Source organism: Lygodium microphyllum, chromosome 15 (genome assembly GCF_053477565.2).
Source record: "Lygodium microphyllum isolate KBCC chromosome 15, Lygodium_microphyllum_v1.1.10, whole genome shotgun sequence".
Lineage (NCBI taxonomy): Eukaryota > Viridiplantae > Streptophyta > Polypodiopsida > Schizaeales > Lygodiaceae > Lygodium > Lygodium microphyllum.
The window spans coordinates 117,938,587-118,010,675 of NC_141149.1; positions in this window are offsets into that span (position 1 = coordinate 117,938,587).

The window sequence follows — 72,089 nt, forward strand, 5'->3', positions numbered from 1 at the left end:
GTCCATGATTAATAATGTCTACTTTTACTAGAGTTTTCATTATGCTCAAAAAGAAAAATACCAAATATGTGGTCCCTCACATCATGTATCCAAAATGAACGTCCACCTCCACTTCTTCATATGCCCGTTAAATCTTTCATTCAGTATTGCATGGTCCCCATCTCATTGAACAATAGCCAACATAAAACTCTCAAGTCTTTGATTTGCATTTTATGCGTCGCGGAAGGGCAAGCATAAAATTTAAATCAGTTTGCTTAAGGGAAGGTTGATGCATCATCATATGTTGATTTTTGTCCATCCCAAGCACACGAATGTAGACATAATACATGTGCTTGCAGGCTAGGAAGGGTTTACTTTCCAACTCTCTCTTTTGAAAGTCAGGACACGTTGAAAGTCAGGACACGTGCAGAAGGGCTCGGGATTGACATGCACCTCATACAAATGCTCTGACATAACATAAAATATGACGTTCTCATTTGCCACCACTACTTTCTCTTCCATGAAAACCATATCCAATGCGTCAGCCAATGCAATTTTTCTTTCTGCATCCTTAGAAATACTATGTCTCCATTTTTTTCTTCGCTTGCCACTTGAGGAGGTAAGTGGTTCTCTCCCATGGGTCGTAGTATTTTTGGGGGTAGTTGGAATGCCATCATGCTTGAATACAAAACCTCCTTTTATAAGAATTGAAATCTCCTATGCAGAAGCATTGGTGCCCTTGTCAATAGACCAAATCCTTGGTTGCAAGGGCACATGCTTAACTTGTTTATCAACATTCCATGTATGCTCCACATCACGACTACAAAACCAGAACCATTGTGCAATAGGCTTACCTTGAAATTCCCTCTCTAACCAAAATGAAGGGCATAGTAACCCAGGTGATCTACTTTCTATCACGTTGCAGCACTTCTTTCTATTTATAATACCAAAACATTTTCGTTTGCAATGAACAAGCATTCTCCGGATGGCCCACAAACTTCTATGCATTTCCTCCTCTGAGACAATATTAGTTGGGAGATCCATTTCAATCGGCACTGCATGCACCTCATGGTCCAAGCCCACTTCTGTAGGTTGGTCATTTCTATTTTGAAAATTTATCTTGTGTGGTCGTCCTTTTTGTTTTCTATCCCTTGACTCCATTACATAGCCAGGTTTATGAGAGCTACAACCATCTAGAGTTCTTCTTTTCCTTTGAGGTGTTTCTTTGTTTCCAGAAATGAAAGGCTCTCCGTACATGGGGGTGCCAAGAACTGCTCCTTGAACTGTTCGAGCTATGAATGCAGGTGAAGGGGTATTTCTTGCAACCACCCTATTAATAAGAGCATCCATGTCGGGACCACTTCTAGAGTATCTTCCAGTTGTGAAGGCCAGTTGCCTTGAACATTGAATATATGAGTTGATCAAGTCAGTCATGTATCATACAAACCAATTTTCTTCTTTCCATCCTCCCCTACCAACCAACTTGCATGCATGCTCTCAGAAAGATTTGTGTTGGGAATACAAGCCCTCTCCCAAGGACTCAAGGAAGCCTGCAACCCAATAAAAAACTCAGCAATTCCTCTTACATATCTATTTTGTTCTCATACTTGGGTATTCCCACCCCAATGATATTAGTACATGTGTATGTAACAAATAGAAATTAAAAAAAACATTTACATGTGTAGTACTATCCCAATGGTCTATCCTATTCTCCCACCATTTGATCCATCTCTTCAATGGTACAGTACTATCTCGAGGTAGTCCTACTTGCTGCCACCGATTTTGTATAGCTGTGGCATTCCTCTTGCCCTCTTCAATGAATTTTGAAAGGCGCCACCTCTCACATAAATTCAAGTGATGCTTCCGAAGGTTTGAAGGCACGTATTTTGTTGTGTGCTAATGTAAACTTTGTTCCCAGTGAAACAAACACGATCACTCTCTTCCTTCCAAAACATTGTCAGGTCTCGCATTGAAAACAATGCGGATCGCCATCCAATTTGCACCGGCTTCATCCGCCATAAAACCTGCAAAGTCTGCAGGAGGGTGTCCACACTCGAGCATCACATTATTAAGGCATCTCCAAAAAAGAATTTTTGTTTCTGTATGCTCTTCCTTTGTATCACAAATAGCAATCACCATGATCCCCTTCAAGCTGCAATAAGAAATACAGTGATTAGCAACTAGAATATGTCAACGAAAATTGATAACAAGTAAGGTTCCCGAACAAACCTTGGATCGTACACAGAACAAGACATTGTTGCCCAGCCATCTATTATGTGTGTAAAGTCAAAGTGAACCCAAGACTTGCAAAGGTCTCCATTTCCTAAGCGTCGCATTCGATTAACCAATTCCACTCCAGAGCCGGGTCCTTTAGTAGACATCTTGAAAATGTAACTTTTTTCACCCACCCCTCCTTGCCCTGGAAATCTACTGCCATGAAAAAAAGGAAACATGCATCTTTTTTTCAACTCCAATATGTTATCAAAGCCATCTCCAACAACACATGTTTCTTTTTTTTTCTGGCATGTCACGATACTATTGAACCTGCAACCTCAACAAACGAAAGTTTGTTAAACTAATAACAATGCTACAAACCATAGTTTGCAGACTTGAATAACCGAAACTAACCTCTGATTTTGAACAAATGGCATCAATACCTCCAAAAATTTTGTAAGCTCTTGTTCTCCCTCCACCATTGAATCATTAGTTGTCAAAGATTCAGTGATAATTTGTTTTGCTACAATCATTTGAATCTTCCTAGCACCACAGTGTCCATTCACTTGCAAAACTGAGTGAACTAGAGATCTAATTTTTTTAATTACAGCCATTGAAGTCCCTGGTTGCACATTGTGTGTGTGAGTGCCTACATGAAGCATCAATCTCTCCATGCTTGTGTCCTTTGGCAAAATGTAATAAACTTTGCAATCACAGGTTGCATAACAAGTGACAACTTTACTACAATAGTGACACGTGATTGAATGTTTTTCTTCACTTGCAAGTAGCCCCTTGCTCACTGTGCTATTGAGGTAACCATGAAAATACATTTTATTATGTTGATTGTTGCTCTCATAGTAAGGACAATTGACTCGATGACATTGTAAGTCTCCAAGGCAATGGCTAATTCTCGAAGTAGCATCAGGGAAGATATTAGTTGGATGGGATCTTGTCCAGACATGACCATCATATTTTCACTGCATCCCATCCATGTTTGAAGATGTGCCATATGTCGGCAGAAGAACGAAAGCAACAGAACCATTGTAATCTCTTGGAATCTCACTAACAAAAAAAGGGCCTTCACTCATCTACAATAAAGCCTTCAACTTCTTTCCTCTGGGGCTATTAGCAATCCAAGGTAAATATCTTTCTTTATTTGTGGAAATGAATGAGGACTATCAATTCCATCATCCGACTCTAAGTCAATAGTCGGAGTTGAGACGGGTGCACAAAAAGCATTTGTTATAAGTGGCGAAGAAGTTTGAGATGACGTCTCTACGAAGGAATCGGATGTAATGTCTACAATAGGTCCTGAAAGTGAATGAGCTTGTTTGCTATTTTCTATAGTGTGTAGTCCTTCATCTTGGTCCATGGTGAAAGTGGTATCACAATATACTATTTTATACTAACATGAAAGAGAAGAATCGAGCAAAAATTGCTCCGCACCATTGATATCCGGTTGGGCATGAACCGCGATCTCTTCACTGTAAGCATCAATTTGGAAAATAGCATACAAACCTACCAGCTTCTGGTCAGGGGGTAGAAGTGATTGAAGAAAATAAGAGCTCACAAGAATCTTTCCATCCCTTAGGGTCACAACACGTTCCAATGATTCGGAGCCGATTGACCATTGAAGAGTAACTTCTGCCATCGTCTCTCACAAAAGCCTGTTTGAAACTCAGCAAACAATGGAGCTATGAAGACGAAATATTATATCTAATAGCATGCCTATTGTTTATCAATTTCTTTGAACGTAGAAATAATAGTCCGTTACCCCCACCAAGTATGGATTAAATGAGCTCTTACTCCATGGGCAAGTTCTTAGTGACGGTTGAAGTTGCGAATTAGTCCATTAATGAACCAAATCATTAAAAAAAGGTCTACATATTGAAAAATTACAAGATTTAGTTAAATAATTTTTTTTTAAAAACATGTCTTTTTGAAAAATAAATCATGTCTTTTCGAAAATCATGTCATGTTATAGCACATATTTTTATAAGCATGTTTTATTTTGTCAAATGTTAGGCGCCGTCAACATTTAGTTACCTACAATTTTTGGCTTCGGGGGCGCTGCCCCCAAACCCCCGCTGATGCTCCCCCTACACCCCCCCTCCATATAGAGTGGGTGTAAACCGCGTGAGTCCAAGGCATGAAAAATTAAACCATTTTTAAATCGTACGTAAATCATTCTAAAGAAATAAGTGTGACATGATTTGATTTTTTTGGATTGGGAATTTCAAACACTCAGCATTGTCTGCGTCAACGCAGATAGGAACAAGGGGTTGGGAGTATCCCCCCTTTGGGGGTGCGGGGGTGAAAATATGGTCAGGAGGTTCAAATGATTAAGAAAATTTAATACATTTATTAAAACCAAATAACAAATGATATTAAAGTGTGTTGTCTGCGTCAAATTGTCATATTTTGGTGGAGATTAATTAATAGAACATGTGATTTAGTTGAGTTGTCTTCACTTTTAAAATGATTTGTGGTTTGTTTTAGTGCTTCTGAGCATGGCTAGAGGTCGCCATGGTGGTGGTAGGAGAGGTCAAAGCAAAAGGGGCCGTCCAAGTAAGTCATTCAATCACTCTTTTAAATTTACATATTCTATTCTTAATGGTTAAGCAACTCTTTTAAAGTTCCATATAAATGTTATATTCTATTTTCAAATTATTTTCATAGATACTCCAATTACAAGGTTAAGATCCGGTCTATGCAATAGACTAGTAAATATTGATCAAGAAGCATCCTCCTGTGCATTCTCTGAATCTCCAAATAACAAGGGTGAAAAACCAAGGAAAAAATGTCCTTTCATTGATGATGAAGCGCTTGAGGATAGCATGGATGAAGCAAGCAATGACATTCATGCTAATCCTATGAGCACCCACACTACCACCACAGAGTGTGGTGAAACAACACAGGGGAGGTCTTTAGATTTGCAAACTGTACATGAGGAAAATGAAAAGGTGAATGAGGATGTTGCTAATGAAGAAAAGAAAGAGGTCAGTGAGCATGATAGATACATTGGAGTGAATGTCAAGTTTGGGCTTATGTAAGATGTGTTGGCCTCATTTTTTGTAACAAGGTCTACTTCTCCTCCTCCTATCCCTTTGTGTAGACTTGTGCCCTATGAGGCTATAAGGCTTGCATCTAGTTCTGCTACATGGTTGATTTCATCTTTCGATAATGCTTTGTATATGGAAACAATGGGAAAATTTTTGGTTTCTTTGAGAAGGCTCACTGGTGAGCTAATGGATGTATCTCCCCAAAATTTGGAAGAGTGGGGCCCTCTTTGGAGAGAAGTTAACCAAAGGTTTGAAGATGAATTGACTGATGAGTGGGCTGATTTAAGAGGGCAAGTTTTTGGTATGGGACGGTAATCATAGGTTGAAGACATGGATGAAGAGGATAAAAGAAGGTAACTATGCATTGTCTTGCTTTCTCTTGTTTATTGTGATGATACTTCCTTCTTTGACTAATTATTTATTTTATTATTTGATGTATGTAGTTTATAATGAAGATATTTCGCGACATGTTAGGGTTCTATGTCAATTCATTCAAGTGGAGAAGAAGAAAGAAGGAGAACTATTGTTAGCATTGGATACATCAAATGCGTAAGTATACTTATCACTATTAACTTTTTCAAATGGGTTAATAGATCATCAATTGTGTGTGAATATTGCCAATAGTTTGTATTTATGTGTGAATCTCAAAATATAAAGATAATTTATGTGTGAATGTCAAGATATTTTATTTATACCAATAGGTTTCATTTATGTGTGAATGCCAATAGGTTTCATTTATTAGTTATGTGAATGTGAATAGGTTTTATTTATGTGTGAATCTTAAAATTTAAAGACAATTTTCAATGTTGTAGTGTAACAAGAGCACATGTCAAACCCAACCTAGGCCATGAAATTTTCATGTTCCAAAAGTTTGGCATCGATGATAAACAAAGCATTTTGGAAAGGATGAGCCCTTCTCAAAGATGGTGGGCTGAAATAGAGTATGAAATTGAGGGAAAAAGTAACCATGGCAATGATCCATGGTACAAGAACCCATGTTTGCTAATATCGCTTTTGGTGTGGAAGGTAAAAAGTTTGGTATAGTATTTTAGTTTTCAGCATAACAAATTGTGGTATCTTGAATTTAACCATAACTAAGAATAGTGTATTGGTTTTTCTATTTAGGATGACTATAACTCTGCCATACTCAAAGAGGAGGCCCGCCTCAAGGAGCTTACATTGCCAGAGGCAAATTATGAGGCAAAAAGAAAACAATTCATAAACAAAGAGCAAGATAAATTGAGGGACAAAGGATACAAGTACCTTGGAATAGCTACTCTTGTGCATGGAGAGGATTTCTTTTCTGTTTTGTTTGCATTGAATTGGGATGAAAAGAACATGATGGCTATTACCAAGGACAAATTTTATGCCATTTGTAGTGCTAATATTGTTGCGGAGAGGTATGGTTTCCTCATGGACTAATGTTCTCTTATTTTTTGGAATTGAACATAATTTGGTTCAACAATATTGAAGTTATGTTTTGTTCAATAACCAATATATTAGAAAAAGGGAGATTTTACTTCTCATGACTGTCACAAAGGCAAAGGACTCCACTATGTCACACTTTGCAGATGTAAGGAGATTTCGTAGCTACATGAAGCAAGAGGTGTATTGGTTTCATATGATTGGAGAATTCTCCTTATTGATTAGGAGCTTACAAATTGATGGCACTGAGATTCCAGGAGGCTTTGATGTTTTTTTTAAAAGGCCAAAGACATTTACATATTTTAAAGGCATTTGCAAATATTTTTGGTAAAATGAAGAATGTTGGAGACTCTCAAAAGGTTCCAGATCTCACACAATCAAGCAAGAGGGTGGTATACAGGTATTTCTAGTATAATGAAACCATATTTTCTAAATACCATATGTACAAATGTATTCTAACTTAAGAGTGCTTTTGTTGTTTGTTCTTATGTTTTTGGAAAAGATGGTTGCGTAGTCTAGAGGAAAGTGGAGTGCTAGAAAGCCTCCCTCCTCTAGTGGAGGAGTGGATGGACTTGGGATGTGAAAATTGTATGTTCTCAAAAGCACTGCTTGAGAGGGGTCTGTCAGAATGGGAAATGTGTATTTGTCCATGGTGGATAGACTATCCATTGGATGACATTCCATGGCAAGAGATTGAATTAAGAGAGAGTAAGTACTTCGAGAGCCAAACATAGTAAATATGTGGTAACTCTTGCTCTTAGCTTTTTTTTTAGTAATACTTGCCTTATATGCAGGATTTCTGGAACAAAATAGAGTAATTTCTATGCACAAAGAAGAGAATGAAGGAAATTGTACTTTCTAAAAATGTATTTGTTTAACATGAAACTTATCATAACTTTTTAGACTTTTGTGTTTTCTTAACTTTGTTGTTTTTGCAAATTAGAAATGTCCAATACAATAGACATGGTCCCTCATGTTGTGGGGATAAAGGCGACTTGTGGTGGTAGCATGGCAAAGGGTATATTGGATGGAATGCAAATTTTTAGTTTGATCCAAGTAGCCTTGTTTCTAATTTGCATGAATATGATATTATATTGTGTTGACTTCACACTACTTAGGTGCCATTAGCGATGCAACTGTTGATACTACAATGAAGAAAAAGTCCATGGGAAAACGAAAGAATATCCCCACGATAGATGATGCGTTGAAGCATAGCAAGGGTAAGCCAATTTGCATTAATGATAGAGTTTAGGATTTTCATTTGACGAGTCAATTTATTAAAGTATTATTTTGTTGTCTTTATATTGCGTAGGTAATATAAGTGAATCAAATGAGGTTGGTACAACAAAGCAAAGGTCTAAACACAAAGAGAAAGTTGTTTCATTGGATGAAGAATTAGAAGGTGAATCAAGTATCATTTTTTGGATTATTGGAGTCATGTTAAAAGTACATTTTTATATTTTTTTGAAGATAATATAAAATCTAAACATTAAACACTAAATAATTTGCTTTCCTTCTTATTTTTCTTTACAACTTTAGGTAAAAAAGATGGTTTTGACATGCATAGCATTTGGAAAGAAAAGGAAAAAAGTAAGGGTCACTTTGAGGGATCTTTGCAACATACTACACCTTCTCGGGCTATGTCATTCATGACTCAGTCAAATCAGAGCCTATACAAGAGTCTTGTAGACGTCCCGCTATACGCAAGATAGGTATGTAGATTTCTAGCTTTATATTCCGAGTCTTAACATTTAGCCAACATCAACAAACTTTATTTTGATGATAGGATTTCAATACCAAACTATCGTAGATGCTCTGTTGGTAGACGTGACATCGATCGACGATTTTGCATTGGATGGGTATATTTTATCACCATTCTCTATATACACATCTATTGTAATGGTTACTTATGATTTGTTATTGTGTTTTCAATTTTCGCATTAAGCGCTTCATGGAGGGAAACAGCATCAACTCTTACCAATGTAATGGTGTCCCATCATATGAGGTTGCTAAGTTGTTGTTTGCAGATTTTCCTACATCTTTGCTTGTTGTTGGCCGTGAGGCAGAAGGTATATGTGCTTGCATTAGTTTAGTTTATAAACTCATGTGATATTGCATGGTCTTATACATCTTTACATTTGAAAGGGATTCCCAAATGGAATACATTTTCTAGTGCACTTGTCAAAGGTGTCATGGACCTAGCCCATAGATTCTTGGCAGATGAGGGGTTCTTGGTGACATTGGGATTTGCACAACACTTTGGAAAAGTGCTTAGAGGAGCTCATGCCATTGGATTGAAGCTCCATCGCACATGGACTCTCGTGTGTGAGGGTGGATATAGACACCCTGATACTCGAGAGGAGGTAAGTGTGTTGAAGACAAACTTGTAACTTTTTAAATAAAAGTTTAAGTAGCTAACAAGATGATTCTGCATTGCTAGGTCATGGACCTTACTATTGTCTTGTTTTATCGAGGGATGCATGTCCCTTCATATGATAGAGAGGCTGGTGAGAGGGTTAGCCCATACAGGTTTCCTACCTCTCGTAGCTTCCTCTTTGAGACAGACCTCCAAGGCACATCATTTGAGCACTCTTATGTGGATGGTGCAAAGGTTTGAGGGGGTGCAGAAAGATCACTAGTTTTTTATAGGTGCGTTATACACTCTTAGACTAGTTTATAGTTTGCATTGAGATATGTCATGCTTTTGTTATGGATGTTACTAAATGGTTTCTTTTGTAGGTGGCTCCTTGCTATGTTCATAGAGGATCTCGACTATGCTGGATATTTTTTCAGGTTGTGGCAGCCTTGGTAGAGCATGCACAGAGATGCATCATTTTTGCATGTGCCTTGAGGGTGATTTTAGCCTCGACAACCAGTTCTTGGTTGATGTGGCATGCAGACCATCCTAGTGACGATGATGATTTCACATGACTTCTAGTTGCATTATTTTTAATATGATGCCTTGTATTGGTAGTGCATGCCATGGGGATTGATGATTCTCGGGAATTATGTATAACTCTATGGATTTTGGATCTCACTTAAATTGGGATTACTTCATAATCTTATAAAATTATGCTAAAACTTCATGCTTTAGAATTAGTTGCATACATTTTTTTGTTAGAGATCAAAGCATTCAATACTTTGCGATTAGTTTACAATTCAACATCCTAATATAATTGATCTAATTAGTTTGCAATTGCAAAATAATTAAATTCAAAGTGATAACATAATCAAACAAAAAGCTCCATAAAATAACCAAAAAAATCCAAGTGATGACCAAAAATCTTCAAGAAGCACTTAAAAAGCTCCAAATGAAGAGCTTGCTAAATAATAGCACTCAAGCAGAACAAGCATGTGTATGAAGAAGTGACTCGGGTGATCCCTGCCGACAGAATCAAAGTGCTACGGCACTATGAGAAGAACGGGTATCAAAGGAGGGGATACCCCAAGCTTCCTATGACTTATCATTTCTTGAAAATCCATGACCCCTCTCCATATTATTACTCAGTCCTTGTAGCCGAATGTAACACAATCCTATTTTCCCTAAACTGATGTGCCAATCAACTTGTTCTACTTTCCCAAAATAAATGTACTCAAAAGGGCTATGCCCTCATGAATGAATAAGTTTTTTATTACTGTCTATCCTGACTGTAAATGTTGGCGAAGGAGTTAAGTGATTAGGTCACTTGGCTAAAAGCTGTGCTGGTCATATTAACATAATGTGAGAAACGTTTGGTAAGTTTTTAGCATAAAGAATCTTATTACACGGGCACAACCCCAAGTGCAGGTTCCAAGTCTGACCCCTACACTAAGTACAGTTGTGATTCAAGAGAAAAAGTTCCTTCTCAAACAAATCAAGCTACCTGAATTCAATGGTAAGGGAAGGACTGTTCAAATTGACGTCGAGGTCTGGATCGAGTCCATGGAGGACTATTTTGAGGCAGCAAGAACTGCACCTGCTAACCAAGCTATGCTCGCCAAACTTAAGCTTACAGGCAAAGCAAGACTTTGGTGGAAACAATGGTGTAAAGACCAAGGGATCTCGAAAGGGAGAGTCACTTGGGAGAAGCTTAAGGAAGCTGTGCGAGGGAGGTATCTGCCACCTGCCTACCACACACAGAAGATGAACGAATTCTATGAATTGAAGTAGCTTGGACTATCCCTTGATGCATATTATTCAAAGTTTGTCTCTCTCTTAAAGTATGCACACAAATGGATATGACACAACAGGTATCAAAGTTTTGTGCTAGGTTAAATCCACCCATAAACACCCGCTTGGAATCAATGCACCCAACGGACCTACAAGACGTACTCATTCGAGCTGCACCAATAATACAGGAGATGCAGACTAAGGTAAGGAACAACAGGACTTGGCCTTATAGGGATCAGAATAAGGGAATGTATAGGGCTCAGCAGGCTAAGAGAGCACAGGGTCAGAATCAGGGACAAAGGAAGAAAGCTAGGACCAATACTGTCAGCGACTTTGTTCCTACACAAGGTAATGGCCGCAATCTCTGTTGCTTCCATTGCAACGAGCCTGGACACTTCAAGAGTGAGTGCCTCAAGCTTAGCAGAGGACAACGCCAAAGGGCCATTCCAAGGAGCCACCCATGGCCAAGGAGCCACCGTCATGGCCAGAGGAAGAACCTCCAGTGTTGCGAACAAGGAGCTGGGTGATGAAGAAGATCCATCCATGGAAGCTGACATTGAGAGGGCAACGGTTCACGCCGATCTTCACAAGAAGGATCCGAATCCCCAATTCTCAGTGATCCAATCTCCATCGGATTATGAAGGTAAAAGCTTCAAAACCCTAATCGATTGTGGCAGTACACATTCCTTCATTTCACCGATCTGCGCAAAAAGACTAGGGATAGCCACAATAGACGCACCTACTTTACTTGTGGAATTAGCAAATGGTCGTGAGGTCTCTTGTACCAGGCAAACTGCTAAGGTGAAATTCCTACTGGGTGGGAAGCCGACTTCAGTGAAATTCCTACTGGGTGGGAAGCTGACTTCGATGAGATTCAGGATAATGAACCTAGGTGTCCACGAATGTTTACTCAAAATGGATTGGCTAATACCCAATGATGCCCATATCCACTGTGGAAAGGGCCAAGTCTCCTTTCGAAACTCTAAAGGGGAACTAGTTACAACTCAAGGAGAGGCTGGTAAGCCAAAAATTCAGCTAGCAAAAGCAACATGGATAATAAAAGGAGTTAGAAAGGGTCTACCTGTCTATCTGATTAAACTAAATAAGCTAGATCAGAATCGGGAATCTGGGGAAGAACCTTCATGGTTAAAGGAATACGCATACGTATTTCTTGAAGAGCTGACAGAACTTCCTCCTCAAAGGGAAGTCGATCACAAAATCAAGCTGGCACCAGGAGTTGCACCAGTCGCAAAGAGGCCGTATAGGATGTCCATCTTGGAAGCAATTGAACTAAAAGAGCAACTCAAGCAACTGTTAGACCAAGGCTACATCCTTCCTAGAAGTTTGCCATGGGGAGCTCCAGTGCTGTTCCAGAAGAAGAAAGATGGAACGCTTCGACTATGCATTGACTACAAAGGGTTGAATCAATCAACCATTTAAAAAAAATACCCCATTCCAAGAATAGATGAACTACTTGACCGTCTTCAAGGTGCAAAGATCTTCTCTAAGATAGATCTCAAGTCTGGATCTTATCAGATAAGGATCAAGGAAGAAGATATCCCGAAGACTGCATTCAGCACAAGGTATGGACACTTTGAATTCCTAGTGATGTTATTCCGGCTGACAAATGCTCCTGCTACCTTCGACAGGTTAATGCAGGATATCTTTAGGCCCTATCTTGATGACTTCATACTCTTCTTCTTTGACGATACCCTAGTCTAATCTAAGCAGGAAAAGGATCATGAACCCCAGCTTCGCATTGTTCTTGAAACAATGAGAGCACACAAGCTTTATGCCAAGAAGAAGAAGTGTGCATTTTTTAAGCGGCAGATTGAATATTTGGGATTCATTGTATCAGTGGAAGGAATTACAGTAGATCCGACCAAGGTCAGAGACATTATGGAATGGCCACCAACACCAACTTCTGTCAAAGAAATACATAGTTTTCTTGGATTGATAGGATGGTACAATATCTTTATCAAAAACTATGCTTTGATTGCAATGCCTCTGACTGATCTACTAAAGAAGCAAGTAGCAATTGTATGGTCACCTGCTGAATAGACCAGCTTTGACAAAACTAAAGCAAAGCTTGGTATCAACACCCATCCTGAAACTTCTTGATCTTAGTAAGGAGTTTGAAGTGGTAACTGATGCTAGCGCACTTGCCTTAGGATGTGTGCTTATACAAGAAGGTCATCCCGTAGCATAGTCTTCAAGGAAATTGAAGAGCCATGAAAGGAATTATGCTACCCATGATCTGGAGCTATTGGATGTCATCCATGCTCTCAAACTTTGGAGACATTACTTGCTGGGTAACAAATTTGCCTTAGTGACAGACCACAAGAGTCTTAAATGGATTTTCACCCAGAATGATCTCAATATGAGGCAACGTCGATGGATCGAAGTGCTGGAAGAATATGATTTTGAAATCAAATATCGGCCTGGAAAGGAGAATGTAGTTGCAGATGCACTCAGTCGCAAGGCATGTTTGAATTCTCTGATTTGCAAGATCCATCAAGAATAAGATCTCTAGCCACAAATATATCAATGCCAAACAACCAAATTCTTGAGCTAGCTAGAGAAGAGGCATGTCATGACCCAGTCTATCAGAAATTGCTAAGGGATGTCGCCATCAAAGATCAAGACCCGAAGCTAAAAACAAAGTATCAAGAAATCTCTATCAGTAGTGGACTTGTCTACTTTAGGACATGATTATGTATCCCTGCTAACCAATCTCTCAAGCAGAAGATACTCTGGGAAGCCCATGACTCCCCTTTCTCAAGACATCCTGGCTATGCCAAGACCCTTAATGCGGTTAGGAAGAGCTATTATTGGGATAGGCTCAAAGGTGACATTCTCAAATATGTCATGGAATGTTTGTCTTGTCAACGCATTAAGGCAGAACACGTCAAAATTCCAGGGAAATTGCAACCACTTGACATTCCCCAAATGAAATGGGAATTCATTAGTATGGACTTTTTTGTTGGCCTACCCCAAGTTCAGGGAGGATACAACTCTATTATGGTTGTAGTAGATATGCTCACCAAGGTTGCACATCTTGTCCCTATCAAGACAAACTATAAAGCCTCAGACATTGCAAGATTATTCATCAAGGAGATATTCAAACTACATGGGTTACCCAGAAGAATCATTAGTGATCGTGACTCTCTCTTCACATCACACTTCTGGAGGGCTATCTTCGAAGCCATTGGGACTCAACTCTATTTCAGTACAGCTTACCATCCCCAAACCGATGGTCAAACGGAACGAGTCAACCAAGTCATTGAAGATATGCTTAGGACACACTGCTATCGCAAACCCAAAAAGTGGATTCAATATTTGTCATTGGTTGAGTTTGCCTACAATGCTTCTTACCAACAAAGTATTCAGATGACCCCTTTCCAAGCATTGTATGGGCACCATTGTCATACTTCTTTGATCTTCTTGGATCCAACCTTGAGGGTTGAAGATTCAAAGTAGATGCTGGAAGACATGGATGACCAAATCAAATCAATAAGACAAGACATCCAAGCCGCCAAGGACAGACAAAAGGCTTACGCGGACTTGAAATGGCAAGACAAATCCTTCATTGAAGGTGATATGGTCTTCATCCGCGTACGCCCTAAAAAGAGTTCACTATCCTTGGGAGAATACAAGAAGCTAATTCAAAGGTATTGTGGACCTCATAAGATCACTAAGTGCCTAGGACCTAATGCTTACAGACTACAGCTGCCCGCAACCCTAAAAGTTCATAATGTATTCCACGTTAGCCTATTGAAAAAGTAACTACCTAATCCAAATCATGTACTTGATTGTAATATTTCCACTCAAAAATATTATTGAAACTTGACTCCCCGCATGCCGCGTAAAACCTGTGCAAGGTTATCTCTCACATCGTAAAAAAATTTGATAGATTAATCCGTACTCTGCACGCACAAAAATGAGGTCTCCGCATTGTGAAATCGAGGCCGAGGTTGAAGATTGTAAAAACCCACGGGAGAACACCCTTTGTGAAGGGGAAACATGGGATAATGATGAAATTTAAGTCAACTTTTTTTATAATTATCCATTCCCCCAGCCGATGCATGGTTGGAGGAGAGGGAGTGTGGGGGGGAATGGCCTAGGCAGAGTGGTGTGGGTTGCATGAGGGGGGGGAGAGCCATGCATAATCCACATGGTGGCTTCCCTTCCCCCCCCAAGGCTATAAAAACACCCCTTAGTGGGGGATATGAGGGGAGGGGAGGATCAAACAAGCAGCTGCTGCACTAATGACCATAGGGAGAATAGAGAGGGAGTTGGAATTGCTGCCATGCTAGAGGAAAAGGATAGAGGAGAAGGCTGCCGTGCTGTGTACATTTGTGGAGAAGGGGGACTGCTGCCGCCACCAGAAATGCTGCCGCCTGCCAGCGCCACCGAATCTACTGTCGAGTTGCCGTTGCAGCTGCCGCCACGACTAGCCTCGCTATCAGCACTATCAATCATTACTTTTCTTCCCCCCGTCATCAATCCTTTTCCCCTTCCAATCATTGCCTTTCCCTCTTCCACATCGGCCCTGCTCAACATCAGAAGCTTCTTTAAGAAGCTTCTTTAAGAAGCTTCTAAAGGGATAAGGCTCATAAGCCTTGTTCCTACGTGCCCTTCCCCGGTTTTAAAACCAGGATTCATAAGACCCCAATTACTGCGCAAGGGAGAGAGTAGGCGGGCTTGGAGGCCGTTTTGCCAAAGCGGAGGAAATTCGGAGATTGAATAAGAGATCGCAGGGTTCAAGTCATCAACGATGGCTCCCAAGAAGACGCAAGGCGCACCCGCGGAGGTTCCTCCCCAAACTTACACATGGACATCACCGCGGATCCACAAGCCCAGGTTTTTTGAATTTAATCCCACGTATAAGAAACACTTTGAACATGCCTAATTCCATAGGGAGAATGCATTTTACGTCTATCGTTAATTCATGGGTAGTGATAAAAGTACATTTGATAAATTATATCTTTGAACGATAGATAAGAATTGATGCATGCCATGCAATTGGATCGTTTGCATTCCCAGAGTTGTCCGTCTTAGGAAATTAGTTGTGTCAAAATTGTGGGAGAGAAGGAAGGAGTCTCACTTGAAGCTTTCTTGCTTGCACAATGGGGGAATACACACAAGGGTGGAGGCTGAAAACAGTTTTCCTCTTCTTAGTTGTGTAAGCCAAAAAGAACTCAAGTACAAAGAAATAGAAGAACCCTAGATATGGGTCTCAAACCAAACTCAACTAACTAAGGTGGCATACTAACTGAGCCACGAACTAGAGTAGATAAGGATAGCTATCATGTAGCTATTATTCAGGGGCGGTGTACCAACCGCGTCTGCAACTGACAAGTCGATGACATAAATACACAACGGTCACCCTGGCGTATCACGAGTGGAGCTCGATATCTCAACACTCCCCCTCGAGCTCAATCCCAATTCCTGCACACCAAGCAGGTCTCTGAACTTGCGCAGCTTCTCTGCGCCCAATGCCTTCGTGAATATGTCAGCTACCTGATCCTCTGTGCTGACATAAACTAGATCAATAAGACCTAGTAAAACCCTCTCTCGCACATAGTGATAATGCACCTCAATGTGCTTTGTTCTAGCATGATAGACTAGGTTATTTGCCAAGTGTATACTATTCATGTTGTCACAATAAATGACAACTGGTCCATCTGTAGACTGATGCATATCATAAAGTAGCTTATGCAACCAAGCTACCTCACATGCAGCCATTGCTGCACCCCTGTACTCAGCCTCTGTGCTCGATAAGGCAACTGTAGGCTGTTTCTTGCTGCTCTAAGTGACTGCAACACTCCCAAAAGAGAACACATATCCACTGGTAGATCGTCTATCAGAAATACTACCAGCCCAATCAGCATCAGTGTATCCATGCAACTATATCAGAACCCCAGTCTCATAAAATAGTCCATACTGCAATGTGGACTTCACATACCTGAGTATGCGTCTAGCCGCATCCAAATGTGGTTTCCTTGGAGCCTGCATAAACTGACTTACCAATCCAACAGCATAGCTCAAATCTGGCCTGGTAATAGTCATATAAATCAAACTTCCTACTATGCGTCTGTACATAGTAGGGTCTTCTAGAAGCTCACCTGCATCTATGCTCAGCTTCACATTCTGCTCCAAAGGAACTGAAATAGGCTTACAGCCTGTCATCCCATATTTGGACAGTATGTCCAATCCATACTACCTCTGCAAGAGCTATATCCCACTTGGTGATCTAATCACCTCAATGCCCAAGAAATAACGCAGCTCTCCCAAATCCTTCATCTCAAACTTCTGCCTCAATAGCATTTTCACATGAAGGATATCTTCATCACTGTCACCTGTCATAATCAAATCATCAACATAAATGACAAGTAGCATAATACCTTTCTCTGTTTTTCTCACATAAAGTGAGAAATCTGCCTTGGAAATCTGAAAGCCAATAGTGACAAGATACTGTCCTATCTTGTCAGACCATGCTCTAGGTGCTTGCTTCAAGCCATACAAGGCTTTCTTCAACCTGCAAACAAACTCAGGATGAACAACATGCACATAACCTGGTGGCTGCTCCATATAGACCTCTTCTTGCAAATCACCATGCAAGAAGGCATTCTTTACATCCATCTAATGTAAAGACCATCCCTTTGATGCAGCCATAGCAATGACTGCTCTTATGGTTGCCATCCTTGCAACCGGACTGAATGTTTCTTCATAGTCAATGCCATATGTGCATACCCCTTGACTACTAATCTTGCCTTATATCTGTTCACAGAACCATCAGCATTGTGCTTCACCTTATAAACCCACTTACAGCCAATTACATTTTTACTTTTAGGCAAAGGTACCAATTCCCATGTAGCATTTGCTTCCAAGGCATCCATTTCTTCATCCATGGCTTTCTCCCATTTTTCTTTTCCCATGGCTTGCTCAAAAGAAGTGGGTTCTGGTTCCTGTATCACCTTGACCATATATGCATAGTGAATGGCTGTAAATCCATCATATTTCAGCCTATCCACAGGATACCTAACTCTGGCAGACCTGCGCAAAGTGGGTTCACTCCCAAGTGCTCTCAAAACATCCCTGGTCTTCCTTACTCCAGGTGTAACAATAGAAGGAATACCCAACTCATCATCAATGCTCTGTTCTGAGCCACTGGATTCACCATCCACATAAGAGTGACCTGCATTCACATCAAACATGGGCTGATCAACCTTCTCTTTTCCTTTTCGTGATACCTACATACCATTATCTGCATTGCCTTGAGAAGATTCTCCTGATCTCAATCTGCCTGTCCATGGCAAAGAATGTGAACCACTGCTAGAAGACGCTCCAGGTCCACTAATATTTTGTGATTGCTGCTGTGAATTCTGTGCAGCATTACCATTTTGTGCATCTACATCATCAATCACATTTACTGGTTTATACCAGCTACTCATCTCATCAAAAACAACATCTCTGCTCACTGTAAACTTACGAGTAGAAGGGTTATAGCATCTATACCCTTTTTGCTGCAGAGAGTAACCAATAAAGATACACTTCTCAGCTTTTGGATCCAACTTGGATCTCAACTCATCTGGCACATGTACATAGGCAATGCAACCTAAAATTTTCAAATGAGAAATATCTGGTTTCCTACCAGTATACCTCTCCTCTGGAGTCATTCCATGTATTGCTGCAGTGGGAGTCCTGTTCATTATGTAGACTGTTGTAGCAACTGCTTCAGCCCAATAAAAATCTTGCAAGTCTTTTTCATTGAGCATGGCACGAGATACCTCTCCAATATGCCTGTTTTTCCTTTCTGCAATTCCATTTTGTTGTGGGGTATGACTGCATGAATATTGCTGCTTTATGCCATGCTCCTGCAGGAACCTTGCAAACTCATTTGAGAGGTACTCTCCCCCTCCATCTGACCTTAGGCATTTTATCTGCAGACCTGTTTCTTTTTCAACCATAGCTTTAAGAGTTTTGAAATGCCCAAAAACTTCACTTTTCTTTTTCATAAAATACACCTAAACTTTTCTGCTATAGTCATCAATAAAAGTGACAAAATAATGACAGCCTCCAAGAGATGCAGCTTTAGTAGTCCACACATCAGAGTGGATTAATTCCAATGGCTTCTTACTCTCTTGAACATGTCTAGGAAATGGTTTCCTTGACTGTTTTCCAAACTGACAGGCTTCACATACCTTATGCATTTCTGCAACCTTGAACTTAGGCAATCCTACAACAATGTTTTGGGCCTGCATTGATTTAAGTCGCTGTACATTAACATGACCAATGCGTTTATGCCAGATATCAATATCTGCTACTACACGGGTCCCATGTGCAAACATTGCTGCACTCAATTCAGGCATGTCTGCATCCAATGTAAACATTCTGCCCTTCTTCTTTCCTTTTGCTATCAAGCGACCTTTATTTTTCATATCCTCAACAAAGCATCCATGAGGATTAAATCTGACCTGCAAGCCCTGCTCAACCATTTGACCAACAGAAACCAGATTCTTGGTGATATTCGGGACATGAAATACATCGGACAGGTATTTCTTTTTCCCATCCTGCATAGACAAATGAATTTTTCCAATCTGCACAATCAGATGTGCAGTATCATCACCAGTCTCCACAAATCCTGGTTTTTCCATTTTCCTTGCATCCTCCATCCATTCTGTATGACCTGTCATGTGGTTTGATGCACCTGAGTCAACATACCAGACATCGTTGCTTTCTTCTGCACCATAAACAGATGCTCATTTCTGTCATCACCCTATCTACTAGAAGATGCATAATTTCCTTGTTGCAGTTGTCCATTCATGATGTCATTCTTCTTTTTATAGCAGTCTTTAGCCATATGACCCATTTTACCACAATAGTAGCATTCAACATTACTGTTTGCATTTTGGCCTCTTTGCCATCCACCACAACCTCTTTGGCTCCCCCTGCCTCTAGAGTTACCACGTCCTCCTCCATAGGACTGGTTTTCTTGAGTTTGCTGCATATTCTGATTTCTACCACGGCCTCCAAATCGGCCTCCTCTACCTCTGCCTCTACCTCTTCCAGCATTTGAGTAGAAGACAGTTTCTTTGGAAGTTCCTCCTGAAGAAGATGCACCACCATTTCTCTGCTCCTCAGAAATTAGAAGAGCAATCAACTCCTAAAAAACAGGAAATCTTTCACGGACGGAAATGGATGTTCAAAACTGCGCATAATCCTTTCCTAGACCATTCAAGGTCACAGAAACTAAATCATCATCTTCCACTGGCGACCCAATGGAAACAAGTGCATCTGCAATCTTCTTCACCTTCATGTGGTAGTCATTGATGCTTATATTTTCTCTTTGCACATTGTGCAACTCTTGCTTGAGCTGCATTTTCCTGGCTTGTGTATTTGTGCTATACATCTTTGACAGAGTATCCCATGCCTCCTTTGGCGTACTTGCATCCTGAATATGCACAATCATAGAGTCTGAAATGTTGATAGACAGCCAGTACATAACTTTCCTGGCTCTCTCATGCCATGCTTTGAATGCCTGCATTTGCTGTTGATTGGGAACATTAGGAAGAACTGGTTCTTCTTCATTTCCTGCAACAAATTCCCCTATCCTTTTCCCATAAGGAAATTCGTCATTCTAAACTTCCATGCTTGGAAGTTGTTCTTGTCAAGCTTTTCAGTGACAATCTATGAGAGAGAATCAGACGCCATTACAGAACACTGCGAAAAATTCTGTCACTGCAAAAACTCAGCTTCACCCTCACAAGGGCAAATCTACAAAACTGGCAAAAGTGGTATTTGACCACACAGTCACTTCCTAGTGACGATTTTGCATAAACAGGAACCAAGGATGATTCTGTAACTCCCAATGTCTCTGTGCACAAGCATACGATGCAATTTCTACAGAAACTTTTCACCGACCTGTAGAACAGTGGCTGCACAGCATAAAACTGGGCCTTTTCCTGAGTGCGTGCAGAAAACTTCCGCCTCCAAAACAAGCCCCGAAATGGCCTCAAATCAAAAAAATAAGGTCGCCAAGGGCTAAAGGCCTCTCCCGTTGCATATATTGCCCTCTTGCTTCACCGCGAAGGGCGTCTCAACCTGAGACAATGCACTCCTACACTTTCCGACTGTGCTACTTGCAGAGATCTGCTCCCAAAACAGAAAATGAAAGCAACACTGCTCCTCTTACCAGAACACCACGAGCTTGGCTTGCTTTCTTGAGCTCCTTACCACGAACAAGGCTCTGATACCATGTCAAAATTGTGGGAGAGAAGGAAGGAGTCTCACTTGAAGCTTTCTTGCTTGCACAATGGGGGAATACACACAAGGGTGGAGGCTGAAAACAGTTTTCCTCTTCTTAGTTGTGTAAGCCAAAAAGAACTCAAGTACAAAGAAATAGAAGAACCCTAGATATGGGTCTCAAACCAAACTCAACTAACTAAGGTGGCATACTAACTGAGCCACGAACTAGAGTAGATAAGGATAGCTATCATGTAGCTATTATTCAAGGGCGGTGTACCAACCGCGTCTGCAATTGACAAGTCGGTGACATAAATACACAACGCTCACCCTGGCGTATCACGAGTGGAGCTCGATATCTCAACAAGTTGCATGTTGCTATTTTGGTGCATTTCCAAAGTAATGAGTCTAAACGCCTATTGCTTAGGGCAAAGGGATGAAATTGTTAAGTGCATTTTTGACTGGACATGGAAAGAATAAGCGTATGTCGCATTTTAGGCAATATCTTCCTTGTAATGATTCGCATGAGGAAAAGTTGTTAACCCCATAGGATGTTATCCGAAAAGAAATTGCAGAGCATGAAAATGAATCTATGGATTTGCATGTAGCATATGCTTGTAAAATGGAATAAGTCAACACTAGTCCTACAATATTCACTTTGCATGAACTTCATTAACTACGTTGCAGTTAGGAAAGGGTTGCATGTTGCATATTCATCGTGCGTAAATTTCATTTCATCAAGTTGCATTTAGAAAGGATTGCATGGCTTATCAAAGCATGAAACTCAATTGCCTAGACAAAAGGCTATAGGCATGATTCTTTGATGTAAGTCCTAGTAGGTCCTATGAAAGTTATTCTACAAATTATCATGTGTTTTGACTTTAGCAAGAAAAGATAGGGTTATTGCGAACCTTGTGGTGCGTGGAAGTAATGAATCGCATGTTTACATGTATTGTGATGTCTTGCAAACTGGCTTAGCATCTCTAGGAAAGAATCGTCCTTGTCGTAAGACAAGTAGGTCAATTTACCCAAATCATTTGTGGTTTTATAACTGTTAGGGTTTCGTATAGGCATAACTAGCCGATACGATAAACACCTCAAGTACTAGCTAAGACTTGGCACGTCAGAAATTTGGCATAGTATCATACTTGGATGCCAAGTCCAACCCCTCAAACCCAAAGGTCCTACCCACATTCACGAAATGTTTGGGTCAATTGGACGCTCATGCAAACAACGATCTAGGGTTTCTACCCTAAGGATTGTTCGACCAAATGCTAAAACTCGAATTGAGTTTGGAAACCCTAAGACCGAACATTGTCAGCCTAGTACAATTAGGATTGGGTTGGGTAAGAAGACGCCCTAAACCCTACATATTGTCTAAACAAAAGTCCTTGACCAGGAAACACCGTTCAATGGGTGAGATGATCCCATGAGTTAGGTGTGAAACTTGTGCAACAAGTTGCAACGTCGCACGGCTTTGTGGTTTATCCACAAGATAAATTTGTCATTCCTTGGAATGAGGTTGGTAGGTTCTAGCGCAAGTCTAACTTGCAAGAGGATGAGTAGACATCCTGTTACATCACCTTTCTTGGGCTGATTTGCCAAGTTAAGGGTAGTTAGGTATTTGCTTGGTAAGCAAAGGACCAATCAAGTCAGAGTGACATGGTCGCCATGAGTTACTGTTAATCTATGAAACCTAAGGTGTTGGTTAAGCTGGGTTAACAGGTTACAGCCCTAACCCAAGGACAAAAGGGTGAACAAACAAACCCTTGGGGATCTTGCTAAGTCGCAATTGATCCCGGATCAAATGCTGGAGGCATTCGGAGAAAAGGATTCACTCCTTAGCAATTGGCTAAATACGACCACTGGATTGATTGTGCTTGTAACAGTTTAGGAGCACTGTTTGCATTGTTTGATCAAGGAACTAAAGATGGAAAGATAATTAATGCTTCAGGTTGAAGGCCTGAAGGGAGAGGCAGTATCAATTACCCTCGACTATCTACCTAACTCTAACCAAGGGGGTTGTTAGCCGCGCCGAGAACATGGACCGAACCCGCCATGAGAGGTCTCTTCGTTGGGCACTACTTGGAGCAGGAGGACGCTTGGGTGCCAGGGGGGCTCTGGCCGTAAATCCCTTGCCTTTCGAGCCTTGCACAAGTGGCCAACGCAACTCGGGATTGGATCTCTGCTTACCTTAACCAATTGAGCTGTTGTTTCTTGATTGAGCCACTTAAATCATTAAAAAATCCATTGTATAAGGGTAAGTCAATAGTGAGTCACTGCTTGGTAAGCCCCTACACTTGACCCCAATTTTCCATTCCATGCATTTCATGAAAAGGTTCAATTCCTACTTTTGAAGCCATCTCATGCTGGGTGTTTAATTAATAAATGTCTGCCATGTATATTCCAGGTGAGGAAAATCCCGATGCTAGGCGAGGTGGCAAGACAAAAGAGAGGTGACCTCCCTTGCCATCAAAGACCCTGAAGGGGTGCACAACTCGACCCGGGGGGAACTTTGCCCACCTCCTGGTGATCCGGAGCCCGAAGTTACTTGCAGGTGTAGGTACCCTCTTGAAGATCCAAGATATTGATTTGGCATTGATGTAGATGTATTTGTTGATGTATGGATGTATTATTGACTACAAATGTATGGGAATATACTATTGAGGATGTATTTGCAGACATGAGAATACATATGTAGTCAATGGCAGTGAATGCAATGCTTGGGATGTATGAGAGATGCCTATGCATGGGGAAATTGTGCTAAGAGATGCTTATGACATGCTCAATTCAGGAATAAGGATACAAACAGTGAAATCGGATGACTGGGCAATGCATTATGCCACGTGGGATGACCGTTCAGTCATGCATTGACAAGATAATCCATTGCAACCCCTTTCTTAACCCTCACAGGGTGCTGTAAGCAATTTGCTTGCATTTACAAAGGTAAAGCTACTCCCAGGAACTGAGCTGTAGGTCTCGCAGAGTGCACACAGGTCCTACTAAGGGCTTTGATCAGTTTTGGAACTCTATTTGGACTCCACAAGATACTTACAGGTCAAAACAGGTCTCCTACAAGTGTAGATAGGCTACTGGACTGCACAGTATAGGAGTACTTTTCTTGTTACAGAATTTTCTGTATAAAATCTAGGAGTGAATGCTTATGCTCAATTTGAAGAGGGCATCCTTGCCCCGGTTTGAAAAAAAAAGTAGGTCAATCAGAGCTTCCTAGCTCAAGTTACAGACGAAAGTGACATGTGGTCTAACAGGATTGCACCTAATCATGGCAGGGAATAAGGGAAAAACTAAGGCAAATGATGACCTTCAGCGACAAATAAGGGATGTACACGCCCCGAGGGCTAAACCTAACCCTGAGGTGGAAGATGAAGATTATTCTCATGGAGTGGATAGCCTCAGTACACTCAATAACACCCTCAGTTCGCATGAGACAAGGCATGCTAAGGGGCATAGAGAATTGATGGAAGGCATTAGTCGAATGAAGACTGCTATGGACACCCTTGCTGCCCAGTTCACTAATTGGATGGAATTCCAAATGAAGGAAAAAGAGCAAGAAGAGGAATCACATGTACATGCTGAAAGAACCACCTTCCCATCAGTTAATGCAAATTATCATGGGTATTATGCACCCGATGCTTATACTTATGGCCAACATGTATATGCTCATGGTACACACTATGATCTACATGCATTTTATGAATATGAACAGTAACAACATGCAAATGAACATGAGCAATATGCAAGTATATCTCGATAGCATGTTAATGCTTATAAACATGATGTACCATGTCATAATGCAGAGTATCATTCTAGTGAACCTTGGTAGCAGAATGGCTATTATGGGCAACATGCTTATGCTTATGAGCATGCACCTTTTCAGCAACATAGTCATGATTATACATGTGAACCTTTCTTAATTGAGAAGCCTAGTTCTTATGGACGTGACAATAATGGTCATGCTTATCAGTACTCTTTTAGCTTTGATCAGCAGCAAGTTCATAACTACCATGGTACCCCATATCCCAATCAGTTCATACCTCATGATTACCCAAATGTAATGATGAGTTATTTTCCAAGTGCTGATGATGAAGAAGAGAGCAATGAGCAAGCTGAACAACAAGACTGGGATAATGAGCAACATGATCAACAAGAAGAGCAAAAAGACCAAGAAGATGTACAAGAAAGGAACAATGAAGAGCAAGATGTACAAGCTGATGGCATCTTCGTTGATGAATCACATGAGGCACTCACTGATGTAGATGGTTATGCTCAAGGTTTTAGACTCTTGGAGAAACCTCATGATGATATTCTTGAGCATCAACTTATACTTAATCAAGGTTTACGGCAACCATTGAATGCATTTGATAATGAGTACCTTGATCATGGTTATGATGACTGGCACATGTCGTCCGATGATGATATAATACATGATTTGGGCATACATGAATATGAAGATGGCAAAGTGCTTTCCTATGATCCGGGAGATTATGGATGTGATCATGGACTTGATTATGGGGATACTTCATTGTATCCATTTGATCCAGGGGGACTGGAGTATGTGGTTGATGGGCATTCTCTTCTCTTGGACAATCATTATGACAAAATACCTTTTGATCCAGGAGGTTAATGGATTGCTTGGGATCTCATTTAGACCAGCATCCATCTTTTTGATAGACTCTTTTGGCTGAAATCTAGCTAACTATGGCCCTGTTTTCTCTCAGATTCACTGCAGATAACTCTCTGTTTCAAAGCATATTTTACCCTACACTATGGACAAAAACGGACACCATATATGGGCTGAAAGTACTCCTCAAGAGCTCCGTTTTGATATATGGCCCACCCCGATCGAAGTTTCCTACAGAAAATTATGACAGATTTACTACATCAAGGTCCTATAGTAAACAGCTTGCTGTCCACTATCTGCAACTCACATTCACTCAAGATACTTGGGTCAAATTTCATTTTTATAATTTCCCAATAAGACCCATCTAACTTTCATACCCCAATGACCTGACATACGCAATAATACCTCTTCATTCATTTGTATACCCCTATAATAATGCAGCAAAGTAGTTCTCTGATCTACTCCTACCCAGTTAGCATAAGTACCCAAATTGTTTTTGAGGGCAAAAAACTTCAGGTGGGGATGGAATGTAAGAGAGGGGGATTTACTAAAAGGGAAATACTAGCTACACTGGCTAGTATATAAGGTGTTAGGGACTTGATTTTTCATTATCAGATTATAATACAAGTCTCCTTTCATCTTCATCTCCTTCTCCAAGCTCTCATGCCTTCTCTCTCTCTCTTTCTATCTTTCTCTCTCTTTTTCTAGTCTTTCTCTCCCCTCGTCACTCTCTTTCTCTCTCTTCTTGCAGTATTTCTCTCTCTTATGCACCTTCTCTCTCTCCTCTCCTTCTCTCTCATGCCTCCTCCATTACACATCCCTTTAGCTTTTGTCAATCCAAACCCTTTAAGTTGCTAAGAAGGATGACCCTTGGAATCTTTGGAAGTTGGGCCTAGGTCAACAAACAAAGAGGAAGATAAAAGAGCCAAGGGAGTAGTCTGCATCTGTGCAGGAATTGTATCCTACACGGACTTCAAAATGTGCTTTAAGAGGAACTCTACCTCTATCTCATAGTCAACATGGTAACCCAAGGATTGCACCTATGAAAAGTCATCTATATAACAGGCATTAAAAGGGTATTAAGAAATACCCTTTCTTTACATGTGATTAGGCCATAAAAGGACCCCTTTTACTTTACTAAATTATGATTTTTCTAAATTATAATTAAAAATCCCTTTTTTAAATATAATCTTGTAAATTCTACTTTAAAAAATATCATTTCCTTTGAAATCAAGTGGTATCTTACATGTTTTATAAGGTGGACTCCCCATGCATGGTAATAGAGGGCATCCTACTCTAGCATTACTAGTTCTAGTCCTTGAGGTCCACATTTTGATGCTTCAAGATCTAGAAATGTTCCTATAATTATCTCCATGGTTGAGCTCTGGAAAATTCCATCAAAGGCAACCCCAAATTCCTTATTCAAGAAAGGTGGGACTGGATAAGCATCCTCATCACTTAGGTAGGATCCTCTTTGTCTAGCTCCTTGCCTTTGGATTTGTCCTCCATGAAAAGATCTTTAATTAGTAGCACAAGGGTTAAAGGAAAAGATTTAATCTAAAGGCATCTCGAACAATGTACCAAACTCTCCAATGAAACACGTCTTCATAGGCCATCCAAAAGAAAGCCCGCAAAAGCCCACAAGGTAGATCTTGTAGAGCCATACTTCTCTAGAATAGAAGCTAAATTGCCACCACTTGCAAGAGCCATAAGAATTATCAAATATACTAGAAGACCAACTTGACACTAGGATGGAGCATTGGCATTGGGGTTCTCATCATTGGCAAAGGGAGATGAGGCGATTAAGAAGAGGGATTCTAAAGGGTAGCTTAGGACCGCTTGCTTGACTCCACCCACTCATCATGGATCTCCTCTGCAATTTGCAATTATTTAGCACCTCCAACTAGTCCAAATTGATGTGGATAACATCATCCTCATCCTCCTAGCCTACTACTTGAGCCTACAATGTGAGTGCCTCAGCCTATGCAAACTATAGTTTTTTCTACATCCAATCAATAAAATCTAGATGTGTATATTGACAAGCAAGAAGGTGCTACCACTAGTTGTAGAGATTACCTTTCCATGGCAAATCTAGTCACAAAGCTTGGAATTTTCTTTCTAAGTATCTTCCAACTATTGCTATATCAGAGCTAACTCCCACTACAAAGGCACTAGTTATCCTAGGCCTTTCACAAGATACACTAGACAAGGCTAGATATATTTTTGCATTAAACTCCTTAATAAGGAATGATGAACTAGTTAGCAAATTCCTATTGCAAACCTACCTATCACCTTAGGCCTTTTACAAGATACAATAAATAAGGATGACCATATTCTACATTAAAATCCTTTATAAGGACATTGTGCTCTTTAGCAAGGTGAGATGAGTCTTCAAATCCAATCAGATTACAAAATTTGATGCTTAGATATGATGGCTAGCTATCCCTATGCAAGTGAGAAGGGGATCCAATTTAATGGGCTAAGGGGAAGAAGGGGAAAGGTCCTAAGAAGAAGGGTACTCCTCAAGCTATATAGTAGTTTGTCCTATGATAGCCATATTTTCTCCTATTGTAGTAGTAGCTCCTCTTACTATAGCAACACTAACCATCAATGGCTCTACAACCATTGGTATCATTGTCACCACTTCTTGCACTACAAAAGTCCCTTGCAGATTCATCTACACACCCAAATGACCAACTAGGGAAGAAGTTGCTCTATAAGAGTAACAAGTCCCAAAGGATGTGGAAGTCCTTTAACACCAAGAGGAGGGAGAAGGAAGGTAAAATGTTGAATTGTCCTTGCTTTCATTGACTTTTTGAGATATTTACAGTCCATAGACATCGAGATATTCACAAATAATCAAATCTCTCTCTCTTTTTCTTTCTTTGTTATAGACACAAGTAGACTCCTACTTCAAAACAAGAAAATCCTAAGCTTGAGAAAACCCCCCACTAGTTCCAAGTATACACCTTGCTTTCAAAATACAAGCTTTTCTTGTGCTTAAGCAACCCCTATTCTTGCATATATCAAAACCACGTTGTCATGATGCTATGAGGACACAATGTGAAAAAGCATGGAATGCATTATCATCCAACTTCTTTATTGATCTAGAGAGTCAATGTGATATGAGTCATTAGTACTAGTGTGAGTTGCATGGATTATCCAAAAATACTAGATTTTTTTATAATTTTAGCCTATTTTTAATATTATTTATTATAAAAAAACTAAAAAAGCTAAAAAAGCTTCTAGATTAGGATGGCATGCCAAAAGCAAGTTGCTTTTTTAGCCAGTTATGGGATTTTCATAAAATAGACAGATTGACAAAATCGCATGTGTTGCAATCGCTATTGACAAGTTGAAAACTGTAGTTTGAATTGGAAGAGGAAGAAGGAGTGATCAAGGAGATTTGTGAGCAGGTGTCCTGCGGTTTTACCCCCCTTTCGAAGCCAACGGAGTCATCAGATTTGAGTTATGAGCAACAAGAAGAAGCTGTTATTTCTGACCCACGTTTTTGTTCTACGAGGGAGCTCCAGGAGATCTAATGCCTGGAGAATTTGATTCATTGTTCTTTTTCATTATTGTGTTTACCTCTTGTGTATTCTTTATCTTCTCTTCCATCTCCTATCTCTACTTCCTTCAACCTCTGATCCCCGGTGGATTCAACCTTTTGACAAAAACCCCTCTGACATTGGTGAACCCGACATGAAAGTTCATCAGAAGAAGGAAAGACAAGATGGGAGAACCTTCAAACACAATCTCCAGTGATGTTTTGTAATAGTTGGTGCAAAATATGAATATGCTTATGTAGGTACAACAACAACAATAGGTGATGCAAGCTTCTACTCAAAGAGAAAGTGTTGTGATGAATGCTTTGCAAGTAGTTGAGTGTGAGGTGAAGTTATTCAATGGTAGGAACGTATTTGCATATGTACATACCTATGCTCAGAAGATGGAATTCTTTAAGGTGGCTCAACCTACATGGAGCCGGTATTTTGTACGTGTACTATACATGAACTCAAAGCATGGATTATTGAATTATACTTGCAGGATGCTGACTCAGTAGCTTTCAAGAAGACACTCGGGGAAGAATTTTACGTTGAAGATACTAGTTTGATTACGCACAAGACTTTTCAGGAGTGGGTTTTACAACCCAATAAGGGTCTTGTGGCTACAAAATTGTTAAGAGATCTGAAAGTCGATTTGAGCAGTTGGATCTTGCAGAACAATAAGGTCTTGCAAGTCAAAAAATTGAATTATTTCTACAAGCAGTTGATCCTGTGCTTCAAGAGAAGCTTGATGATTTGCTAGAGAATTAAACTACAAAGATAGGTCTGAAAATAGAGTGGAGACATGTCAAGGAAGCTGTTATTACTCTTGTGAAGAAGCATAGAAGAAGAGAAAGATTGCATGTCTCTAGCTTGCCCACTATTACACGCAAGACTGTTGATGTATCCAGTAAGCCATCTACTTCTGTGGCTAATCCTATGGTTGTACGTGCTATTGTTCCCTCCTTTGTTAGGGAAGATGTCTTAGATGAATTGGTCAAAGGCATGCGGGATCTTAAATTGAAGTTGCAAAATTGGATGAAAAATGACAAGAGGAAAGGGGATGGGTAGCAGCCCCTAAGCCAAGAAAAAGATGTATGTGGTGTGATAGTTTGCAGCATGAAAGAAAGGATTGTGCTGCCTATCAGGAGGCCTTGGCATGACAACTCATCTTTTGGAAAGAAGGCAAGATCCATCCGCAAAAAATGGGATTGCCTCTTGCTTTGAATTTCGAAAAGGGAGGTATGCAGAAGTTGTTGGAAGACTTGGCAGTTCAAAATGCTTATGCAGTGTTATATGCTTCTAACTTTGGTCTACAGTTGGATAGAATGCATGACCAAGTGATGGTTGGTCCAAAGTCTAAAATATGGACACATGATTTACATGCAGCTGAAAAGAGAAAGGTCATCGATAGTGAAATGTCTCATGCAGGGCAAGACATTCATGGCATAACTAGTTGGGAATCACCAGTAGATGCATATTTAGTATATGCATATTTAGTAAAGGTACAAAACACAAATGTACTTGTGGAAGAAAAACAAAAAAGATATCAAGATAATGCAGGGACATCTAAAAGAATGACAAGAAGAAGTGTGGATCAGCCTAAAGCTGCAAATCAACCACCTCTCGAGCATGTTATGGAAGAGATCAGTCAGGAGCAAAAACAGGATAACAAACAAGAGGGAAAAAAGAAGGGCAAGCAGCCAAGATATAAGTTGCAATCTGACATTGAGACAACCACAGATCTTAAGAAGGTTCTTGAAGAATGGATCTTAAACAGTCGGGTGGAATTCACCTTGGGAGAGGTGCTTGGCATAGTCAAGAGAGAATTTCATGATGAGATCAATTAAGAGAAAGCATCAGTTTCTTGGTGATACCACTAGTGCCTGCAATTTGAAGAGGAAACTAGTTTGTTGGGTATTCAGGCTGAATTTGATCATGAAGTAAGTACTGGATTATCTATGCATGATGCTACTAATCAGTGGATAGCATGTGGAAAAGAGAAGAAAGTGGCTAAAAATGCATTTTATTGTAGCAATATGCATGGTGGTGTAAGGCAGATGCAACAATATGGGGAAGAGACTCTAGGATTTATTCCTCAAAGTCACTACACAAGAAATCATTGGGCTAGGGCTACCATTGAAACATTAGTGAAAATAGGGGAACGTGAAACTCCTTGTGTTGCTTTACTTGACCATGGGTCTGAGATAAATGTCATTGAGCGTGGATTGTATGAAAATGGTGCATTGCCTGTAGAAACTAATCATGGTTGGCATGTGAAGGCTACAAATAATTCTTTGAGAGAGCTCTATGCTGCATGTCCTAATGTAAAAGTGACAATTGGTGATGTACAAGAAGAGCAACACTTCTTTGTGCAAGATAATTCCTCATATGTAGTGATTTTGGGATAGCCCTATATTATAAGAGTGAGTATGGAAGCAAAGGTGCTTGATGATGGTTCTACTTATGCAAGAGTCAGAAGCAAGGATGGAAGGAAAGTAGTCCAACTTCTTACTATTTGTGTTAATCATCCTAGAAATTGGGATATGCTTCGAGAGTCTCCTTTGGCTCCAAATGCAAGGGAATTCAAAGACCTAGATTTTCATTAAGCAATGTTGTAATGTGGGGCTACAGTAGTGTTGTTCAAAGGATGTACTCGCCTCTTGATGGAACGAAGTATGTATTTACTATTGGTTATTCTCAGTTTACAACAAATAGTTCATGTTGGTTTAAGCCTATGGAAGCTATGTGCAAGGCTGAATGCATATCTATGAAATGAGCTACTAAGGAACTGAGAGCATTGGGATTGTTAGCTGAAAATGAAGGCATTTTAGGCATCTTTTATGAGCTGAATATTAATGACACTATGGCTGAAATTTCAGCAACTATACATGCAAAAAATGAGGCTGAAAACATAGTGTTGTCAGTATGTTCTTTGGATATGTATGATGTTATAGCATTGTTTGCTCAGTAGGAAGGATTCAATGGGCTGAAGCACTTGTGGAGACAAAGTATAAGACAATTGACAAAAAGATGAAACCAATTTCTTTGCCACTTCCACTAGAGAGTGAGGGTTTGTATGAAAAAGTGTCAAGGTATCCAAGCTTACAGGATCCTAAAGATATAGGTTATCAATTTACATCTGAAACATTACAGGAATTGAAAGTTGGTGCAGAAGGGTTTCTTTTGCCTGCTATTGAGAGAGACTATTTTATGCGGATGTTGGCTAGGCATGGAAAGGCATTTGCATTTTAGCCAAGTGAAATAGGTTGTGTGGATCCAAATGTTATCTCTCCTATGGTCATATTTACTGTGCCACATGTACCATGGAACTTGAGGCCTATTCTAGTGCCTAAAGCTTACTTGCCAATGCTGATGGATTTGCTAAATGATTCACATGAAGATATTGGAGCCCTCTTCATCCCCGTACTCAAATCATTGGTTCACTACGCCCAAAAAGAATGGGGCTTTGAGATTTATTCAACACAGGCAACTGGTCAATAAAGTGACCATAAGAAATGTGGGTGCAGGTCGTCCTGTGGTTGATGAATTTGCAGAGGCTTTTGCAAGCACAGCAATCTATTCTTTGGGTGATCTTTACTCGAGGTATGATCAATTTCAGCTTGCAATTGAAAGCAGGGATATCACAACCATGAAGACTCCCGTGGGGTTAGTACGGATGTGTACTCTCCCACAGGGTGCAACAAACTTAGTGGCACACATGACAAATGCTATGAATAGGGTACTCACGGATTTTATACCACAATTGACAATTCCGTTCTTGGATGATGTTCCAATCAAAGGGTGTGCAGTAGATGAAAAGAATGAAGAGATGGATCCAGACAGTTTGTTGCAGACCATATTGTGGATTGTGAGAGGATTTTGACACGTCTAGAAGAGGTGCATTTAACTCTTTCTAGACAAAAGTTTGTCTTTGGAGTTGAAGAGGTTTTTATTGTTCGGCATATGTGTGGGCCTTATGGGTGAAGACCATCACCAACAAAAATAGATGGGATTGATAGAATGCAAGATGTATGCATGAATGTATCAAAGGTGTATAGATTCTTAGGTGCATGTGTGTTCTATTTGATATGGATTCCTCACTTCGCACATGTAGCCGATGCTCTTTACCAGCTTCTAAGGAAAGGTCAAAGATTTCATTGGGAAAGGAAGCATCAAAAAGCAATAAGAAATTGAAGCATCTCTTAAAATCATCTCCTACATTGAGAAAAGCTGACTATTCACATGGAAATCCTATCATTATTACTATTGATACAAGCCCAATTGGGATTGGATGGGAAATTGGGCAAGATGATGAGAAAGGGAAAAGATATGCAATACACTTTGGTGCTAAAGTATTGACTGAATGACAGAGAAGGTATCCACAAGTTAAAAGAGAATTATGGGGAATTGTGACAGCCCTTAAATGTGATAAGGAGTATTTTATGGATGCTCATGTAGTCATTGAGACCGATTGTTTGTAGGTATTGGGTATGAGTAATAGTTGTGCTACCCTGGAAATTGATGTGATTCGGTGGATTGCATACATTAAATCTTTGAACCCTGAATTTCAACATATTGCAGGAAGAGATAACCCAATGGCAGACATGTTATCTCGAGCATGCTATGAGAATGAAGATGGGATGATGGATGAGGAGGAAGAAGATGAATTTCTTGCGAGGCTGAAAATGATGTTGCAAGAGTGAATTTAGCAATGCAAGGTGTTGGTACAGCATTAAGAAAAGCTTGGACAACAAAGAGAATACACTTTAGATGTTTTGTATCTTGTGTAGAAATTTTTCTGGAAGATAAATATGCAGGAGAATGGCTGAGAATTGATCAATACCTCAGTACATTAACAAAGAGAGATGAATGGTCAAGTGAGGAGTTTAAGAAGATCAAGAGGAAATCCTATGGGTTTTTCTTAAAAGATGGATACTTGTGGAAACATGCTAAAAAGAAACAAGATATGCCATTGCGAGTTTTGGGTGATAGAGCTTCGCAAGTAAATGTTATGCAAGAATTTCATGAAAGCTTGTGGGCTGGCCATAGAGGTGTTTGGGGTACTTTTGCAAAGATCAAAGAAAGATATTGGTGGCAGGGTATGTATAAGGATGTTGCTCACTTTGTGGAAACACACTAAGGTAGGTTACTTAGGCGATATTGTTAGTGAGGCAAGCATTAAGGCTGACCCAAAGAAAGTGCAATGTGTTAGAGACTGGCCTACCCTTGCAAACATTACTTCATTGACAGGATTTCTGGGTCTTTCCTCCTTTTACCACAAGTTTATTAGGCATTATGCAACTATTATAGCTCCTCTTATTAACAGACTTAAGAAGAAAGCCTTTTTCTGGGATGCTATTATAGATAGGAGTTTTAACCAGTTAAAGAACTTGCTCACTTTAGCCCCAATTCTAGTCTGCCCTAACTTTTCCAAGGAGTTCACTTTATAGTGTTATGCTAGTGGGAGAGGTATAGGTGCAGTACTTTTATAGGAGCATGGGGTGATCACATTTGAAAGCCGTAAACTTTCTAAAGATGAGATGGTGATGAATGTCTATGACTAGGAAATGTTGGCAATCCTCCATGCTATTAAAAAGTGGCACCATTATTTATATGGTAGGTGATTTAGAGTCACAAGTGACCACAAGGTACTCAAGTATTTATTATATCAGTCTAATTTCACTCCCAAGCAACATAGGTGGACAGTCACTTTGCAGAACTATGATTTTGATATCACACATATGTGTGGGAAGGACAATATAGTGGCTTATTCCCTATCAAGAATGTGCACATGCAAGGTCTCAACTATCATGGAACTTCACACTAACTAGTTTGATAGATGAGCTTCAGGAGGCCTATTTATTGGATGCTAATTTCAACCATAGTTTTTTAGACATTACAGCAAGGTCATTATGAGGAGAACTCCCCATTTCAGCTAAAGAATGGCCTCTTATGGTTTCAGAGCAGAATTGCTATTCCATACACTTCCCATTTAAGAAAAAGATCATGCAGGAAATGCATTCATCACCTACAGCTGGCCATTTGGGGGTGTTTAAAACCTATGATAAAATTGCCAAAAGTTTTCATTGGAAAGGCCTTTGGGGAGATATCAAGAAATTTTTCTTGAGCTACATGCCATGTCAACAAAACAAGGACAGCACATCAAAGCCAGGTGGGTTGCTACAACCACTGCCTATTCCTGAAGGCTAGACTTTATCATGGGCTTGCCTCTCACTAAGAAAGGGTGGAATAGCATTTATGTAGTGGTGAAGAGACTTATTAAGGCAGCTCATTTTATTCCTACAAAGGTCCAATATACTACGTCACAAGTAGCCAGTGAGTTAATGGAACATGTGTTTAAATTACATGGATTACCCAGGTCATAGTACATGATTGAGATGTCAAATTAATGAGAAAATTTTGGCACGTGGTATTCAGCTCAATGGGTACTCAATTGGCTCCCTCTACAGTTTATCACCCACAAATGGAGAGCCAAGTAGAGAGGGTTAATAAGTGGCTGGAAACTTACTTGTCAAAGCATTTTTGCCATGATTCTCATCATTCATGGGACTCCTAGCTACACTTGGTTGATTTTGTCTATAATAACTCCACTCATTCTAGCTTTGGAGTTTCCCCTTTTGAGGCTTTATATGGATACAAGATCCCTCTTCCAATGGTCATTTTCAATGACAAGATCAATCCTCAAAGTAAAGAAGAATTGGATCGAATGCAGGCCTTACTTTAGCAATGCAAACTAAATTTGAAGAAAGATCAAGATCAAATGAAGCTTTATGATGATACAAAGAGATGAGACATTTGAGTTTCAGGAAGGGGAATCAGTTTTATTGAAAGTTCCTAAGTCTAGGTGTGCCACTCTTAAAGGTGGGTCTAACAACAAACTAGCTCACACATTCTACGGGCCTTACAAGATCATGAAGAGAGTGGGTGACTTATCATACCAATTGGAATCACCTCCTTATACTAGGATTCACAATGTCTTTCATGTGAGTCAGTTCAAGCCCTTTATTAGATCATCAATGGATTACATAGAGGAGCTCCCCCCCATGGATGAAGAAGCCATCATTCAATACATTCCATGTGAGTCAACTCAAGCCCTTTATTAGATCATCAATGGATTACATAGAGGAGCTCCCCCCCATGGATGAAGAAGCCATCATTCAATACATTCCATAGGCCAAAGAGAAAAGAAGCTTCGTACTCAGTCCATCATGGAATTTTTGATAAAGTAACAAGGTTTACCACTTGAGGAAGCTTCTTGGAGGCCAAATTCAATTGTGGAAGAGTTCCCCTATCTCTTGGAAGCTAACTTGGCTGAAATTTAACTAATTGTGGCCTATTCCAATCCACACAACTTGCAAGTAGCCTTCTTATTTGAACTAGATTTTATTTTGAATTCTAGACAGCATTGAGTGCCATATATAGAATGAAATTACTCATTAAGGGTTTTGTTTCTATGTATCAAACACCTCGATCAGAGTTCTCTACAGAAAGTTATCTCAGATTTACGACAACAAGGTCCTGTAGCAGACAACATGCTATCCATGCCTACAACCTTCAGTTTTTTAGAGAATATGGATCAAGATTTAAATTTTACCATTCCCCAATCATACCCATATATCATACGTGATCAATGACCCTTTATACATCAACAATTACCCCTTATTCCATAAAATAACCCTTGTAATGCCTGCAACTAAGTAGTACTCTGGTATGCCCCCACCCTGTCTTTTGTAATAAGTGCCCAACTTGTTTTTTAGGGAAAAAGATTTTGGGGGGGATAGAATGTAAGAGAGGGGAAATAAAATAATGGGGATGAAATACCAACTACATTGGTCGTTATAAAAGGTGTAAGGGACTTGATTTTGGGATCATCGTTATTATAATACAAGTCTCCTTTATCTTCTCTCTTCCTTAGCTTTCATGGATGCCTTCTCTCTCTTTTTGTCTTTCTCTCTCCTCATCACTCTCTTTCTCTCTCTTTTGCACCTCATATTCTCTCTCTTCTATAGTCTCTCTTCTCTTTCTCCCTCTCTAGTCCACTCCTTAACACAAAGAATAAATCAATCATGGTTATGGTCCTGGCTTCCAAGCCATGATACCATAAGTCATGTTGAAAAATATCATGAGATGTCATTCGTCCTAAATTTGACAATTGAACATAAATTTTTGAAACTCACTGATGTGAAGTTTTGCATCTTCGTTTTCTAACCCATAAAAAATGGATAGAGAAAAACTTAGGGCTAGCAAATCTGATGTTTCTACAAGTATTACAATCAGTTGCACCATCATGATGATCAGATTTACTATAGGAGTATGTATCGGTGGGGTTACACCTTGGTTACACTCCCACTCAAGGTAGATTAACTTTTCAAGAAAAGGGGAATGTTAGAGCTTCCTCCTCCTCATGCTAGACTGATTGGGATATTAATTGGGTCAATAAGACCTCTCTTTCCCAAGGATATCAGACTACTATGCTTAGGAGAATATCTCCCAATAATCTGAGCTCACCATCTAGCCCTTTTAGCTCTTTCTTATCATTGAATCTTAGCTTGACAATGCCTATCACGAAATAATTGATCTATTTTAATGCTCTTTGGCATACACTAAACAACTAGTCTATATTAACTAAGATTCAAAAACTTCCACTTATTAGTGGCTTTACACAAACGCACCGAACATTATATTAGGGAATTTGGAAATTCTCATATAGTTTGGGAATTTCCAATATAGTTAATATTTGGCCACATGATCAAATCTTATCCCCTTGCTTGAAATTGGAGTCTACCCTAATTACTATATAGGTTGTATTTCCAAGTCTCACTTTGAAGAATGGGTTAAGATTTAGCCACATGGCCAAATCTTTACCCCTTATTTAAAAGTGGGACTTGAAAGATTTCCAAATTCTCTAATATGGTGTTACTACCTTTCAAGACCTAAAACAGGCACGGCATTGGATCTAGGGCTCTTGCGGTTCCTATGCACACCAAAATACCCTCACGGCCTCATGAACTTTAAATAAATTATACTTTAAATAAAGGCTATGCACTACTTTAAATAAATCATACTTTTGTATCGATTTATAGTCCAACATTTCCCTTCCCAACTCCAACAAAGGGAGTATCCAAAAAATTAGGTGATTGACACCTCAATTCACATACACAAAGAGTTCCCCCAATAGAATGTTGTGCTCCTAGGGCTCTCCTATACCCCAAGGATTAGCCCAAGAATGTGCCATCTTAACATGAAAACACAAGGGTAACAAATTTGTCTCATAATATAAACATAATGATCCAAGAGACTATATATAATCCTCACTTAATTAGTTTTCCAAGATATCGTACTATCCTGCAACAAAGGGAAGTCTTACACTCTCAATGTTGGTCATCATGTAGACATACAATTGCAATGCATCCAGGTATTCATCTTATGATACCATGTTTTTGGCTTTTTGTACTCAAACAACTTAACTAGAAAGTAGCCAACATGAAGTACACAAATAATCTTTTCATGATTTCTATATATACAAGCATCGTGATGCATTGCCCCGAGGAACAACATCGAGCTAAACCATACTATATTGAACCCCTTGAAACTTATATAAAGCATGGCCTATATGCTAAGATATGCAAAGACATCAACAACTTAATCAAACATCTTTCCATTTCAGTCCCATATCCCCTACCATTTATGTTTAGATTGGTTGCACAAACATAGGGAGATTTCGTGATAATCTTCTATAGAAATAAGTCCTAAACATGTACTTTAATGTATAAATAAAGTCAAAATAATGAAAACCCTCATGCTTTACAAAACCTGACAATTTCATGAAAAATAGTCAAATGAAGGAAAAAGTAAGGAAAATTAGGTTTTGTAAAGGGTTTTCATTATTTTAATCTCTCTCTCTCTCTCTCTCTCTCTCTCTCTCTCTCTCTCTCTCTCTCTCTCTCTCTCTCTCTCTCTCTCTCTCTCTCTCTCTCTCTCTCTCTCTCTCTCTCTCTCTCTCTCTCTCATTCATAGCCATGTAACCAAGGAACAAAGAGAAGAGAGAAATACTAAAAATAGATCTTTTCATTCGCTACATCATTTTGTGTGCAGTTTTAAGCGACAGAGTAAGAAATTGGTGGATATCAGGTCTTAGACGATGAAAAAGATTATAGCATTCATAAATACCTAATCTTTTAATGGAAAGGGGGCCAAAAAGAATGTCCCTCCTCCCTATCTCATGTGTTTTTTTAGCTTCCCTTTCTCTTAAGCATGATTAACCACAATAACCCCCCAACTAATTAGTTCCACTTTTTCATGTTCACAATTGACTACAAGTGGCTTTTGTTAGATATTCTCAACACCCCACCCTCATAAGGTGCCACCAATGATCCATGGTGCTCAAAGTTGTAAGGCCCCCATTATGAGGACAAGCCAAATGTGAGCCCTGATATTGGTTGAGTCATGATTTGTATATCAAATGAGGTCTATGTGACCAAATGACAAAAAGGTGACCATTGTGGGTCTAATCTTTGGGTTGGACTGAGTAGTTCAGCTGGTAGCAACTCGAGGCACATTGCATCGAGTTGCAGGGTAAGGGAGTTAAAAGGGGCCCCTATTTTTAGATCCGGGGGGCCATGAAAGAGGCCCTTGGCTGGGGGGGTCCCAAGGGGGCCAGTAGTCCCCCTGGCGAGGGTCTGAGGGCAAGGTCCGAGGGGGACAGCCCCGGCCCAACGGTAAAGGGAATATTCCTTGGAATATTCCTTGGCCGACTAGTGGAGGCTCATATAGTAGGTCGATCAGGTTGACCTAACTGCCTTCGCGGGCTATAAAAGCTAAACCCCTTCATAGTCATCGATCATCTATCTTTCACCCAGTCAAAGTTGTTCCAGCTAGCCTTAAGCTCTTCACATATCTTCTGTCTAGATCACCATCTAAGCTTCGCAGTGGAAGCACATAGGTGGACAAAGCCATCTTTGTATCAGTTGTTTGAAGCTAAAGAAATTTTCTAATTCTCCTCTTATCTGTTGTGTACTCTCTATCTATGTCTCTTTCTCAGATTATGTTCACTGCACATGTAATTTTTTACATGGTATCAGAGCCAGAGGGCTCTAGGGATCGAAGAGTGCGCAAGAGGCAAAGGCTTCAACAACAAAGAGGAACAATGTCGTCTTCTGGAAGCAGTTCTGGTGCATCAGGAAGTGGTGCAAGAGGTGGTGTTGTTGTACCAGCTATTCAAACACTGAGGATTTGTCCACCAACCTTTAGCAAAGGCAAGTTAGATGGTATAAACTATACCTTGTGGAAGTTCAAAATTACAACTATCCTTGATTATTATGAGCTTTTGGAGACTGTGCTGGGGACTGATGTAGAATCACAGCCTAGCCCCAACCCATCAAATCCTAGTGTGATGATTCCTCTGAATGCAGATCTTCTACGAGATTGGAAACAAAGGAATGCAAATGCATTGTGTGCCTTAGTTGCAAGCTATTCTCACAGTGTTCTGACTTTGATTTAGCATACAACCAAAGCATTAGAGGCTTAGAATGTACCGAGGAGTCAGTATGAAACACGAAACGAAACAAGGATTCAAAACTTGGAGAATCAACTAGCAGCAGAGAAGTTTGCTGAAGAAGAGATAGCTGAAGCATTCATCACTTGGATTAAGAATTTGCCCGACCAGATGGCTGGTGCTAGGATACAAAAGACTAGCAAGGAGCTAGTGAGGAGGTGTCTTCGGATTTGTCCACAAAATTTTGATGGACTAATAATTTCCCTTAATACTCAGGTGAGACCTCAAGCTTTAAGTTTTGAGGAGTGTTGTGCATTATTGCTAGAGGAGGAGTTGAGGCTAAAAGCCCGAGAAGGAAGCAACAATGGAGATGATGCATTCTCTGCCAATGCAAAAGGCAAAGGTGGTTCCTCCACCAAAAATGATGGTGACAAAAAGAAGAAGGGCGGTAAGAAGATGTTTCAAGGAGAGTGCTTCTACTGCAAGAAGAAAGGACATGCAATCACAAATTGTCATGTCAAGAAGGCAAATGAAAAGAATGGTACCCTTAAAAGTAAAGGGAAAGAGACAGTCAATACAGTTGAAACAGAGTTGGAGTTATTCATGGTGACCATTGAGGAGGTGTGCTCCTCGGCGCAAGAAGAATCTACCACTGACTCATGGGTGTTGGATAGTGGGGTCTCCCATCACATGACCAACAAGAAAGGTCTATACAGTTCTATGCAGCCTCTACAAGAATCCATCACTATGACGGTTGTAAATTATGCAAAATGCCCTGTTGTAGGCATAGGTACTATTTCATTTGTTGCTACAAATGGTGATGTCAAAAATCTTTCAAATTGGTTGTATGTTCCCGAAATTAGAAGAAATCTGTTATCAGTTGTGCTACCACAACTGATCTTGTTCATGAAGTAAGGTTCAAGAAGACAGGTGCAGAAATTCTTGACAGTGATGGCAAAGTTGTTGGCAAAGGAGAAAGAAGGAGTAACCTATCCTTAAGGAGAAGGAAGCATAATCTTCAGATGATGAGGAAAAAGTTCACCAACCTGACATCACCCCACCGGAAAATCCATTGCCGCGTTGGGTGAAGTAGATCTATGACCACAATAATCCTATGCCCACATATGTTGAGGAGAAGGCAAATGGACCAAGGAGGTCTCAGAGAATAGAGGAGCAAAGGAGGGCTTCTGCTCACATAGTCAATATGGCCTTGATGGCTGAGATTATGAGAGAAGTAAAGAAGCCAACTCACTTAGAAGAAGCACTTGCAGATCTAGCATGGAAGGCAGTTATGCAAGCCAAGTATGATAGTATAATGAAGAATGACACCTGGGAGCTAGTGGATTGGCTAGCAAAGTGGAAGGTTATTGGCACCAAGTGGATCTGGAAGGTAAAGTACAAGGATGATGGTACCTTAGAAGAGTACAAAGCTAGACTAGTTTCACATGGATTTTCATAGGTTGAAGGGTGTTGAGGCAAATGCACCAATAGTCAGGACTTTGGACGGACTTCTATTCTTTCAGAAGCTGCAACTCACGTTGGCGACAATCTCTCACCTTGTCTCTCACGCTCCGCTCTAACTAACCAAGCATTCTCCTCTCCAACCCAAGGAAGCAAGAACACAAGACTAGCTCGAGTTGTAGTGAACTCACCTAACTTACCTTTCAAAGGCTTGAAGATAGTTCCACGACCACGATCAACACGATCTGATGCCGTCGCTCCTTCGCATCCACCACCAAGCACACCAATGAGTCAAAGAGCTAGTAGAGATGACGAGAAAAGCAAGAAGACGCCGAAGAGCTTCACCTTCCCTCAGTCCCTCGCTCAACACACCTCTCACTCTCTCCCTCTCAATCACTCTCAACACAATGGAAGCAAGATGATAGAATAGAAAGATTGAATGGTTGCACTGACAGAGCTTCCACAGCATGAATGTGCCAAAGGGGGTCAATACAACTGAGACCTCCCACCCTTATATAGACATAGAATTAGGGTTAGGGTTGGGGCCCTCTTTTTTAGGGTTAGGGTTAGGGTTTGCGCCCCTTTTGCGTTTAGGGTTTCCACAACTGTGAATTAGGGTTTGCACCCTCTTTGGGCATCCTACCCACATAGTGGGCTTTAGGCCGGTCAATCCTTGAAACATGCTTGAACCTTAGCCTAAATAGACCAAGCCTACACTATTCTAATCACAATTACATGTGCGCAACCCACGCAACACATGCAGGTGCGACAAATACAACTACGGGTGATAAATACAATGTGCACGGGAGTGAGCCCGGCTCTCACAAAATAATACAACCATGATAGTCTAATGATGTCCATGAGTAAAAAGTAATACACAAGTGCCCAAAGTAATACAATGAAGCTCCACAAAATAGTAATCCACCAAAAAATAGTATCCAGCACTTGCGCTTTCTGCAGCCTTCTCAAAATACCGTTAACATTATTTCCCCCCTAGACGAGTGCCAGTCCCATGGCACTCACGTCGTAGGTAGCATGCTGTAGCTTGCACCGAAGACGCGGAATGCTGGGAATAGTCCTCATCAAGTAGTAGTCCTGATAGAGAAGAAATAGATGTGGCTGATGAAGAATGGTGGTTGTTGAAGATGAGGATGTTGCCTGCTGCGGGTGGTACAAATGATGTTGCTCAAATTGTGGTAGATGGTGAGACTGATGGTGTTGCTGGTGAAAAATCCTATAAAAGTTGGCTATGCTGAAGATACACTTGACTGTTGATCCTTCTGATGAATAGAACTTGAATGGTCATTGGAAAATGGAATAGAGGTCGTGGAAGATGGGAGATGCAATGTTGATGTAGAAGTGATGCGCATGATTCTCCACAACTCGAATACCTGCAAAGTAAAACCTCATGTGCAGTCACTCCCTAGGGGAAAAGTGCTAGTCTTCTGATCGTGCACAGGACATATGATGATATTGGTTTGGGAGATGGGTCGAACTCCAGGCAAGCCTGAAGTGTTGTCCCACACTTGAGGACCCAAAACCGTGAATAGGTTATGGTGCAAATACTATAGTGAGTGCACGTGCATACATAGTCTAATACATAGGTAGAAGACTTCTCCATGGGTGCTTCTGTTGATGATGATGCTCGATGATGAGGAAGCAAGGGAGCTTGATCTGATGAAGATGGAAAGAATGGTAGGTACTGAGAAAAAAAAGGTTGTTGTTGAAGATGCAAGGGAGACACCTAAGTGGGATAGATAAAGGAATTCTTGAAGCGCATGGTTCTCCACTGGATCAACCACATGTGGTAGGTGACCTGAGGTGATGTGGTGTTACTGAGATAAATGAAGTAGAAATGAAAAGTGCACGTGACTCAGGGAGACAGGTCTAACCTAGGCGAGCCGAGACTCCCTAGGTATGTCCTGACCTTGATGTGCCCTAAGCAAATGTGTGGGGAAATGGAAAAAGGGCTAGGGGGTTAGAGACGGAGCCAGCCGACCAAAGCCACTGGATGCATCCAACTTGAGGACCCCTAGGTGCAATGCAGTGCATGTGAGTGCATATATATATATATATATTTTATTTTATTTTTTTCTTTTTCTTTTTCTTTTTCTTTTTTTTTTTGCTTTCTCTTTTTTTTTTTCCATCATGTGATGCACAAGGGAGTCACTCCTCAGGAAGTGGCTGCAAGGTAAGTGAAAGACACCCTTTGCTCAAAAGATATGGCTTAAGAAAGGTTCAGAGATAAATGGGTGATTCTGGATAAAAAGGATGGGTACACCGAGCAAATCTGTTATCCACCATATCCTCAAGCAAGGCTACGCAGTAAGAGGGGAATAATACAACTCGAAGAAGAAGTCTTGCCATGGCAATGCGGTCAATCCCTGTGTTGATGTCGAAGAATAAGGGGTGGCAGGCCATCCTCATAAGGAGTCGGTGGCTGCTGTAAGAGCTTGACTATGAGGTGGAGATAATTGCAAGTGACTATGAAGGCAGGATCGGGGCAATTTGAGTAGAGTTTAAGGAAACTGTCAAAAGAGGATAGCAGATCACGCAACTGGAAGTGATAGATATCACTCTCATGCGGAGCATTGATATTGGGAATTTTGGGAAAGTTATGCCTGCCATGCTTCTCAGCATCATAGTTTCTGCCATACCTTCTTGGATAGGGGCAATGGAGTACATTTGTCTTCCGATTTGAGTAGCAAAAGGCAGAATGGGCCATTTCATCCGCTTCAAGGATAGGATATCGCCATTCTGGTTGAAGCTTCCACACCTCTCGTGGCTTCTCGGTGAGGTACTCCCTCTTGTTCTTCTCCTTGGGAATCTTACAAGCTCCTTTGAAAGCCGACCTATCCTGTTTCTTCAACCACTTCTTAGCAATCTTCTCTCCCACTTTAATAAGCTTTTGCATTGTACTGACTGGTAAGGGTGTTCTGAATTTGGCATCTCCATAGACATTGAAATCAAAAATGATGGTCTCCTCCCTCGTCTGCTTCTCATGATAGGTCTTAATGCGCTCATCTAGATCCTCTCTCTGTGTCTCGATGCCTTGCATGTCAATGGAATACTCTGGCACATCCTGAGGGGTAGCCCTAAGAACTTGAACCATCCTATCAAAGCGCTCTTGGACCTCAAGTTCCTTGTCCGACACTGTTGGGGGTACCTGTATTTCCTCAGTAGCTCCATCTTCCTACTCATCAAAATCTTGAGGATCCATATAATCCTCAGAAGGAACCATATCTTCAAAAGGCTCTACTGCAATAGGGTCTTCAACAAGTGTCTCATATTGTAAGTCACATGGCTCAGTAGATGTTGGCTGCATCATTCCTACATCCCTCAATTCTTGATCATTATAGCCCATGTCATGCAAATGATCAATCATCTGGCTACTAGTTGGGTCTGAGGTCAACAACATGAGCTCCTTACCCTGGTCAAAAGCGGCTAAGGCACCGGTAGCAATTCCCAACTGAGTTTTGAGTTCCTCCACATCATCGGTGCTTTTGGATGATAAAGTGCAAATGGCCTGATGATAAAGCCCCTGCTGTAATGATAGTGCATGTTGATAGGCAGTTGCATGAAGCTTAAACTGGCGTTCCTTGTGAAGGGAATGAGCCAAGTCTGTGAGTAGCTGTTGTAACATCTCCTCGTAAGCTCTGTTAGCTTTTTCCTCAACTTGATTGACAGCAAAAGTCAGACTCATTGCAATTGTATCTTGCAACCCTGTAAAGGCTATCTTCATTTGCGTCTGAATCCGATGTGCTTCTGACAACTCTCTGGTGAGAGTTGATGTCCTTGCCTTTTCCTCCTTTAACTGAACCACAAGATCTGCAACTTGAGCACAGAGAATTTCTTCCCTTTCCTCAGGACCTCAACTTCTTGCAACTGTTCCCTTAGCCCCTCCATCTCCTTATCGTTCTCCACAATCTGAGTCTGTAAGTCATGTAACTGCTGGGCTGAGTGTTTCAAAAATTCTTGATGAGATGATCTCTTTGCCTCATACTTCTTTTGTAATTCCAATTTTTCTAGAATTGCTTGATCCTTGTCCTGTTTCAACTCTTCACATAAGAGCTCTAATGTGGTAAGACCATCCAAATTTGCTGATGTCCTTCTTGTGCAAACTTTTGAACTAGTGGTAGTCTCATCCGGTCGCAGCTTCTCTACACTAGAAGTGACTGTAATTTCTTCATTCTGTCTACCATGTTCCAACATGTTTATCTGGGCTTGCATGGTTTGTAAAGTGGTCATGAGCATCTGAAAATCTCCTGGACCAATCACCGATTGTTTTCCTTGAGTCTTTCCCTTTCCTTTGCCAGAATCTCCAGGTTTCCTAGCAACGTCTTCTTCAACTTCCTGTGGAGCGGAGGCTTCCTTCCCTCTCATGTCCTTAATGGATGATTCCTGTATGGTTGTGGCTTGATTCTCCTTTTCCTTGTGGAGAGCTTCCCCCAAGTATTGTGCATTCTCTAGCGACTCCTCGATCGCTACGTGGTGCTCTGTCTTAAATTTTCCTTTCTTACTCTTTTTTTGACCCATCTTCTTTAGTGAACTCTCAACACTTGGCTCTTGTTCCTCCCTTGGTCGTTTGTCTTTCAGTTGACCCATCTCAGCAACTGCGGGTGTCACCTGAAAGGGCTCGGAGAGTCCCAAGGCTGTGGTGATGACCTTACTGAGTGCACCACCGTAATTTATCATGCATATCTTGGCCTTACTAGTGGTGAGTCTCCCTTCAGGAGTTTTAGGAAGAGTCTCATGTGCCTTGGCAAGGGATTCACAAATCTGATCCATCCAAAACTTATTTAAATCCTCATCAAGTATCCTGTCTGATAAGATATCTTCCATGAATCCCTTGGGTATTCTCCCTGCACGAGTGCTGGTTTTGTTGTAGGTAAACAAATGGTGAAACACCTCTGCAGTGGCTCTAAGATCCAACTCCTCAATGGCAGAGAACAATAGACCACCAGTAGTAACATTAGGCTTACCCTCCCACCTTTGATCCACTAGATGAGTTTTACTAGCTTTACCATGCCCTCTTGACCCTTGACAAAGACCTAAGGCTTGTTCTATCAGCTTAGAAGTAAGTGCTACCTCCCCAAATTTTTGCTCTTTTTCATCCCAGTAGCTCATCCTACTTGTTTTAGTCTTAGGATCATAGTTTTGAACAAAGTTGTAGCAATTGGCAAAGTGAATAGGCCCATTGGTTGCTCTAATATAGTCGGTTAGCCCACATTTAGCCACCAACTCCCCAATTTTAGGATACTTGTTGACAATATTCTCCAAGTTGGTAAGTTGACGAAACTTCAAGGCCCCAAAACTCCATATGCTGGTCTCTAGACCAAACTCCTTGCATTTCTCCATAGTGAATACTCCCCTATCCTCATAATGATGATCCTTGACAACCACCAATGTCGACATTGTAGACATTTCAAACTGTGAACCTGTCATCTGCTTAATCAAAAGATAAGACCACATCTTGAGAAATTTCTAGCTAACCATCACACAAAATATAAAAGTCAAACTATACCTTTGCCTTTTTATAAAAATAATGCCAAAATGGATTGCCAATTGCCCTCCTGCAACAAAAAGACCTAGCAAGCTTCCTAGCTTGCAGGGGTAAGCGACAAAGGACGGAAAAGATGACAGGGCAACACAAAAAGGAAAAAGAAAAAGAATATGAAGGATGGACAAAGAAAATGGAAAGACAACTAGGTGGACGGGGAAAATGAAGGATGGACATCCACAAAGTGTAAAAGTTGGGGTTATACTCCAATTCCGCAAATGTATCAAGGTCAAATGGGCGCATAGCCAAACCACACAAATAAGTGGTAATATCTGTGAGGAGACATGGACCAGCAAAGTGACTAGCCACATGTAGTTCTTCCACCGTTAGAATTGTATTAAACAGGGGATGGTGTTGCAAATTGGAAGGCACTTCTAGGTCACGAGCCAAAATGATGGCATGGAGTGAAACAGGAGAATGATATGTAGGATCAAACCGAAGGTTACTAATGGCGCGTCGTTGCTCGACAGTGGTGATCAGACGACTGCCAACCTGAGCAATCTCAAGCCGATGGTTATACCAGAGGTGTAAGAAAAGACTAGAAGTGGTTTGTTTGGTGGTAAGAGCTGCAAGCTCGGCGGAATCAACACATTTGGTCACTGGAGCATAAGAAGAGATTAATCGGGAGGACTGGAGACGCTTCTGAGGAAGAGTCTTGACGTACTCAGCCTGCACCAAGAGACTTTTGCGGAAGAGATGTTCATGCTCCTCCCACGTGGGATTCCATCGAGTAGCAAGTTCAAGTGCCTCATTGTCGGCAAGGCCGAGGTCAATCATAGCAAACAATTTTGCAAATGTGGTAAACATAGAATCGAATTGGAGTAACCAACTAGCATCGGAGGAGTTGTCCTTCGTGGCCAAGTCCGCAGCCATGCCACTAAGAGAGCGGCAAATGAGTAGAGGTTTTAGACCAGAAGGGGGATCAGGAGCGGTGGAACTAATCTGAAGATGAGGTGGAACCGGGTCCCCACGTTCATGTTGGAGTTTAGCTTGGGCTGCCTGATCCAACTGGTGGACTAGCTGAGAGAGATTGGAAGAGGAGGATGCCTCAGAGGAAGCTGAGGGCCCAAGGGAAGGTGTGAGAAGAGGGTCAGGAGGGGGTTCCGGAGCGAAAGATGGAGATGAGGAGACAGAGGAAGGTAGTGGAAATGACTTCTTATTAGGAGGTGGTTGGTTAAGGGAAGCGGAATGGGGCGTAGACTCTGACTCGTCATGAGACAGGGTGACTGGAGGTAGGAAGGAATGAGAAACCCGCAGATAAGACATTCGGCGCTTTGAGCAGCCTAGAGGAATGGTGGACGAAGCCCAAGAAAAAGGGATAGATGAGAAGTTAGATCGTTTGGGAATCCAAATGTAGGTGTTACCCTGGTAATAGCCCTGAGCCTCCAAGAGAGCACGTGCCACCCAACACAAGGAAATTGTGGGCTTTGGAGGAGTTCGACGACGTCGACTCGATTGCCGATGCAAAGGCTTTGAGGGTGGTGAAGGTGAAAATGGAGGTGGTGAGGGGAGGCGACGTCGCCACTGGAAGTGAGAAAACTTCATAGGCGTGGGTTTTGAGGTGCGACTAACAGGAGTAGCATGGTGATGTTGGGCTTGCAGCAACTGATGAAATAAGGAACTACCGGACTGAGAAGGTGTGGGAAGAGGAATTGGCGTTGGCCCCGCAGAAAGATCCCCTTTACTGAAAGCAGAAACTACATGGGCACCTGGAAATTGCAATGTAATGCGCTGATCAACATAGTTGATAGTGCATGGAACCTGATACTTGAAAGGTCGGCCCAAGAGAAGTTCCTTGCCCACATCTTCGCGGTTCAGAAGAACATAAAAAAGAAGAGGGATGCTCTCAGTTGCAATAGTAAGCAAAAGCTTACATTTACCCAAGAGCGAGTAAGGTTGGCCACCATAGGGGTTAAGCTTAGTGTGAGTGGGTGTCAAGGTGGGCTGGCCCAAATCCATCCAGAGGTTATATGGAAGGGTGTTGAAGTCAGAACCTTCATCAATGAGAGCGTCAGTAATGACCTGCTTGGCAGCAATCAACTGGATTCGAAGGAAAGCCGGGGGAATAACAAGGTCATCCTCAGGGACAAGTAAAGAAATGGAAACAGCTCGTACATTAAAAAATGAAGAGGAATTCTGTGTGGTGCTAGATGAAGCCAACTTATGAGCATCTGCCTTCTGCTCAAGTTGCTCATACCAGGTTTGTTCAGCCACCATGACCGCACTGACAGGAACATCAGGAGGGTGCATGGGACGTTCATGCAAATAATGGTTTGGGGGGTAATACTTCTTAATGCGGCTGCCATTGAAATGTCATATGCCTTCCCCCTCTAGGGTTTCAAGCTCAACATTGCCCGTCCTGCTAATTTGACGAATGCGATACGGTCCTAGGCCGCAAAGTTTCAATTTTTGTTTATGGCCCTTAAGAGAGTACAAGAGCACCAGGTCACCTTTATCAAAGGAACGCTGTTGCACATGTCGATCAAACCAGGCCTTACGTCGGGCCTTTTCAGCAAGGAAAAACTCATGATCCTCAAAGACCAAGGAACTAGTACTTTTAGCAAGATCCTCGAACACACCATGGACACAAAGCAAGAACTTTTGAACATGAAAATTGAACTGGATGGGATCAAGCACATGTTGCTGAATGCTAGAACATCAGGATCATCCACTAATACTTTAACGGACCTCGTCCAACGCAGGCTCTTTGATCATACCAACTTGCTCACTGTGGGAGCTCACATGGCTCAAACACTACTTACGGGGATGGGTAATACACCTGCCCAATGAGACCAAGCCAAAGTTCCCCTAGTGGCCAAGCAAATTGATAAGTATCGTGCTGGCGACGACCCATACAGCTTCATAGAGCAATTTGAGCAAGTTTGTGAGGCCAATAACCTTATAGGCGATGCCAAGCAAACTCAAGCCTTTGGGCTTTGCATGGGCGAGAAGGATCGTACTTGGTTTACTGGCCTCGATCCAGCTGAGAAGGCTTCCTTCACAGCTCTTAAGACTCTCTTCATAAAGCGATTTGCCGAGGCAGGCTACACGGACAATTTAATTGTCCGACTCATGAATATTGAACAACACGACGAAGAGAGCATGAGAGACTATGTGTCTCGATTAAAAGGCCTCTACAAGAGAATCCCACTAGCTGAAAAACTAGCTGCTAAAGCAGTCATGAAGGCTTTCATCAAGGGTATCCGTGATGAAAAGATCTATGAGGCATTGGCTAGCAATTCCGTGCTAGATCGAGCAAATCTCAATGGAGTCTTAGATGAAGCAATCCGCATAGAAGACCTACACAAGGAGAGAACTCGCAACAAGAAAGGAAAAAGCCTAGAATCTGAATCCCAATCTAGTAGAGGCAAACTTGAGATAGGAAACACCCAGACTCAGCATCTCATGGCTGATTTGATGAAACAACAGCAAGAGCTCTTAAAAATGATCGACTCATTTAGGCAGCCTCGACTGTACCGACAAAACGTGCAATGCATACATTGCGGCGGTGATCACTTGCCATCCGAATGCTCTCGACAGAGTAGGACCTGCACAAATTGTGGGTGGTTTGGTCACGAAGCTTCTACTTGTAGAGCACCTAGGCGGCTTCCCTATGATGCACCCTACGCAAATCGTGGGTTTCCATACCCCAGACCTCAGCAGATGGCTCTTCCTGCTCCTCCTGACCATAGACCTGTAGCTCCTCGAGCTGACATTAACCCATCCGGCATCCCACGGCCTCCGGGCCCTATCATAACTCACCCACCTAGTGATCCCCCTGTCCACTATGTTGAAGAGCCCGTTGAGGACGATGATTATACCAACCCATTTGTCTCTTATAACGAAGAAGGAAATGTGGTGCTCATGGACTATAGACCAATCCCGATCATGATGTTGGGACGGGGTCGAGGGCGCGGCTTGATACAACCCCGTGAGACTCTTGCCTGCTGGACTTGTGGCCAACCTGGTCACATCTCCACACGTTGCCCGCAAAAACAAGAACAATCAAAGGAGAACGAATCTGATCAAAGGTGTCCTGAGTGTGGAATCACTCACATGTATTCTGATTGCCCGAAGCGGAAAGCTAGCTCTAGCAAAGCTATTGTTCCCACTGTTCCCTTGACTCTCTTTGCAGTAGAAATGCTGAAAGATGAGGATGTGATTCCCATTCCGATTAATGCCATTACCCGAGCACAAGCTAAGCAGGGTGGCATCAGTATCCCTGGCCCATCTCTAGCTACTGGCTCTATCATTGGAAAGAAGAATGCAAAGAAGAAAACTAAGCGTGCTGCTCTCAAACTCAAGAGTGACGAGGTGACTTCAGTTCCCACAGTTGCCTCGAGTGCTGAGCAAGCCACGTCTGCTCCACACACAGAAATGGTTGCTTCAGCCAAAATAGGTGAATACCCCGATCCTGAGCATCAACTTAAGTTGATTAGCAAAGTAAAGAATTGGGTGGAAGAGGCTCAAGCTGAGATTAGGGCTGAAGAAGCCAAGGATAATTTGCAACCACGTGGCATCAATAGCATACTTCCCTTGGCCTCAACAATTGGCCCTAACACCTTTGGACGACCCGCTACCGACCTTGGTGCACAACCACTTGCCCAAGGTCAGCCAAGGAAGTTACAGTATCAGGAAGTAGGCCCTGGGTTGCTAGCTGCCTTAGCCTCTACCAGTGTTTCCATCCCATTGGGCATGCTCTTCAAGAACAATCCTACCATTTGGACAACATTCAAGACTTGGATTGATGGAAGCACCGAGACCCAGCCTATTGAGGACAATCCCCAACATCCATTGCCTCGCTCCCCTCCTACCCCTGTCCTCGGAGCTCTTGGAGTTGCTACGTTCTGGGAGGGTGCTGAACAACATGCAGTACTCCCTGTGGAAGAACTTGGTGATTCCACGAGAAGAGGCATTATCGATACTGGAGCTGGTGTCAGCATCGTGAATCAAGCAGTACTTAAGACGTGGGGCAACCCTCCAATTGAGCTTGTCCACTTTAATCTCACCGTCGCCGATGGTTCTAAGGTCCGACCCTTGGGCGTGTTGAAGGACTGGCCGGTGAAGATCGTTGGTGTTAAGTTCTGTGTCACATTTGTAGTCATGAAAGGCGTTGACTATGACCTATTGCTTGGCCGACCCTAGATGCGTAATGCACGACTCATTGAAGATTGGGGCAATGGTCTAGTCTTTTTAGGAAATCGTACTGAGGCTGTACGCATTGAAATGGATAGCTGGAAGATTACCTCAGTCGACCTAGTTGCTATCTCCAGCCTGTTGCGTGGTGACACCATCTGTCCCCCAACCCAGAAGCCCTTAAACAAATATATTCCATGTCCAGAAGATGAGCAGGACTGGCTTCATATTCTTGCTACCTTGGAGTTGCCCTTCACAGAAGAAGGAGAGTACAAAGAAGCTAACGAACATTTGAGTCGACATAGACTTAAGGAAGCCCCTGTAAACAAGCTCGATATTCCTGATGAACTTCCTTCTATGCTATTGTTGATGATGCATGCTGGACCATCATGCACATCTAAGCCAAAAGGTTTCCGTGTACCTACTGATCGCCTTGAGCTCCGTAAACTCCTCTTCTCATGGAGACCAGCCTTCAAGAATGTGGCTGAGGCTAACCTACTGATCTTTGAAGAGCTTTTAACGTGTCCCGTATGGCATTGGACTGAACTTCATCAAGTTTTGTTCGATTATCATAATAACCTTTTTGTCTCCATGATGCCTCCGGATGACTCGGACACAGAAGAGGATGGTGACTTTGAAGATGACCCGACTGAGTATGCAAGTGATACCGATTCTGATGTAGACTATGACTCTGATGGAAGAACCATTGAGCAAATCACAGTTGACCAAAAACCCTCCAAAAGCCCCACTTTTCACATTGATGTTGGCCTGGTCCATGTTAAATCAGATTTAGAATGGTTGGAATACTTGCAAGCCATGGACTATGCATAGCTGGAATCCTATACTTTTGACCCCACTTCCAACCCTGATTTGTTTACTACCGAGCCCTCAGACAACCTCCCTTTTGATGCTCCACCGACGTCAGAGGAGTCTGATTCTGAGTCCGATGCTAGTACCGACTCTGATCCTAAAATCCCTCAGCCCACCCCAGCTCCACGCTCTAAGATGAACTTTCCGGTTCACTTGAGAAGGATGCATCTTAAGAAAGCTCTGAAGAACCCTGACTCTGACACAGGCTCTCAACATAAGCCCCAAGATCTCCCTAAACGCTTTACTCGATTCACGAAAGGGGATCGGATTGTCATTATGCTTGGTGCCAAACACTAGGGCGCAACTAGTGAGTCTATTGAAGGCCCTGCAAAAGTAAAGGGAGTTGACCTTGCTGAGGAAGGGGAATCGCCTAAACCCGCCTTTATCGCTGAGGATTTACGCAAGGAAGATGAGGAGGAGCTCATCCAGTTGCTCAAGGAGTTTCGAGACGTGTTTGCCTGGAACTACACAGATCTCAAAGGAGTGCCACCTCAGGTACTTACTCACACTATTCCCATGCGGCCCGACACTAAACCTGTCAAACAGAGACCCTACCCCATGAATCCTCGCTATGCTCAGCATGTGAAGGAGGAATTGGACAAATTGCAGAAAGCAGGATTCATTTATGAGATTGAGCATACTGAGTGGGTATCACCCATTGTCGTGGTCCTAAAAAAGAATGGAAAAATTCAAGTATGTGTCAACTATAAGAAGGTCAATGCAGCGACCAAACGTGATCACTATCCACTGCCCTATACAGATTACATGATTGAGAGAGTGGCCGGGAAGGAGGCTTATAGCTTCCTTGATGGATTCTCTGGATACAATCAAGTTCAGGTTCACCCAGATGACCGTCATAAGACTACTTTTGCCACTGAGTGGGGCGTATTTGCTTATATTGTCATGCCATTTGGGCTGACCAATGCACCCGCCACCTTTCAACGCTTGATGTGCACCATCTTTAAAGACGTGTTGCGTAAGTGGCTTGAAGTCTTTCTTGACGACCTTTGTGTCCACACCAGTTGGGACGAGCACTTAGCCAAACTTCACTTTGTCTTTGAACGATGTTGGCAGTATCAGCTTTCTCTAAATCCCCTGAAATGTCAATTCTGGGTCACGCATGGCATCATTCTAGGACATGTTGTGTCCAAGAATGGCATTGCCACTGATACAGCCAAGATCAAGGTTATTATGGAGCTTCCACCTCCCACCAATCCGAAGGGTATTCAATGCTTTCTTGGGCATATTGGCTATTATCGCCGCTTTGTTCTAAACTATGCTACCATTGCCAAGCCACTTTATAAGCTTTTGGTTGTGTGGGCATGGACTGCTGAATGCCAGGATGCCTATGAGGCCCTGAAGAAGGCTCTTGTTTCTGCAACCTTCTCAAAATACCGTTAACATTGAGCAGGTTCTTAAACAAACCTCATGAGAGTCATTAGAAGGCTGGGATGCGGGTGCTCAGATACTTCAAGGAAACTCTTGACTATGGTATCACATACAACTTTGAAACTTCTCTTGTGGGAAATTGTAACTCAGATTGGGCATGAGACAGTGATTCTACGAAATCAATTTCTGGTTATTGTTTCTCTTTGGGTTCAGGAATTTTCTATTGGATTAGTAAGAAGCAGCCAACAGTGTCTTCTACCGAAGCAGAGTACAAGGCAACTTGTTTTGCTGCATGGAAAGCAGTATGGTTGAGAAGCATCCTATGGCATATGGGAGTGCACGATGAAAAACCAACTATGCTGAGATGTGACAATCAAAGTTGCATCGCCATTTCCAAAAATCCTGTGTTTAATGTGCACACCAAACATATAGAGATCCAGTATCACTATGTGTGTGATGTGATGGAGGATGGGATAGTGGAACTAGTCTACTTTCTAACAGAGGAGAATGGAGTGGATATCTTCACCAAAGCACTTACGAAGGATCTGCTTCAAGTTCATCTTCAGAGAGGAGATAGTTCACCTACGGGTGGACATTGAGGGGGGGTGTTAGATATGCTCAATGCCCCACCCTCATAAGGTGCCACCAATGATCCATGGTGCTCAAAGTTGTAAGGCCCTCATTATGAGGAGAAACCAAATGTGAGCCCAGATATTGGTTGAGTCCTAACTTGTATAACAGATGATATATATGTGATCGGATGGCAAAAAGGTGACCATTGTGGGTCTAATCTTTGGGTTGGACTGAGTAGTTAAGATGTTAGCAACTCGAGGCACATTGCATCGAGTTGCGGGGTAAGGGAGTTAAAAGGGGTCCCTATTTTGGGGTTCAAGGGCCACGAAAGCGGCCCCTGGCTGGGGGGTCCCAGGGGGGACCAACGACCCCCCCTAGCTGGGGGGTCCCAAGGGGGACCAACGGCCCCCCTGGCAAGGGTTTGAGGGCAAGGCCCGAGGGCAGCACCCCTAGCCCGACGATAAAGGGAATATTCATTGGCCGACTAGTGGAGGCTCATATGGTAGGTCAGTTAGGCCGACCTAACCGCCTTTGCGGGCTATAAAAGCTAAACCCCTTCACAATCATTGATCATCTATATTTCACCCAGTCAGAGTTGTTCCAACTAGCCTTAAGCTCTTCACCTATCTTCTAGTGGAAGCGCACGAGTATATAGAGCCATCTTTGTATCAGTTGTTTGGAGCTAAAGAAATTTTATAATGCTCCTCTTATCTGTTGTGTACTCTCTATCTCTATCTCTTTCTTAGATTCTGTTCGCTCTGCCATGTTATTTTTTACAATTTTGTCCTAGAGGGAGAGGCAAACAAGCTCGAAATTGCAATCCAATAACTAAATGGGTGCTTTCTCACATTGAAATCTATTGCCTTGGCCTTCGTCACATGCTTTTTAGCTTCATAATGCCAAAACTTGCGACCATTAAATATGGGATCAAACAGAATTCGATTGACGAATGGACACTTGCATTGGATTCTCGATGTTGAAATGCATCTATGAAAACTCCAACTCCTTGATCTATGATGACCATTTCATTTTGCACTAAAAATGCCTCTTTTACAAATATCGAGCTTCTTTTGCACTTGCATTTCAACTTTTAAAATCAGCTCTCAAATTCCTTGGAAAATTTTGGTCATATAAGAATGGGTGCTAAAATTAGCAAAGTCTTTAGCTCATTGAAGTGGCAATAGCATCCCCAAAATAATATTGTGTGCTTCGATTAATCAGTGTGAGAGGAGCCACAATATACACATAATTCTTAATGAAGTTCCTAGAAAGAAAGACCAAGGAAGCCTTGCAAAGAAGTAGAATTTGTTGGATTAACACATTCTACATCTTAAGGATCCACCATGATTAGTCTTTCACTTACTATATGCTCCAAACATTCTACTTAATTTCTCATAAATATGCACTTGGATTCCTTTGCAAATAACTTGTGCTTCCTTAGAGTCTCAAACACTTTCCTCACATGCCAAAGATGGTCCTCCATGTTCTTACTATATATCAAAATGTCTTCAAAGAATACTATGACTGTTTTGAAGAGAAATGGTTGTAATATTTTATTCATGAGAGCTTGAAAAGTACCTAATGTATTAGATAGCTCAAACAGCATCACCATAAAGTAGTAAAGGCATTGCTCCATGCAAAACACTATTTTATATTCAACCCCCTTCTTCATCCTTATTTGATGATATCTCAACCTTAAGTCAATCTCAATGAAAACTTTAGCATCATTGACCTCATCCAAAGGATTGCATATGCAAGGGATAGGGTACCAATTTTTTATAATGCTTTTGTTGAGGCCTCTATAGTCTATGCATATGTGAATTGATCCATCCTTATTCTTAACAAGAACTATCGGTGAAGCAAAAGGTGATGAACTAGACTGAATAAGACCCATTTCTAGCAACGCCTTCACTTGTTTCTCTATCTCCTCATGCTCATACTTTGAGAAAAAATTCAATCAAATGATCTACTTTTCTTTTGGATGGTAAAGAAGAAAGAGACTAAAACATATATTTATGCTCTTCTAACAATTTGCAAATACATGGATCCATTTCTTTAGTACAAGAAGATGGTTGGTTTTCATCAACTTTTGCTAAGAGAACAATAAAGATGCGTGGCATGGAATCAATATCTTTCTTAAGCTTGTTTGGGCTTATCAATTCCACCTTTTTCCTCTCAATTCCATGAGGAAGGACTTGTTATCCTTGCCACTTAAATTCCATTTGCATCTTATCAAGATCCACAGAAATTTACCAAGGTGTTTAAGCCAATCACAACCAAGCACAATGTCAATAGGCCCCATTGTCTAAGGCAATTGGATCCACCAAAGTAGGTGCATGAGAGAGATAAAGCTATGTGAATTTGTGGATATATTTACTTGTTGATTTCATAACATCATTTACCACTTATACTTGTAAAAAGTAATACATTTCTTAAGGAAAAATCTTCATCATGTCAAGAGTCTTAACAAACACAAAACTATAAGTGCTCCCTATGTTAATGAGATCATAAAACACTCTTCCTTCAATTGTACCTTTGAGCCAAAGTGTGTTCAATCCTTTAGAGAGAGAGAGCGTGGGGGGAAGGGGTATAAGGAGATAGTTGGTTAGGTTTTAAATTTGATTATTCAAACTTAAAAGTTTGTAGTGTGGCATCCTTCTTTGTTGTTGTTTTTAGTTCTTTGAAAAAAATGAAGCAAATAAGGAGCCTCCGCTCCTGAGTGGTGAGCAAGAAAAAAAAAAAGGTGACCCTCCCACAAAGGGGAGGGGTTTGTTCCAAAAACTAATATCGATAAATTTTTCACTTAGAATGGAATGTAGTAAAAAGAAAAACTATCTAGTTCAAAGTAAGAAATAGCGAGTATATCACCACTTAGATTTGTGACATCTCTTTAGTGCCTATTAGTGGTATTGATACCTCACCTCTAGGGCTTCTTCTCCTTGATTCATGTGCACTTCCTTCCTAGCTCTTGCTCACGTGACTCGATACTCCAATGGTGTTTTGGTGGAGGGGATGGGTCTACTAAACCCTAACCAAGATGGGGAGTGTTAGTCTTCTTCATTTCTTAGGTCACTCCGGCCCACTATTCCTCTAGAATGTGCTGCCAAAGAAGGTTAGACTTTGCCTTCTAACATCGATTTAGCTCCAACATTGCTTCTTGCAAGACTAGAAACCATTCCTTGGCCTCGACGTGTTGCTACTCCAACACTTGGCAATGCTCTATTATCATCTACCAGTTTAGATCGGTAGAGCTAGTGCCAATAGAGAAGTTGAAGAAGTCTGCAATTGGAGCCTTTTCCAACATATACTCATCGCTCATGGTAGTGACACGCTCTTCCTTATGGCAAGCTCCTTCCCTTTCCGTGAGGGCAAAGGTGAGGACTACCTTGTAATCTTCCAACATCTAGCATCAAGTTAAGTAATACCGTTTATAATGAGGGATTGCGTCTATTGTACAAAACGAATCATAATCATGAGTTACTAAGAACCAATACACCAGTATGGATTGCATATATGAAAGACCAACACTAGTTATTATTCCTATCACATCACATAGCTTGTGTGGATGAAGATGAATACATGATTGCTTGCTAGATGAGTTGATAGCCATTACAACAAGTTAAATTTGAAGAGATTCCGTAGGAGGCAAAGAGAAGAAAGTGGGTGTATGTGTATGTGTATGTGTATGCGTATGCGTATGCATATGCGTATGCGTATGCGTATGCCTATGCATATGCGTATGCGTATGCATATGCGTATGCGTATGCGTATGTGTATGTGTATATGTGTATGTGTATGTGTATGTGTATGTGTATGTGTATGTGTATGTGTATGTGTATGTGTATGTGTATGTGTATGTGTGTACATACATGTGTGTGTGTGTGTGGGAGAGATAAGATGTATAATGTGTGTATGCGTGCACATGGGACACACACATGGGAGAGAGATAAAATGTATTTGTGTGTGTGTGTGTGTGTGTGCACCTGTGCATATGTACGTGCATGCACACGCATGCATGCATGTATATGCACACACACACACACACACACACCCACCCACCCACCTCCAAATGATGTCCAAGACTTGTTAGGCATGAGATTCAATGCAATGTTTTACCTTGAATAGGAAAAAAATGATGCTTTAAATTTTTGTTTCAGCCTAAAACTCATTTTCACTTAATATCTAGCATAAATAAGAAGGTTGCAACTAACTAATTTTTCTCAAAAGTTTATTTCACATATCCTTTCATGCTTTTTATCCAAATTGATGTAAACCTTGCAAAGGATAATGTCATCGTTATGCACTTCATTGTTGACCTTCTAGTGTGGTCCCAAAAGTACTTCAATTTTAAAGCTAACATCATTTCTCTAATTACATTATGTTTGTCCTAGCATACTTCTTCTTTGTTAAAAACATGAATTGGGATGAATGTGAGAACCATTTCTCTTAAGGAATCTTCTAATCTTCAATAAACTTTGAATATCTACAAAATCTTGAACTTGAAGGCTTGCATTCTCATTTTGATGCGTTTGTCAAATCAAAAGAGAATCAAGGATAGGATTCAAAGTTTTACCTTCAAAAACTTGCATATTTTTTGGAACAAGACATTACATACAAGATAAAAAGCAAGTTCTTTGAAAGAAGTTAGACAATAATCAAGTTACATAAGATTCTCAAGCTCAATATGCATTACCCTATATATGCCTATAAGAGATTATATTGGTTATAATTCTATACTTCTCGATGATAATACATCTAGAAATGAGAAACAAATACCAAGAAATTTTTAATCTTTAGAAAAATTCTTTGATCAAAAGGACAGCGAGCGCGATTGTTGTAAAATAGATGGAAAAAGTTTATATACAAGGTATCCATACACACAAGTTGAATTCTAGATAGGTCAGTTTCCTTTTTATGTCATAAACTTGAATTTGTCCTTTGCAAGGACACTTCATATTGTCCTTCTTTCAATTATTGAATTGCTTCATGAACTACATGTGAAAATATCGACTATTGTTTTCACCTCTTTGAATATGTGCAAACTTCTCATAAGTATGACATTTTGTCTCTTCTAATCTTAGAAAAGCATTAATATAACAATGTAATCAAGCTTACCTCTCTTTTCACTAGACTCAGCCAAAGAAGGACAAAAAAGGCTCGAAACTTCATATTTAATTAATCGATCCTTAACAATGGATAAGTAGGAGAGTGCCATGTGTCGTCGAATTGCACATTAACTTTAAGAACTATATGCATCTACTTTAGCAAAAAATATGAATTTTCCTTGAAAGTTTAAAAACTATCTCATGAATACATTTAAAGGAGAAGATCTTCTAGTTGATGTGACAATTTTTTAAAACTCATTTATCAAAGTACCTTTTGCTATTTTGTTCTTTCAAGGGCTTGCCATTAAAATTGTAATTGTGAGAATCTTACATAGAATTTTGAGTTACATGTCATAATATTAACTTTTGTCTTTACTCTTATTTGATTTCATCTTTTTACTTTATGTGTCTATAATTATATACATTCTTTGAGTTGACTACCTAATACTATATATTCTTTCTAATTATACAACAAATAGGAGTACGATGTATGGTAAAGAATATATAAATTACATGATTGGGTGACAATGCTTACATGTTGCACGAATCCTCACAGGATAGCAAGAACCTTGCAAAATGAAAATACTATGAACTAATTTTAGATTTTTCTCATCTAAATTAAGTGCATCTCCAAAAAATATTATATTCATACTTAGGCCAGCATTGAGATTCATAACCTATTAAAAACCCTTAACTAATTTCCAAATAGGAAAAACTAACAGGCATTCCCAGAATAGTTGAACTAGTGTTTCTTCCTCTCATTTACAAAGGACATAGCATGGTGTCACCTTCACAACATTTATAGACTTGCTTCTAAGGTTTACTTTGTTAGATGGCATTGCCTTCCAAAGACAATGGTATCACTCCTTCAAGGAATTTAGACTTGCATGCTTCAAACAAGGCTTGCATAAAAATTCTATGTGAGGGGAAAATGATGTCACATTTCCTCTTGCAATCCCACATTATCCCCCCCCCCATCAACCACATTTCCTCTTGCAATTTCAAATGGTGTAGGTCAATTGGCTTCGAACATTTGTGATAATGACAATATCCATTCCATTTCTATCTCATTAAGGCTAAAATGCTATTGTTTCTATTGCAAATTTTTCTCCATTGTTTAAGACCTTTCAAGTAGATGGTCCTTACTAGCTTAAAATTCTACTTTGTTGAGGCCATAAGAAAATCAAAAGAGAAGGGAGAGAGCCAGATATTAGTTATTAGTGATGGGTCAAGCTTGTGACTCTAGTGCTATAGTAATGACATCTCTTTGAATTCCAAGCAATCACCATGGTCTAAGAAACCTAGGGATGCTTTATTCTAATCATGCATCCACTAACCAAAACATATTGCCACTATGCTCAAGGCAATGTCCACCCAAATACCACTACATTGGAAATCCAATGTCTCTCTAGGAACATCCATAGATGGGAGCTCTCACAATCAATTTGATGGAGATCCTTTTTTCTCCCTTATACCATAATAATTCTCTAAAAATCTTCTTTATTATCACTAGGTGGTCTTATTAAAGAACAAGATTGATTTTTAAAAATGACTATGATGTAGTGAGTATGGTCTTTCATACAACCATTTTACTATCAAATCTAAGTGTAGCACATTGCCATTTGGCAAGTTTATCATTCCTCTTCTTCAAAAATCAACCAACTTGCTCCTTAGAGTAGTTGTATGTTACAATCAGGCACCCCAATGATGGTAATTATAGGAGCACCCCAAATAAGAGAAATTTGTACCAATATGAACTATCCTAAAGCCATATCCACGGATCCACTCAAGGATGTCTCCTTATCACAAGTAGAGAGTCTTTGTTTTTCAAGCATTGACAAGAGTTGCTGATAGTAGAGAAAAATCATTTGATGTGGTCTCGATAACAAAGTGCATCCTACTCCAACACTTCCACTCGCTCCTTCAAGTCTACATTTTGCTACTCTATGATCTAGCAATGTTTTTGTAGAGAAACTCCATGGTTGGGTTCTAGGAACTACAGCTAGAGGAAACCACAAATACCTTAGCCAAGATAGGTGGAACTAGACAAGCATCATCATTACTCACTATGGGATCCTCATTGGCTAGCTCCTTGCCTTTGGACTTATCCTCTGCAAAACTATCTTTAACTAGTAGTGTAGGGGTAGAAGGATGAGGTTGGATCTGAAGGATTCTTGAATGGGAACTGGACTCTCCAATAAGGTATGTCTACTCACATCATAGATCTCCTACATCAAAGCAATTCTTCAACTCCTTAACTGGTTTGGATCGACAAGTAAGAAGGTGTTGTCACTACTTCTAGAGATCACCTTGTTTTGCCACATCTACTCATGAAAAACATTATTTTCTTTTTTAGAAGCTTCCAACTGTTCTCATGTTGCAACAAACTCCTATTGCAAAGCCACTTGTCATTCAAGGCCTTTTGCAAGTTACAATGGACAAGTCTTACCATTTTCTTTTGGGATGAGATAATAATTTATAATGGTGGAACATATTCATACACCATACAAAAATGCACATAAATAATAAAAACACATGAATAGTATATGCACATGTATGCATATACACATATGTTCAAACACATAGCACATGTATGCATACATGCTCATACACATAAACATATATGAGTGTGAGAAAAAATGGAGAGAGAGAGAGAGAGAGAGAAGTAGATGAGAGAGAATGAATACACACTTATAAAACACATACAAAAATGCAAGCGCAAACATATGCAAACGCACACACAAATATATGCATGTCCATATACACACAATGTATAAACACATGTGCATATAGATATATTCACATGCATAAATATGTGCACATATGAGGTGAATGAGAGTTGAAGAAAGATGAGAGACATGAGAAAAAAGAAAGGAAAGAAAATAAAAAATGATGAGAGGAAATGAGAGGATACACATTCACAAGATGACACAAATAGACACATGTGTATTAAGCACACAAATACATACATATATATGCACACACACATGTGCACATATATATCCACACATACACAAAGATTAGGAAAAATGATAGGCAAAAAGAAAAAATTCTGTGTGTATGTGTGTGTATATCATATACATACACACACATGAGAGAGAGAGAGAGAGAGAGAAGAAGAAGAAGGGGGGAAAAAAGACAGAGAGGAGAGGGGAAAAGAAAGTAGATCCAAGAGAGAGAAAAATAATGAGAGGAGAGTATGCATAATTAGGCTAGTTACATGCTACCCTAAATGGATGGGACAGTGTGAAAAACATTTACATATTGCATTTGATCATATGTGATGCATGTTGGGGGTAAAGGCACCTCCGTCGTGCCACCCCGTGTATTACTACACTGACAGTACCCGCTACTGCACACTGTAGGTGGCGGGCGCCCGTCACGTCACTTTATTCTTTATTCTTTTAGTGACAGTTTGAATAAAGGAAGGCCCGGTCACACATTGTGACCGTTGGAGTTCCCATTTCTTGTCTCTCTCTTTCTTGCTCTTGCTCTCCCGCCATTCTCACCTTTCAACTAGTATCAGAGCTTGGCATTCTCTTGCTCGAGCTCGACTCGGTGCTTCCCGGCCTTCGCATCGACTCGCTTCACGCATTGGGTCTCCATCCCGGCAGCCATAGCCGACCTCTCGAGCTCCCGACTCTCCCCGGCTTCCCGAGCTCCATCCCGGCCTTCTTAAGCTTCATCAGGGCCTTGCCCTTGAGGTATTGCTTCAGCATTTGCAGGCATTTGAGTGTATTCTCAGTTTGAAACAGGGCATGAACAAAGGGCAGCCACTCTTCTTGAGCTCCATAGCTCATATCTTCCCTCCCCTTTGCATTGGGCCTTCATGGCTTGGTATGTGCCTACCTTGGGCCATCATTGAGCCCCCCCACACTCAACATTCAGCCACGTTGATCAGCAGCCATTTTCCAGCAACTCATGCTGATTTTAGCGCACCTATTCGGCCCTCCCCTCCTCACGTGTTGAAGCTGCAGCCACTTGATCTTCATCAAGCCTTGTGTGTGGCCTATTGGGGCTTATTTTGGAGCCCCCCAACCATCATAACTCCACGTGATTGGCAGCAGCACTCTAGGCCTCAACACGCTGGATATGGCACCCATTTTCAGACTTTGACCTCCACGTTTTACAGCTGAATGCTTTGTTGCTCATGGAGCACTCATCATTGGCCTATTTGGAGGGCATTTGAGCCATTTTTTGGATGTCACTTTGATGCTTTGGCTTGACATTGAGGTTGGGAGCTGATCATTCTCAGTTTTGAAACTGTCATTCACTGCATAACAGTGCTGGAAACAGGGCAGCACCCCTAACACTGACATTTGTTGCTTATGCCTCATTCCATTGGAGCTATTTGATGCCCGTATGCGGTCTACTTCCTACCCGGATGTATTGGGGATGTATGCATTTGGTTTGACCATGATTTTGGCTTGAATTCGGGGCTGAAATCTACTATTTAGAACAGTAAATACATGGTGGAATAACAGTGGGCTGAAGGTACTTTACATGCTTTGGCACTTACCTACCGATATCGGATGTATGCTTTGAGCTTTGGCATGATGTCTCTGACATTTGGGGACGACTTGGAGCATATGTATGAGATTATGGGATGCTTTTGAGCTTCGCATTAGCTCCGTCTTCATTGCATTTGGACCGACTTGGCATGCTCATGGACCGCCTATGCCTCATGTCTTTGCTTGACAGTTAGGCTTTTGCATTACATGCTTTGGTTCGTGACATATGCTATTTGGTTCGTGTATGCCATACCGACATTTGGAGCTTGGATTTGGATGTATTTGAGCATTCCCGGCTTAGTTGATCACTGATCTTGGTTGCTATTTAGATGTCATTGAGTTAACTGAGAGCTTATTTGGGCTTATGTATTGCTTCATGGTTAATACGACCGGTGCTTCATGTATGTCATGCTCTCTTGGATGCGCTTGATGCATTGACAGGGTCACTTATCACTGGTGCTTTCTCTTGGGTTGTTTGAGCTTCTGAGCTCGCTTTTTACGCCTTTTGTGCCAGTGGGAGCATTTTACATGCTTGCTTGACCTTTGACAGTTGCATGCTATTGGAGCACTTACATGTATTTGGAGCAGTTTATGTCTTGAGCAACTACATATGCATTGAGACTTTGGGATCATACTCCGATCTTTATGGATATGCATTGATATACTCTTGGTTCACAGGATGCTTATGAGCTAAGTCTCATATTTGGATCTTTCTCTTTGAGCAGACACCTATTTGTGTCAGGTTTTGGTAGTTACAGGAACACTTTGCCTAGAGTGTCTAGGGGTGTGCCTTTCACTGGCAGATGTTATTTTGACATGCTTCGGTGTTGAGCTCATGTTCTTTTCACTGTCATTGGCCTTGCTTATGTCCGTTTCATGCCGGCTTTGGACCTAGCATTGTTTGCTTGACATTGGATCCTATTTTGGGACAGTTTGCTCTCTAGACTGCATACCTGCAATTTATTACAGCAAGCAGTTATTGGTGGATTGAGGTGTACTTTTCATGCTGAAATATCCTGATTTGGTGTACCGCACCTAGTACTAAGTGGGCAGCAACTTTTGGCACACTTTGCTCGCCCTTTGGACCCCGTTTTGGTCATTTTTGGGCATTTTCTGCAGTAAAACAGCCAGCAGTTTTACATTGTCTGTGCATTTCCAGCTTGCATTATGGCGTCCTCTTCGACTGATAATGCCATATTTAACATCACAAAGTTGGATGGTACCAACTACTCTTATTGGAAGAGTCAAATTTGGCAGGTCTTGGTGCAGAAATCTCAGATTAAGCCACTTCGATTGAGTGGGGAGCAGCCTGAAACTATGGACAATGACAACTGGCTTGAACTTGATGAGCTATGCAAGTCCACAATTGTATTGTCTCTCACTGAACAGGTACATTATAATGTATTTGAGGAAGCACAAAGTGCATGGGATCTATGGAATAAGATCAAGAATCTTTATGATAAGAAAAGTCCGGCGAGTCAGATGTACTGGTTGAAGCAGCTTATGGATCTGCGCATGAAGGATAATGCGACTATGTCCGCTCACTTGAGCCAATTCCATGCTATACTGAAGAACCTAACTTCATAGGATATCACCTTTGGAGAGGAAGTAACTCCTCTTTTCTTGCTTGGGACTCTGAATGAGTCATGGGATGTATTCCGCACTGCCCTATGTGCCTCTAGTGCTACTCTGAAACTGAATGATGTTGAGAGTGCTCTTCTTCAGGAAGAGGTGAATCGCAAAAACTTGGATGCCTCTCGTGGTAGTCATGCTTTGACAGTTAGAGGCAGGAATGACAGGTATGACCGTGGTAATGGCCGAGGCCGTGACTTGCAGAAGGGTCGGTCTAAATCTTGTGGAAAGTCGCGTAGTAAGTCGCGTGGGCGCAACGCTAATGTCACTTGTCATCATTGTGGGAAAAAGGGCCATATTAGGCCACAGTGTCATGAGTTGCGCAATGAGAAGCGCAAGGATAAGGGCAAAGAGAAAGTGCAGGAGAAGTCCTCTGATCGCAGCATAGTACCTGCGAAGTCCAGCGTCAAGATTGAAGAAATTAATGTCATGCAGACCAAGGATTCCGATGGTAGTGATGAGTTCATACTTGCAGCTAGTTCTTCTGATGCTTCACACTTGACTGAGACACCTAGTATGTATTCACAGTGCTGGTTATTGGATTCAGGTGCATCCTTCCATGTGACGCCTTATCGTAAGTGGTTTCACTCTTACCGTACTGTATCTGGATCAGTCAGACTTGGAGATGACAGGTCTCTTGATATTGTGGGCTGTGGAGATATTCAATTGCAGTTTTCCACTAGCAGTTTCTTTTTGCTCAGGGATGTACGTCATGTGCCTGCGCTTACGCGCAGTCTTATGTCTGCAGGACAGTTGGATGATGCAGGGTTTCATGTCTGTTTTGGAGATTATGCCTGGAAGATTGCCAAAGGCAGACTTGTGCTTGCTAGAGGCGCCAAGGCTGGCAGCCTCTATCCTCTTGTTGTATCTGGGTCTTCTGTAGACCATGTTTTGGCATGGGCCCTATCCCACATGTATCACTTTGGCATGCCCGTTTGGGGCATATGTCTTTGAAAGGAATGAAAATGTTATCTGGTTTGCAGTATCTTCCGCCTTTGGACTATGCACATTTTGACTCGTGTGATCATTGTCTTTATGGTAAGCAGAATAGGTCTACGCATAAGAAATCGGGTAGGCCACGCATGAGTGAGCCCTTGGCATTGATGCATTCCAATGTTTGTGGGCCTATGCCTTGCATGTCTATGGGTGGCGCGAAGTACTTCGTTACCTTCATTGATGATTTTTCTAGGAAAGTGTGGGCTTATCCCATAAAGCAGAAGTCCGATGTCTTGGCAGTTTTTCAGAGATGGCTTGCTCTTGTTGAGAACCAGACTGGGTATAGGTTGAAATGCCTTAGGACAGATAATGGGGGAGAATATGTCTCGCATGCTTTTGAGCAGTTTTGTGATGACAGGGGTATTAAGCGTCAGTTGACCGCCCCTTACACCCCACCCCAGAATGGTTTGGCTGAGCACATGAACAGGACTATTCAGGAGCGTGTGCGCTCTATGCTTAGCCATGCAGGCCTACCCCAGAGTTTTTGGGCTGAGGCAGTTAGTACGGTAATGCATGTCATAAACCGATCACCTTCCAGTGGATTGGATTTCCAGGTTGCAGAGGAAGTTTGGGCTGGTAAGCCACCCTCTTATGCGCATCTCCGTGTCTTTGGATGTGAGACATTCTGCCATGTGCTCAAGGACAAGAGGAGTAAATTGGATCCAAAGATCATTAAATGCATATTCCTTGGCTATGGTGAGTCAGGAGAGATGGGCTATCGCCTATGGGATCCGCAGGCGTGGAAAATAGTACGCAGCCATGATGTCGTCTTCCATGAAGACAAGATGCACAAGCAGCCTAAGAAGGTGGTTGAGATCCGCAGAGTGATCTTTCAGGAGGATCCTAGAGCTCCAGCACAGCCAGTAGTACAGCCTGCAGTAGTTCCTCCACAGGGCCAGGGTGTTGGACAGGCAGTTAGACAGGCAGCAGAGCCTGCGGTGAGACGGTCTGCTAGAGACAGACGTCCACCTGACAGATTTCAGCCCTCTATGCATTATGTTTTGGTTACAGATGCAGGAGAGCCTTTCATCTATGATGAGGCTATGGGTAGGGGTGACAGTCACTCCTGGGAGAGGGCTATGCAGTTTGAGATAGACTCCCTGCATAAGAATGAGACTTGGGATTTGGTTGCCTTGCCTAAGGGCAAGAAGGCTTTGCCATGCAAGTGGGTGTACAAGCTGAAAAATACCCCTGGACACCCCAAGCCGGCATACAAGGCTAGATTGGTAGCAAAGGGTTTTAAGCAGGAACATGGTGTGGACTTTGATGAGGTCTTCTCTCCTGTGGTTAAGATGACCACCCTGCGCTTAGTCTTGGCTTTGGTTGCACAGCTTGACTTGGATCTATATCAGATGGATGTCAAGACGGCTTTTCTACATGGGGACTTGCATGATGAGATCTATATGGATCATCCTAAGGGCTTTGCAGAACCTGGCAGGGAGCACCATGTGTGCAAGTTGAAGAAGAGCTTGTATGGCTTGAAGCAGGCACCTAGGGAATGGTATCATAAGTTTGATGCCTTTATGCAGTCACAGGGCTACAACAGGAGTGCTATGGATCCATGTCTTTACACGAAGAAAGCCCGTGATGGCAGTTTGCTTATCTTGGTACTCTATGTTGATGATATGCTGATAGCAGGGAAAGCTTATGATGAGCTAGATGCTCTTAAATCTCAGCTGAAGAAGAGCTTTGAGATGAAGGATTTGGGACAGGCCTCACATATACTTGGGATGCGCATTAAGCGCGATAGGCATCAGGGGCTTTTATATCTCTCACAGTGGGAGTACATTCATAAAGTCCTTGAGCGCTTCAGCATGCAGGATGTAAAGCCTATTGGCTGTCCATTACCTTCTTATGTGAAGGTATCACAGGCCGATTGTCCGCAGACAGATGAACAGAGGGCCGAGATGGCCAAGATCCCTTATGCTTCAGCCGTGGGCAGTTTGATGTATGCCATGATAGCCACTCGTCCAGATATTGCGCATGTAGTTGGTGTTGTGGCACGCTATATGGCTACACCTGGCAGCAGACATTGGGATGCCGTGAAGGGTATCATGAGGTACCTGAAGGGCACAGCAGATATGTGTATTTGCTATGGCAGCCAGGATACAGGGGTCGTGGGGTACACTGACTCCGATTATGCAAGACATGCAGATAGTAGAAAGTCCACTTCTGGCTATGTATTCACCTATGCTAGAGGGGCTGTCTCTTGGATGTCCAGGGTTCAGAAGTGTACGGCTTTGTCTACCACTGAGGCCAAGTATGTTGCAGCCACTGAGGCTTGCAAGGAGGCCATATGGTTAGGCCATCTAGTTGCTGACCTTGGGATTGATGGTACACCTACACTGCATTTGGATTCTATGAGTGCCATCCAGTTGGCTAAGAATCCGGTCTCCCATGCGAAGACGAAATACATTGAGGTGAGGTATCACTTCATACGTAGTGTCGTGGAGGACAGGTCTGTTGACCTTGTCAAGATCTCCACTCACGAGAATCCTGCAGATCTGCTCACGAAGAGCCTCACTACTGAGCGCTTTGCCTTCCTCAGGAGGTTGATGGGCGTTGGATGAGATGTCGCCTTTCCTCATCCCTTGTACCTATGTACATTTGTATTGTCTTTTCTTTTTTCTTTTCTCTCTCACTAGGGCAGATTCGCCTTTAAGTGGGAGGTTGTTGGGGGTAAAGGCGCCTCCGCTGTGCCGCCTCGTATATTACTACACTGACAGTACCCGCCACTGCACACTGCAGGTGGCAGGCGCCTGTCACGTCACTTTATTCTTTATTCTTTTAGTGACAGTTTGAATAAAGGAAGGCCCGGTCACACATTGTGATCGTTGGAGTTTCCATTTCTTGTCTCTCTCTTTCTTGCTCTTGCTCTCCCGCCATAGCTCGCGTGCAAGCTTCGATCCTTCTCACCTTTCAATGCAAAAGCAAGTGTAGGCCACTAGTTATAGAAATTTCATTACTCTAGATTGACAATAGATTGATTCCGATCAAGGCACACAATATTACTCTTGAAAAAGTAAGTGTTTTTAGAAAGTTTTTCCATGGAAAGGAATTGGGGTAGGGAAGTTCCCCTACCCAAAAGTATTTGCCACATGGAAATTAAGGGTCCACCAATCATAGTCCTATACATATCCTTATGAACACTTCATTTTCCAAAACTAGTCATTCGCCTTTATGTGTAACTAGTCTTATAAGACCACAGAAATGGCCATGCATATATGAGACACATGTATACTTGCACATATCTATACACATATACAAGTGAGATAAAAGATGGGTGGAGAGAGAGAGAGAGACAGAGAGAGAGAGAGAGAGAGAGAGAGGAGTAGAAGAGAAAATGGATATATACTTATAAAATATTCACTTAGAAACATGCACACATCCACATATGTAAAAACACACACCCACACACAAATATATACATGCAATGCATACACACATGTACATACACATACACTTGAGAGCTTTTCATGGAAACTTATGAAATTGTGTAAGTATAGGGAAGGAGGGTTTTTTTAATTATATTATATATATCCTCTATATCACATGTGTTCAAGCCCTATTTATGAATATCCTTATCTATGATTTTTTCCTTAACTAAAACACAACCCTTTCTTATTCAATTTGTAAATAATCCCTTTATGTGGCACCATTCTGACTGTAAAAATTCGCATTTTAAAATTTTCTTATTTTGAATTCACATGATATACGCACTAATATATTCAAGGGTGAGACCCCCCTCCCCCTTCCCTTTAGTTCATAGGTATCACCATTTGTTATACATTATATAACCATCAATCTACCCTTGGCCTCAATGATTTATACTAAAGAAGGCACAAGATCATGTCTCATTAACACTGCAATGCATAATTTCTATGTTAAAAATATTCTAGTCTTTTAAGTTTAATCAATATGAGAAATTTAATAAGATACAAAATCTCATATCTTAAAAAAGGGGTATGCAATAAATCTATTTGATGCTTCTTATAAGGGTAAAAAGGCGATCATATGAGTCTTGTATGAGTCATAGATAAGGGGTTTTAAAGGATTCTTTGCTCACATGTGGC